Genomic DNA, 72089 nt, shown 5'->3' with positions numbered 1-72089 from the left:
CGTAATAAAAACACCTCACCACCACAAAATTAAAAACACCTCACAGCCATAAAACACGTAATAAAAACACCTCACCACCACAAAATTAAAAACACATCACAGCCATAAAACACGTAATAAAAACACCTCACAACCACGAAATTAAAAACACATCACAGCCATAAAACACGTAATAAAAACACCTCACCACCACAAAATTAAAAACACATCACAGCCATAAAACACGTAATAAAAACACCTCACCACCACAAAATTAAAAACACATCACAGCCATAAAACACGTAATAAAAACACCTCACCACCACAAAATTAAAAACACATCACAGCCATAAAACACGTAATAAAAACACCTCACAACCACGAAATTAAAAACACCTCACCACCACGTCATTTAAAAACACCTCACCACCAAGTAATTCAAAACACCTCACCACCACGTAATTCAAAACACCTCATCACCACATAATTTAAAAAACCTCACCACCATGTAATTATAAATACCTCACCACCACGTAATTCAATGCACCAAACCACCATGTGATTTAAAAACACCTCACCACCACATAATTAAAAACACCTCACCACCACGTAATTATAAATACCTCACCACCACGTAATTCAAAACACCTCACCACCTTGTGATTTAAAAGCACCTCACCACCACGTAATTTTAAATACCTCACCACCACGTAATTAAAAACACGTCACCACCATGTGATTTAAAAACACCTCATCACCACATAATTAAAAACACCTCACCACCACGTAATTATAAATACCTCACCACCACGTAATTCAAAACACCTCACCACCAAGTAATTCAAAACACCTCACCACAACGTAATTCAAAACACCTCACCACAACGAAATTGAAAACACCTCACAGCCATAAAACACGTAATAAAAACACCTCACAGCCATAAAACACGTAATAAAAACACCTCACAACCACGAAATTAAAACACCTCACCACCACGTCATTTAAAAACACCTCACAACCACGAAATTAAAAACACCTCACCACCACGTCATTTAAAAACACCTCACCACCAAGTAATTCAAAACACCTCACCACCACGTAATTCAAAACACCTCATCACCACATAATTTTAAAAAACCTCACCACCATGTAATTATAAATACCTCACCACCACGTAATTCAAAGCACCTAACCACCATGTGATTTAAAAACACCTCACCACCATGTGATTTAAAAACACCTCACCACCACATAATTAAAAACACCTCACCACCACGTAATTATAAATACCTCACCACCACGTAATTCAAAACACCTCACCACTTTGTGATTTAAAAACACCTCACCACCACGTAATTTTAAATACCTCACCACCACGTAATTAAAAACACGTCACCACCATGTGATTTAAAAACACCTCATCACCACATAATTAAAAACACCTCACCACCACGTAATTATAAATACCTCACCACCACGTAATTCAAAACACCTCACCACCACGTAAATATAAATACCTCACCACCACATAATTCAAAAAACCTCACCACCATGTGATTTAAAAAACACCTCACCACTACGTCATTTAAGAACACCTCACCACCACATAATTGAAAATACCTCAACACCACGTGATTCAAAACCACCACAACGTTACTAAAAACACTTCACAACCACGGAAAAAAAAAGTTTGAGGGAGTCGTTAAGTGACAACACAGACACTGCCCAGATGTGTAGATATATACAGGGTGGGTGGAAAGTCGCTCCCTATTTTAAAGTACTTATAATATATTATATAATATATATATTAACCCTATCTAATTATAGATAATTCTATCTATCATAATTTATAACTACTTTAAAATAGGGAGCGACTTTCCACCCACCCTGTAGATAAATGACTGCACTCGAGTTGCCGTTTTGTCATGGTTTACACCAATCATAATTCAAACAATTATTTTGCACAAATGTATTTGTAATATACGTGATATCACATCTTATAAACAATTGAAGTTGAAAACGTAAGTTAAAAAAAAAAAAATTCCCCCAAAAAATAAATAATAATAATTCGAAAATTTAAAAAAAAAAATACCCTTAGGACACACCGACGGGAGAGATATGTGCATACCAGAAGTTTGGTACGATTTCACAAAAGTTTGAGAAAGTAGTTCAGTGACAACACAACACAAGACAACACAACACAAGACAGGAAAACACAACACAACACAGGACAGGACAGACACTGCACAGATATATATATATATATATATATATATATATATATATATACAGACTTGGCATTTAATATGGAATTTTTTTTTTCTCTTGACTTGGGTTTACTTTCTTAACTCAGTGTATCAATATGGTGAGTTTCTTTTATACTTTGGTGATTTATTTGTTAAAAGAACCATGTCACCGATTGTCTGTCGCAGCAAGAAGTCAACAACAGGATTATATCACAGGTGGCATGGCAAAATATACGGACAGGTGCATTTGATGATTGGCTTCACAGTCGGGTATACAAGGGTTGTTGCGTTCTGTATTAGTGGAAAACAACTGCTGCACGTCTCCAAAAGTTATTGCCGCTTCCTCTGGAGATGGTCCGTCAACTCGACAATGCTGTTTGTCATGGAGTAGTGGCTTTACGAAATTACGGCATGAAACAGCGTGCTATTGCTCGGCAGTATGGCATCACTCAAGGTCAGGTGTCAAAGATCCTGAAAAGAAATGCTCAGAAGGGTGTCCCTACTCCAATACTGAGGCCAGGACGTCCCCACAGAACCACAAGGAGGGATGATCGCAAGCTGCACCGGTTAGTCCGCAATGGCCGTACCAAGTCAGTTAATCGGCTTAGGGCTGAGTGGCAGCAACTGACAAATGTGCCTGTATCCAGAAGGCTAGTCAACCAACGACTGGTTCTAGCAGGCTATCGTGCCAGGCGTCCCCTGAGAAAGCCACGCCTGACCAGACAACACCGCCAGCGCCGATTGCAGTGGGCCAGAGAGCACCGTCAATGGCAGCCAGGACACTGGAATCACGTGATCTTCAGTGACGAGTCTAGATTTCTGGTCTATCGTCAAGATGGCCGTGTCCGAGTGCGCAGACAAGTGCATGAAGCCTACAACAAAGATTGTATAGTGCCAAGAGTCCAAGCTGGAGGTGGCGGGGTGACCGTTTGGGCTGCTTTTCATGCAGGGGGCAAAACTGACCTGGTTGTTCTGAATGGAAACCTGAACCAGTTCTAGTACAGGGCCATTCTGGAAGAAACATTGCTTCCATTTGCTCGTGCAGCCTTTCAAGGAAACTTTGTCTTCCAAGATGACAATGCACGGCCTCATTGTGCTCGCATGATCCAACACTTTTTTGCTGACCATGGTGTAGAGCATATGGAGTGGCCTGCCATGTCCCCGGATATGAATCCGATAGAGAACTTGTGGGCAGAATTAATGCGTCAAATCGACCACTTGGACCAGCAGCCGACCTCTGTGCGTGAATTGCAGCAGGCTATTGTCAATGCATGGCAAGCGATTCCTGTCCAAACCTTGGCAAATCTCGTGAACAGCATGCCTCAACGTGTACGTGCTCTCTTGAATGCTCGTGGGGGTTACACGAAGTACTGAACTGTAGTTTTACTGTCCGTAATCCCAGTCGTAATTTAACTTTCGTTTTTGTTAAAAAAATTTTTGGCTAATGTGCAAAATAAAGAGATACTTCTGGAAAACGTACAGAAGTTTAACACAGTACTGTCCGTGAATTGAGTTCGATATCAGTTTACATCACTTTCAAGGATTAATTTTCTTTGTTTCGAAATGTCAAATGTGGTTTTTGTTTATTTTAAAGGTCACATTCACAAAATCTAGAATAATTTCAACATAATTCCAATGAACTTTTGGTTCTAAGACATCTTGAAAAGTAAGTTCACCCCCACAAAAAAAATATTGCATATTAAATGCCAAGTCTGTATATATATATATCTATCTATATAATTATAAAATTGAAATCTTGCGTGTTTGTGTGTAACATTCGATCGGTCTGGGGGCGTGGCTTACCCCTTTGAGAGAGTAGTAATATCCACCATTTTATTAACTCGCATAGCTTTGAGGCCTGTTTTTTAGGCCCGTGGTGTCTTGCTCTCTCTCCCAGCATTATTTCAAATCAAATTCGATATATCGTTTCATTTTTCACAGTCGCTAACATAGTTTTAGACTCGGTTGAAAAAAAACGGGAAGAAAATCGTGCCACATTGATATACGAAAATACACCGCCTAAAATAACAGGCATACAGTATAGATCTTCGTTATTTCATTCAACATTATTACCCGGAAGTAAAATATGTTTCAGGAAATTACCGAGAGATATTTCTTCGCTTTTTTTTATTATTTATATGCGCATACACTTTAAATAGGTTTATTTGAAATCTTTAATTTTCACAATGTAATTTATTTGTCATTTGATGATCGGCAAAAATATGTTTCAGGAAATTACCGAGAGATATTTCTTCGATTTATTTTATTATTACCGCTTCCATCTGATTTCATTTTTATCGATGGTTTTAGACTCGGTAAAAGAAATAATTGAGAACATTCACGCACACACGGGAAATTGCAGAGATATATTTTAAAAATCGCGCCACGTTGATATACGAAAATACACCGCCTAAAATAACAGGCATACAGTATATATCTTCGTTATTTCATTCAACATTATTACCCGGAAGTAAAATGTTTCAGGAAATTACCGAGAGATATTTCTTCGATTTTTTTTATTATTTATATGCGCATACACTTTAAATAGGTTTATTTGAAATCTTTAATTGTCACAATGTAATTTATTTGTCATTTGATGATCGGCAAAACGATAGCACAAAAACAATACTATTTGCAGGAAGAATGTCGTATCAACCCTCCGACGGCGCTACGGACACGGACAACGAATCACACCTCACGTCTATGGACGCGAATAGCAACATTCCTTCAAGTTCTCGTGCGGAAGCAGTATCTCCGAGGGGTGCTGAAACAGACGATGGGAGATCACGACGTCTTCAGCAGCAACGAGAAAGCCAAAGGAAGAGACGACATGCTGAAACGCCTGAGCAAAGGTCACAGCGCCTTCAGCTGCAAAGACAAAGGGCAAGGATGAGAAGGAGTGCTGAGACGGAGGAGGTGAGAGCGCAGCGTCTTCAGGAGGAACGAGAGAGAGTCAGCTTGCGAAGGGATGCGGAATCTGCAGAGGAGACGTCACAGCGCCATCAAGAGCAACAAGAAAGAGATCGTATGAGGAGAGATGCAGAATCTGTAGAGGAGACGGCACAGCGTCTTCAGGAGCAGCGAGAAAGAGATAGGATAAGGGAAGTTCTTGAGACAAGGCAGAGAAACGCGCAGAATGCAAGAAATTTCACTTCTGCTGACGTCGGTGCGATGGACAAGATTTGTCCACATTGTAGAGCGCTTCTTTTCCAAGGTGAAACAGCTCATTTTTGCTGCACGAATGGAAAGGTGTCCTTGGGAAATCTGGGACCTTTACCCCATCAATTACACAATCTGTTTGCCGGCGATGGACCCACACCGAACGAATTCCGCAGGAACATCAGACAATACAACTGTCTATTTCAAATGACATCATTTGGAGGAAGCCAAGTTTCTCCTCGGCATGGTGCATGGAGCCCATCGGTCATAATTCAGGGTCAAATACATCATCGTATCGGTTCCTTCTTGCCAAATGCGGATGAACAACCGAAATTCCTCCAAATTTATTTCTTAGATCCACATGACAGCGTACAGTTGAGGATGCGGATACTCACCAATGCTGGTATTCACCGTGATGTAGTTGGAGCATTAGAGACCGTGCTGAGACAAGTGAATCCTTACGTTCACTCGTTCCGCATGGCATGCGAGGAAATAGGCAATTTGCCAGAGGCGTTCGTTCTTATTGATCCCAACAGGAGACCAGCTGGTGAACATGAGAGGAGGTTCAATGGTCAAATCGCTGATGAAGTGGGTGTCGTTGTGAAGAATACTGTCGATCCTCAAGCTACAGCGCGTCACATTGTATTGAAAGCAAGAGGAGGAGCGCTGCAAAGTATTTCTGAGTTGCACCGTTCTTACGACGCACTCCAGTATGTTCTCTTCTTCCCATTCGGAGATGACGGATGGCAGCCCGAAATGAACATGACCAATGGCAGGAGATTGACTGCCATGAAATACTACTCCTACCGAATAATGAACCACGAGGATGAGTTCAACTACCTCCTCAGAGGGGGGCGTCTGTTCCAGCAGTATCTTGTTGATATGGCAGCCAAAATGGAAGGCACAAGATTGGCGTTTATAAGACTGAACCAGGCATCGCTGAGGTCTGCTACATACAGTGGCTTCACTGATGCTCTCAATGACAATGACGATTTGTCCAACATCGGACGCCGCGTACTACTGTAATCGACATTTGTAGGGGGGCCGAGGTATATGATGGAGCGATGTCAAGATGCCATGATGTACGTAAGAAAATATGGTAACGCGACCTACTTCATCACTATGACGTGTAATCCAAAGTGGCCTGAAATCTCCAATAACCTGTTTCCTCACCAAAGTGAGAACGACAGACCGGATCTCATTGCGAGAGTGTTCGAGTTGAAGAAAACGGTGTTCATTAAATACCTCACTGGATCAGAAGGCTTCTTCGGGAACTGTATCGCTCACGTTGTGTGTGTGGAGTACCAAAAGCGAGGTCTCCCTCACATACACTGTTTGCTGTGGCTCGATGAAGCTTCAAAGCCGAGACCAAAAGACTATGATCGATTTGTACAAGCTGAAATACCAGATCCCGATGAAGATCCAGAGGGACACAGACTGGTGTTGAAGCACATGATCCATGGTCCATATTGTTCCACAGCAACTGGATGCTGGAAGAATGGAGCATGCAGACACAGATACCCGCGGTCATATGCTCCGTACACACGGTGTGGAGACGATTCGTACCCCATATATAGAAGAAGATCCCCAGAAATAGGAGGATTTGAAGGGCACCAAGAAGGGAGGCAACGACGACCTGTTACAAATCAGTGGGTTGTTCCCCATAATCTCTATCTCCTGAAAACGTTTGATTGCCACATCAACGTTGAAATATGCTGCTCTATAAAGTCGATCAAGTATGTTATTAAGTATGCCATGAAAGGTAGCGATCAAGCTACGTATGCACTGCGCACAAACGATGATATAACGGAGTACTTGACGGGTAGATACATTGGACCTTCAGAGGCTGTTGCCTCCATTCTTGGATTCTCAGTCCATGACAGGAAGCCGGCCGTTATCCGTTTAGGAGTACATCTGCCAAATGAACAACAGGTATTTTTTGCTGGGAACGTTCGTGAACAAAGAAATAATCCCAATATGGCCAAAACCACGTTGACAGAGTTTATGGATCTTTGCAGACGTGACCATTTCGCTAAGACACTGTTGTACGTGGATGTTCCGAGATTCTATACATGGACCAAGAAGAGATGGCAACGAAGAAAACAGGGCAGACCGGTGGAGGGCAACCCTGGAATGTTTGAGGATGACATATTGGGACGAGTTTACACTGTTTCGCCGCGTACTGGTGACCTGTACTATTTCCGACTACTCCTCCACCACGTGAGAGGGCCGACTTCGTTCGAAGTCCTGAGAACGTGTGATAATGTCATTCTACCCACATTCAAAGACGCTTGCAGAGAAATGGGTTTGCTGCAAGGAGACGCTGTCTGGCGCGAGACTCTGGAGGATGCTGAGAGGACACGCCTGCCCAGACCCATGAGGGATTTGTTCGTTGTGCTCCTCACACAAAGTGAAGTCGACAATCCATTGGATCTATGGGAACGTTTCAAGGACGCTATGGCTGAAGATTATCTTCTAGCTCATCGACGATCTGCAAATGATCCCAATATTGCCATCAACGAGCGCCATCATGACTTGGCTCTATCGTATTTGCAGCAGAAACTGCAATTGTTGAACAGAACTGTTGCACATTTTCACTTGCCGACTCCAACGACTGTTCTTCGTCATGAAGGGATTGCCAACATTCACCTACTGAGAGAACTCCAATACGACACGGAGGAACAACAGCGAATCGTAGACGAAAGGCAGCTTCTGCTCAATGATGAGCAGAGAGTTGTCTATGACTTTGCGTGCGGTTGCATCCGCACGAATCAGTCATCAATGATTTTCATTGACGCGCCTGGAGGCACAGGGAAGACGTTTCTTATTAACCTGATTCTCTCTAAAGTGAGAGTGAGTGGAGAAGTTGCCCTTGCGGTGGCCTCATCTGGCATAGCTGCTACCCTCATGCCTGGTGGAAGAACAGCGCACTCAAGGTTCCAAATCCCTCTGACACCGAGGGAAGATGGCGTATGCAACATCGATAAAAATTCCACTATCGCAGACCTCTTTCGAAGTACAAAACTCATCGTGTGGGATGAGTGTCCTATGATCAGGAGAGAGAGTTTCGAGGCTGTGGATCGCACGTTGCGTGATGTATGTGACAAAGACGAGCCTTTTGGAGGGATCTTGACGATATGCTGTGGTGATTTCCGTCAACTTCTGCCCGTGGTGAAAAGAGGGTGTGATGCTGACGTTGAGAATGCGTGCATAAAGAAGTCCTACTTATGGCAGAGCTTTGGAATGTTTCACTTGAGAACTAATATGCGACTGACCGACGGAAGTGGGCAGTTTTCAAGATTTTTGCTCGACATCGGTGAGGATAGAATCGAGAAAAATGCGGATGATGAGATAGATTTGCCAGAGGATATACTGCTGACAGCGAGTGGGCTCGATGAGTGCATCGATACCATATATCCATCATTCGCCAATCCGATGGAGGTTTTTTCAGCAAGGTCTATATTAGTGCCCCTCAACGATATGATGCGAAACATCAATTCAAGATGCATCACAAGGTTCCCTGGTGCTAGCAAGGAGTATGCTGCGTTCAACAGTGTGACTGAGGGTACTGATGCGACGCACTTCCCAACGGAATTCCTAGATTCCGTTGAAGTCTCGGGATTGCCGCCGCACAACCTCGAGCTCAAAAAAGGATCCCCTATCATTTTGATGCGGAACTTGGACCCTCCGAAACTTTGCAACGGGACGCGCATGATTGTTGAGGACATGCTTCGAAATATTATAGTTGCGAGGATCATAAGTTCAACGTTTGAAGGCGAAACTGTAATGCTCCCTCGGATCCGACTAAATCTGTCGGAAGCTGAGGATATCCCTTTGCAGCGCTGCCAGTTCCCCATACAATCCTGCTTCGCAATGACGATCCATAAGGCGCAAGGGCAAACTATGGAGAATGTGCTGGTCTACCTGGAGAAACCGGTCTTCCAGCATGGTCAGCTGTATGTGGCGCTCAGTCGAGGGAAGAGGAAAGAGAACGTGCGAGTTTATGTAAATGGCGGATCGTCGACAAAGAACATCGTCATCAGAAGTGTCCTCTGACAACAAAATCGTGGTAGTCCACGGGTCGCGTGTTTTTTCTAAAAAAAAAAAACAAAAAAAAAAAAACACGTGATCGGAGATAAGGGCCGAAATCACGTGTCACAGATAAGTGATTTAGAACGCTGGAGAGGTGAGCCTTATGGCTTGCTGGCCCAAATAATCTCCCTGATGATGTCCAGCGTTCGCTTTAGTTCTATTCTCATATCTATTCAAACTGACTGACCCAACGGGTCATGGGTCGTCTAGTATATATATATTGTTACAGAACAGGCGCGGTTTTAGATGTTAGTTTACCGAGCAGTTTGGTATTACCGCGTCCGAACAGTTACTCCCCGATTAGAACCCGATCCCGCCCGACGTTGACCAAATCGCGCTATGCTAAATCAATGAAGGAAAGGACACAACGGCTGGGATAAATGCAATGACACAAGGGGTACAGTTCTCAAGACCTCCGGAGGAGGATATAATTGGTGATGCAGAAACGGGTAGATTACACGGTAAGAGGTAAAGCACAGAAAAGATGGGCACTTAGACACAGTCTTATCTTATCCCCGACAGACCACAGACAAACGGGACAAGACTGACTTACACAGGGATTGATGGCAAGGAAGGACAGGCAGTCGATAGCACAAGGTGCACCTTGGCTCAGGGACAGGATACAGCTCGGTCCAGTCCAGAGATGCGGGGAGGTATTGCCGCGCTCGGAGGTGACGTCTTCTCTCTCCAAGCTGAGGGCGCATCTGACGTCACCTCCCTCTTCCTGTGCATGCTCAGCGGGGAGTGACACACCCTCGGCTCATTGGCTCCACCCCTTATGGAATCGGTCCGCCGCTTCTATTGGGTGCGGGGGGTTACCGGGCTCCGCCCTTGACGAGGAGCTGACAGCGAGCCCCTGCGTGGTAACCCCGTCGGAGCACATGTTCAATGGCGGCCAACCAAGCCGGAGTGAGGACGCACACTCCCCGCGCCGCCGCCGCTGTTGTTGTTGTTGTTGTTGTTGTACCATGAGGAAGAGCTGCGGGGAGGTATTGGGAGGTCCTAAACTTTCTAACGGTGCCATACAATCACATTCTGGTGCAACGAAGAGTCAGAATTAATGGAAACGAGTCCTTAACTGACATAGACTAAGAATAACTAGCAAGATGTCCTATAGTTGTCTACGTGAGATGCGGTGGACCTGAATGCGACATTTAATGGGGGAAATAGGGGAAGGTCGGGTCTACAGAGTGTCGTTTACAGAAAATGGGACTAGGGAATGGGGGATTGGGGATAGGTGGGAAGTATTGGGGAAATAGGGGAATATTTACAAGCGGATATGGATGGAGGCCAATCTCATATCCGCAACATTGCACCCTTCTCTACCTCGGGGCGTCCCGACCCGATAAATTTTTACTTACTTTAGTGTGGCACTCAGATGTAGTTCCCTCTTCTATTAACTCAACCCTGAGTGCGACAGTTTTACAGATGTTCACAAATGAGTAAATATGTCCCCCTGCGACGTTGCACCCTTCTCCTCGCAGAAACACACCCACAGGATAACCGAATCGAGGAAAGAATCCTCAAACTAAACATACAGCCGGTAGGGAGCATCATTTACACAAGACTGCACTGATATTTACACTACGATCCAGGACCTGTTCTTTGAGGAACACATGCAGATGTTATGCATAGAAAGAGAGCACGCATGCCAGCATCGATACACCAACCCACGAGTGCTCTGTGGCCCTACGGCCTTTAATAATGTGCAGAGCACCCCATCCAAGCACCAAAAGCACCACCCCATACACACAGTCAGCACCATCCGGTGCACCAATAAAGTGTTCATAGTCACCGGTGGTGTCGCAGCCGGCCGATGTTCTGCCGCTGGTCTTGCCTTCTTGAAGTGCACTTGGCCTTCTGGCTTCTTTCAAAAATAAAGAAAGGCGCCAACCGCGTCCATTTATAAATTGTGGCCGTCAGGGGGGCCAACTATAAGTGGTTCACCTGTATGGCATAGGTGCCACGTTGACCCAGAGGTCCATCAACGGGTGGTGCTTGCCCGTAAAAGAACTGCGGTCCATTGTGGGAGGCCACAAAAATTGCGGTCCATATGGTGTATCGATCCCGGCAGCAAGCAGCGAAAGTACAGGCCCACAACTGCGGAGCCAGCACCTCTCTCTCCTCTCTCTCTGCCCCAAAGCCAGATCCTCGGAGGTGGGAGACAAAAAGAAGCAAGTGAGTTAGGTGGTAAGGGCGCAAAAGTGCACGCAATACAAGGTAATGCACACTGGGGGCACATGGGAACCAGGTGAGACAGGTACGTTCCTACCGTATGCCCCCCCCCACCAGGTAACCTACATTGCCCCTCCCTTACCCCTTACTGTATCCACAAAACACAACACTACCCATAAACATCTACTTTACACATCAACAAACGTCCCTACTGTCTTCCCCGTTCCTCCCATAAACCAAATTCGTCTTCTCTCCCTCCTAACCAATCAAATTTGCCATTTCCAACTCTCATCAAAATTTGCCATCTCCAACTCAACATCAAAATTTGCCATCACCAATTCATCATCAGTCCCTCCTAAGGAGGGAGAGATGGAATCACCCCAATGTCTCATCCACGTCATGATGCGTCTCACAAATCCAACAGCAATTCTCATTTCCTGCAACACAGAACAAAGAAACACAGGTGTGGAGTCATCATCATCACCTCAGGTAAGTGGCTGCGTATGGTGCGACAGGTTCATCAATCCTAACTATTTCCTAAATGACTTTAACAACTTTACATTACCTGGGGTCTTTCCCTGCCAATCCATTGGCCAACTTACACTATGGGTTCTAAAAACCAATTCCCATTGACCAAACTGTGGTGCTTCTCAATTTGGGGTCTCACTCCCCCGATTCAACACTCGGTGCTCTCGCACAATTTCTGGGCTGTGACGTGTAGCTCTCCCAGCAGGTCTACCCACCTGCACACCTCCACCACTGTAGTTGCCACCCGAGCTTACTTGCTCCTCACCCTAACCTAACTAACTGGGGAAGCCCCCCCCCCCCAAAGCCCTCGCCCTCTCTCAGATCTCTCGATGTCTCCATGTCTCTCGGTCCCTGCTCTCAAATGTTGTGTTTGTGTCCTTCCCCCTCTCTCCCCATCTTGTCTACCGCTCCCTATGTTATATGTTTTATGTGTCGGTTTGTCTTTCTGTGTGTTCATGTGATTAATGTTCGCTCTTTCACGAGCCTCGATATTGTATACAACAACAACAAAAAAAAAAAAAAAAAAAAAAAAAAAAAAAAAAAAGGCCCTCTCGCACTCTCGCCCCCTCAGTGCCCTCTCTGGCACGGGCTGCCCGGGTCCGTCCTCCGGATCCTCGGGCCCCATCCACACAACTACTACCGGCTCCCAGAGCCCACCTGCGGCCTCACCTGGCCGACATCCTCACAGTGGTGGAGTGCCCAAACCAACTACACACACTAACAGGCTACACGCCCAGCCATTTCCACAACACTAATGCACCCATCCACAATACCATTCTGCAACCGCACCACAAATGCCAATATCCAACCACAATTTACCTATACCCTCTACCTAACACTTACACTACCCGCCCCGGGTACTCATGAAAGGGGTCCACTCTTCCCCCATCCACACCTTCGCACCATGCACTCCACTCCGTACCACTTACTCCAACTCTCTCCACACCACTCATTCTCTGCTCCATATATTCCACACACCTGTACTTGCACACCTGTGCTCTCATACTTGGTGCCGCCTGCACCCTTCTCTCCCCCAAGCGCATTCGCGCTGATCCACAACACTCACTACTCATACACTGCTCCACACACCTGTCCAGTTCTGACACAGCATCATCTCATCTAACTACTCCCCTCTGAAACTTGCGCTTCCCAGTCGTCCCTTTAAACTATTGCGCTCCCTCGTCATTATCATCCACTCTAATCTACCTGCGTCCCCTCTACAGGTATCCTTGTCACTAACTAACCTTAACGTTACCTAATGTCATCTTCGCTAGATCCCTACACACAATATCCTAACCCACCCGGGCTAGTTTTCACTGCCATGCACCCCCATAAGCTATAGTTCCTTTGCCCCACATTTGTGAGGGATGACAGAGTTGCCATCCCACCACATCGGGCATCTCCCACTACCAATTTTGCACATCAAATTTCAACAAATCAAAAATTTGCCAATCACTACCCATCATCTGCCAATCATTACTGCCAATCCTTTGCCAATCATCAAATTTTGTTTTTTTTCTAATTTTGGGTCCAAAACACTAACCTCATCACCCAGTCTACTCACTAATGCTTCTCGGTGCGCCAATTTCCTTCTAAAGCTCGGCTTCGTACAGCCGAGCCATGAATGCGGGTTGTTTGGTGCCAGCGGCTGGATACGTCCCGCATTCGGTGCAGGGAAGGAGGTTTACCCGGGCCGAGGTCCCACGCACCATCTCGGCACAGAGCCATCCCATGGCCCGATCTCGACCTGCCGGAATGCCTCAACAAAAAGTGGTCGCCATGACGACCCTTCCTATCGGGCCGCCAGCTCCGCCTAGTGGAGCACGGACGCGGCCGTTCAAAGCGCAGCCCGGCGTGGATCGCGTACGGCGGTTCTTTCGAAACCGCCGTGGTTCGGATCCCCGCTGGTCCTCGCGGCCCGCGAAGCTGCCCGACGTGCACCGAGGGCCCGATTCGGCTATAAGTCGTTCTAACCTCTAACCGGGTTACCATCGATGCCTCACCTGCATGCTTACACCCCGCAGCCCGTTCCTTGCTCACACATCCAGCCGTTCCCATGCTCCTCGTCGTACCTTCTCTTACACACCTCGGTACACTCATTCCACTCACAGACTTGGTCACACACCTGACCACCGAACACTTTGGCACACATTCGTTGTTCGCGCACCTCACCAACACACCTCTTCGCGCCCCTTCCTCGGTCACCTCCTCTGTGACAATCACAGGTGTGCTTTCAGTCGCACACCCAACCACGTGCCTCACGACCAATTCCAGCGTACATTCCCACACACGCTCTACCATTCCAGGTGTGCTTCCTTTCTCACCTGTCACAACAAACTCATGCTCCGTGTCACTCTTACTACTCTCACCTCCACTCTTGACAGTGCACTCACCCTTACTCTCGACAGCGCACTCTTTCCTCATGCACCCGTCCGTTACACACCTTTCTCGCGCACACTCTCCCGTTACACCCTCGGTAACACTCACCACAGGTGTACACTCTTCCTTACTTTTGACAGCGCACTCTTTCCCCATGCACCTGTCCGTCACACATCTTTCTCGCGCACACTCTCCCGTTACACCCTCTGTAACACTCACCACAGGCGTGCATTCTCCCTTTACACCCTCCGTAACACTCCTCACTACGCGCTTCCATGTGCTCCCTCGCACACGCGCTACGACCGACTCACTCTCGACAGCACCCTCACTCCTTGGCACGCACTTTTTCCTCACACACCCCAGAGTCGGACTTTCTCGCACACCTCCTTTTTCACACCCCAGACCTGTCGCACACTTCACCAATGGCCTCTCACGAACACCCGGGTCCATCTCGACCCCCAAGCTCATTAAATCACCTGGCGCATCATACGCACGACCATATTGGTCACCACTTACACCGGGTCCTCTTCCTCTTCGCTTCTCCTCCATCACCTGTGAATCCCTCATCCGGTTAATGAGCACATCATCACGATTCGAACACAGAATTTGGACCAATTCTTTTACTTCCTCCTTTATCTCTTTCTTATCCTCTCTCCGTCGCTTCTTAATTTCGCTCACCCCTTCTTCCACTTCTTCTAATTTCTGCTTCACCTCTTTTATTTCCCGGTGCGTCTCCTCAAGTTCGTCCTCTAAGGCTACCTTGACCGTTTCTACGTGCGTCCTCACCTGCCGGTCCTTCGTCTCCATTACCTCTATCACCTCGTCCAACCTCGTTGTCAGTCCCTCACGTACCATCTGACATTGCCTCTGTGTCGCTATCAATTCATTTTTTTGGTCATTTTGTGTCGCTTTTAACCCTCCTATTACCGCTGTGTTCTTCTTTACCTGGTCCGTTAGGTCTTTTTGTCCCTCCGTCAGCTGTTCCACTCCCAGCGTCAACTCCTCTATACCACCTTGCAATTTTACAGTCCCCTTTCTCACCTCCTTCTCCATGCGCTCCTTACAGTGCCTCACCTCCTCGCGCACTCCTCTGACCTCCTCACTCACACCTCTTCTGATCTCCTCTCCCATCACTTGCATCTCCTGCCCAGATGCCACCCTCATCTGCTCCATTTCCTACCTGTGAGCATCCAATTTAGTTTCTACCCCCATTCTGAACCCCTCTATCTGCTGCCCCATTTGTTTAACTTCCCTTTCCGCTTGGTCCCTCATGTCCCTCAATTTGCCTTCCATACTGTTTTCTAACCCCTCTAACCCCTTTTGCATCCCTTCCATTTGATTCTCTTGAGCAGCCATTCTGTTTTCTACCCCCATTAACCCATTTTTCACCTCTTTTATCCCGTTGTCTAACCCCTCAAATTTGTCGTCTAACTTCCCAAATTTCTTGTCTAATCCCGTAAAATTATTGTCTAACCCCTCACCGGTACACCTCGCTTCGTCCCTCATTACCCCCATTTGGCCCTCCAATCGCTCACCCTGAGCATCCATCCGGTTCCCCATTACCCCCATTTGGTTTCCCATTACCCCCAATTGCTCACTCTGCAGTTTGAGGGACGCCTGCATTTGCGCCATAAATTGCTCCATGAGGGCCTGCATTTGGGCCATCCCTCCCACTTGTGCAGCGGGTGCGGCCGCCGTAGCTATGTGCGAGGCGCCATTTTGCGCGCCCGCAACCTCGTGTGCGAGGACGCCATTTTGCGAACATGCCGCCCTCACTGCTTCGCTCTCCTCATGTTCCTCATGTCCCTCAATTTGGTCCTGGATCGACCCTGCCTCACTCTCCTCTACCGGAACCCAGCCGTCTTGATCCGCCATAGCGCGACTTTCAAAATTCGGGTTTTTTTTATTTTTGTAAAACAAAATCAAATTTCGCCGTTAATAATTTCGAGCGCGTGAAGCGCACTTCGGGTCCGATCTCACTCCTCGACACCAATTGTTACAGACGCGGTTTTAGATGTTAGTTTACCGAGCGGTTTGGTATTACCGCGTCCGAACAGTTACTCCCCGATTAGAACCCGATCCCGCCCGACGTTGACCAAATCGCGCTATGCTAAATCAATGAAGGAAAGGACACAACGGCTGGGATAAATGCAACGACACAAGGGGTACAGTTCTCAAGACCTCCGGAGGAGGATATAATTGGTGATGCAGAAACGGGTAGATTACACGGTAAGAGGTAAAGCACAGAAAAGATGGGCACTTAGACACAGTCTTATCTTATCCCCGACAGACCACAGACAAACGGGACAAGACTGACTTACACAGGGATTGATGGCAAGGAAGGACAGGCAGTCGATAGCACAAGGTGCACCTTGGCTCAGGGACAGGATACAGCTCGGTCCAGTCCAGAGATGCGGGGAGGTATTGCCGCGCTCGGAGGTGACGTCTTCTCTCTCCAAGCTGAGAGCGCATCTGACGTCACCTCCCTCTTCCTGCGCATGCTCAGCGGGGAGTGACACGCCCTCGGCTCGTTGGCTCCGCCCCTTATGGAATCGGTCCGCCGCTTCTATTGGGTGCGGGGGGTTACCGGGCTCTGCCCTTGACGAGGAGCTGACAGCGAGCCCCTGCGTGGTAACCCCGTCGGAGCACATGTTCAATGGCGGCCAACCAGGCTGGAGTGAGGACGCACACTCCCCGCGCTGCCGCCGCTGTTGTTGTTGTTGTTGTACCATGAGGAAGAGCTGCGGGGAGGTATTGGGAGGTCCTAAACTTTCTAACGGTGCCATACAATCACATTCTGTTGCAACGAAGAGTCAGAATTAATGGAAACGAGTCCTTAACTGACATAGACTAAGAATAACGAGCAAGATGTCCTATAGTTGTCTACGTGAGTTGCGGTGGACCTGGATGCGACATTTAATGGGGGAAATAGGGGAAGGTCGGGTCTACAGAGTGTCGTTTACAGAAAATGGGACTAGGGAATGGGGGATTGGGGATAGTTGGGAAGTATTGGGGAAATAGGGGAATATTTACAAGCGGATAGGGATGGAGGCCAATCTCATATCCGCAACAATATATATATATATATATATATATACATACATATATATATACGATATATATATATATCTAAAGACGGCATTTAATATGGAATATTTTTTTTCCCTTGACTTGGGTTTACTTTCTGAACTCAGTATATCAATCTGGTGAGTTTCTTTTACCCTTCAGTGATGTCTTTGTTGAAAGAACCATGTCACTGATTGTCTTTCACAGCAAGAAGTCAATAACAGGATTATATCACAGGTGGCGTGACAAAATGTAAGGACAGGTACATTTGATGATTGGCTTCACAATCGGGTATATAAGTGTCGATGCGTTCTGTATTAGTGGAAAACAACTGCTGCACGTCTACCAAAGTTATTGCCACTTCCTCTGGAGATGGTCCGTCAACTTGACAATGCTATTTGTCATGGAGTGGTGGCTTTACGAAATTCTGGCATGAAACAGCGTGCTATTGCTCGGCAGTATGGCATCACTCAAGGTCAGGTGTCAAAGATCCTGAAACGAAATGCTCAGAGGGGTGTCCCTACTCCAATACCGAGGCCAGGATGTCCATGCAGAACCATAAGGAGAGATGATCGCCAGCTACACCGGTTAGTCTGCAATGGCCGTACCAAGTCAGCTAATCGGCTTAGGGCTGAGTGGCAGCAACTGACAAATGTGCCTGTATCCAGAAGGCTAGTCAACCAACGACTGGTTCAAGCAGGCTATCGTGCCAGGCGTCCCCTGAGAAAGCCACGCCTGACCAGACAACATAGCCAGCGCCGATTGCAGTGGGCCAGAGAGCACCGTCAATGGCAGCCAGGACACTGGAATCACGTGACCTTCAGTGATGTGTCTCGATTTCTGGTCTACCGTCAAGATGGCCGCGTCCGAGTGCGCAGACAAATGCATGAAGCCCACACCGAAGATTGTATAGTGCCAAGAGTCCAAGCTGGAGGTGGTGGGGTGACCGTTTGGGCTGCTTTTCATGCAGGGAGCAAAATTGACCTGGTTGTTCTGAATGGAAACCTGAACCAGTTCAAGTACAGGGTCATTCTGGAGGAAACATTGCTTCCATTTGCTCGTGCTGCCTTTCGAGGAAACTTTGTCTTCCAAGATGACAATGCACGGCCTCATCGTGCTCGCATGATCCAACACTTTCTTGCTGACCGTGGTGTAGAGCATATGGAGTGGCCTGCCATGTCCCCGGATATGAATCCGATGGAGAACTTGTGGGCAGAATTAACGCGTCAAATCGACAACTTGGACCAGCAGCCTACCGCTGTGCGTGAAATGCAGCAGGCTATTGTCATTGCATGGCAAGCGATTCCTGTCCAAACCTTGGCAAATCTCGTGAACAGCATGCCTCGACGTGTACGTGCTCTCCTGAATGGTCGTGGGGGTTACACGAAGTACTGAACTGTAATTTTACTGTCCGTAATCCCAGTCATAATTTAGTTTTTGTTTTTATTGAAATTTTTTTTGGCTAATGTGCAAAATAAAGAGATACTTCTGGAAAACGTACAGAAGTTTAACACAGTACTGACCGTGAATTGAGTTCGATATCAGTTTACATCACTTTCAAGGATCAATTTATTTGCTTTGAAATGTCAAATGTGTTTTTTGTTTCTTTTAAAGGTCACATTAACAAAATCTAGAATAATTTCAACATAATTCCAATGAACTTTTGGTTCTAAGTCATCTTGAAAAGTAAGTTCACCCCCACAAAAAAAATATTCCATATTAAATGCCAAGTCTGTATATATATCTATCTATAATTCCAGTAATCTCTGTCTGTACGTTTGTCTGTGACCGCTGTTTCTCGACAACCACGGGTCCGATATACTTTTAACTTGCCAGGTATATTGCTGGGGACCCGAGGATGTGCCTTTTCAAGGTTTCATATTAATCGGACAATTACTTACCGAGCTATGTCCAAAAAACGATTCAACCAATCAGAGAGCAGCGAACGATCGCGTGTGCCGAACGTGGAGGACACACTCTGCCTCGGATGGCACATTTGAGAGCGTATTCATTTATTTCACGTTTGCAAACTATGTTGGCGTTAAACTATGTTTTACAACTAATAAAAACGAATTTGCGTTTCATTCGCTTTCCTGCGCGTTTGTGCACGCGATGGCGATTTCTTTACCAAACTCCGGAAGCCGTTCGCTTTGGACCAAACCATTGCATGTAAATAGAGGGGGGGGATTGTCACCACTCGCAAGCCGTTCGCTTTGGACCAAACCATTTCATGTAAATAGAGGGGGCGGGGGGGGGGATATAATTTTAGATATAGATATAGTACGGGCATGCCCTAGTCTATCTATAATTCCAGTAATCTCTGTGTGTTTGTTTGTACGTTTGTTTGTTTGTCTGTGACCGCTGTTTCTCGACAACCACGGGTCCGATATACTTGCAACTTGCCAGGTATATTGCTGGGGACCCGAGGATGTGCCTTTTCAAGGTTTGAAATTAATCGGACAAGTACTTACCGAGCTATGGCGATTTCTTTACCAAACACCGCAAGCCGTTCGCTTTGGACCAAACCATTGCATGTAAATAGAGGGGGGGGGTTCTGTGGTCGTTGCGAATGGACCAAACCATTCATGTAAATAGAGGGGGGGGGGGGTTCTGTGGTCGTTACTGCCACGTGGTTTCAAAGTTTTTTTTTGTTGTTGTTGTTTGCACGCATGTTTTTTTGCACCCACGTATGGGCACGCCCTAGGATGTTTACACACACACACCCCTACACAAATTTTTTTTTTTTTTTTTTTTTGGCAAGGAACGGGCACCCACGTACGGGCACGTCCTAGCTTATATATAGTACGGGCATGCCCTAGTATATATAATAGACAGTGGCCTGCAAAAATATTCAGCCCCTTCGGTAAGTACTTGGTTGAAGCACCTTTTGCAACAAACCAACAATGACTGCTATGAGTCTTTGTGGGATAGGTCTCTACCATCTTTACACAGTGAGATGGTGAAATCTTTGCTCAGAATACTCGTGAAAATTGTTCTAATTCTGCAAAGTTTGATGGGGATCGTCGATGGACTGCAATCTTCACGTATCACCATAAATGTTCAATTGGGTTCAAGTCAGGACTTTGACTGGGCCACTCAAGGACATTTATTTTGTTCTTATTCAGCCAATCCAGTGTGGCGTTTTCATTGTGCTTCGGATCATTGTCCTGCTGAAATGTGAATCTCCTGCCCAGTTTAAGATCCCTGGCTGACTCAAGCAGTTTTAATCCAGGATTCTCCTGTACTTCGCACTGTTTTGGATGTTTCTTCGCAGCACACCAGGATTCAAAATGAGTGGACTAATTAAATTGTAAAACTTTAAAATCGCCAGCCATCCACTGTACCTTCTATCCTGACAAGCTTGCCAGTCTCTGCTGATGAAAAGCAGCCCCATAACACGATGCTGTCACCACCATGTTTGGCAGTAGGGATGGTCTTGACTGGGTGATCTGCAGGGCTAGGCTTGCGCCAGACATAACACTTTGAATTTAGACCAAAATGTTAAAAGTTTGTCTCGTCTGACTAAAAAACTTCTCTCCACACTCCAGCAGTATCATTAAAATGCTTTTTTTTTTTTAGATGCGTCTTTTTCAGTTATTGCTTTTTCAGTTTTAAGTTAAACCACTGATTACAGAAAGGTGAAATCTATTACACTTACTTTTTAACCTTTCAAACAAATAATTTTCTCCTGAACTAATTTTGGGTAAATTGGGCAAAGGGGTTGAATACCGGTACAACTGAGAATCATTGGATTTTCTCTGGTAATCAAACGTATTCATATTTTATCTGCATTGTTGGCTTAATGGTTTGGGTGGCAGGCTTGGAATCCGAACGTCTTGAGTTCGAATCCCGTCCAGCTGTTGAATTAATACCAGGTGGGGTTGACTCAGCCTGTCATCCTTCCGAGGTCGGCGAAATGAGTACCTGGGTACTGGGTCCTCTCTCAAGGAGGTTGGTGGCAGGATTTGCACTCTGGCTGCCGTAAAAATACCTCATTCCGTAGCACACACAGTGGTGTGTGTAGGGATGGTGCTGCGGAGTCGTCCAAGGCCGCAACGACGTGCTGATCCAACGTACGCTCCCATATATATATTTCACAGAAGCGCGGGTAAACGGCGGGAGTAACTATACGTACCATCCTCATACCGCCTTACGATGCAAGATTAATGTGGACTCCCGGTGCTCCTCATTTTACCTGCACTGTTTTCCATCGGTGCTTGGTTTGAGATTGCCGGGAGCATTCGTACTGTGTATATGTGTATATGGGACTGGCATAAGCTTAGCTTATGGGACTGGCATAAGCTTGGGACTAATGCAAAGGCAGTTGATGGGAAATCGCTCCTGCTCTGCTTGCCGCCCGGGTCGACCGTCCGTCTACAGGCCGACCAGACGGGGGCTTTGCAGTGAGTGAAAGGAAAAGGTGGCCTTCGGAACCCGTTGATTGCGCCGTAGCATGGCGCCCGCGGAGTGGGCTTTGCTGGCCTAAACGTAGTAGCACTAGGCCAGTGGGAACGTCGTTCCCGCGCGTATAGGTGTCCGGTATATATATATATATATATATATATATATATATATATATATATATATATATATATATATATATATATATACGTATATATATATATATATATATATATATATATATATATATATATATATATATATATATATATATATATATATATATATATATATATATATACATATATATATATATATATATATACATACATATATATATATATATATATATATTTTTTTTTACGGGTCACGGATTAGATGTTATTTACCGAGCGGTGGTATTGCCGCGACCTAACAGTTCCCCCCGATTCTTCCCCAACTCACCCGATTCACCCAGACGTTGGCCAAATCGCGCTATGCCAAATCAATGATAGAAAGGACACGATGACTGGGAAAGAGGAAACGACGCAAGGGGTACAGTTCTCAAGACCTCCGGAGGAGGGTATAATTACAGTGGTGGAGAAAAGGGGTAGATTACAAGGCAGTGAGGTAAAGACACAGAAGAGATGGGCACTTAATTACCATCTTATCTTATCCCAGACAGACCACAGACAAACGGAACAAGGCAGACTTACACAGGGATTGATGGCAGGAAGGGACAGGTAGGTCGATAGCACAAGGTGCACCTTGGCTCGGGGACAGGATAAAGCACGGTCCAGAAGATGCGGGGAGGTCTCACAGCGCTCGGAGGGGACGTCTTTCTTGCTTCAAGCTCAGCGCGCATCTGACGTCACCTCCCCCTCACTGCGCATGCTCAGCGGGGAGTGACACGCCCTCGGCTGGTTGGTTCCGCCCCACTGGGGCCGGTCCGCCGCTTCCATTGGGTGCGGGGGTTACCGGGCTCCGCCCTTGACAAGGAGCTGACAGGGAGCCCCTATTTGGTAACCCCGTCGAGCACATGTTTGATGGCGACTCGTTGGGAAGGCCTGGTGCCCTCCCAACACCCCCTACCAACCAAGCCGGAGTGAGGACGCGCACTTCCTGCGCTCGTTGTTGTTGTTGTTGTTGTTGTTGTACTGTGAGGAAGAGCTGCGGGGAGGTATTGGGAGGTCCTAAACTTCCTAACGGTGCCATACAATCACATTCTGGTGCAACGAAGGGTCAGAATTAATGGAAACGAGTCCTTAACTGACATAGACTAAGAATAACTAGCAAGATGTCCTATAGTTGTCTTACATGAGATGCGGTGAACCTGGGCACGACATTTAATGGGGGAAATAGGGGGAGGTCGGGTCTACAGAGTGTTGTTTACAGAAAATGGGACTAGGGAATGGGGGATTGGGGATAGTTGGGAAGTATTGAGGAAATAGGGGAATATTTACAAGCGGATATGGATGGATGCAAATCCCATATCCGCAACACTGCACCCTTCTCTACCTCGGGGCTGCCCGACCCGATAAATTTTTACCTACTTTAGTGTGGCACTCAGATGTAGTTCCCTCTACTATTAACTCAACCCTGAGTGCGACAGTTTTACAGATGTTCACAAATGAGTAAATATGTCCCCCTGCGATGTTGCACCCTTCTCCTAACAGAAACACACCCACAGGATAACCGAATCGCGGAAAGCATCCTCAAACTAAACATACAGCCGGTAGGGAGCATTATTTATACAACACTGATATTTACCCTACGATCCAGGACCTGTTCTTTGAGGAACACATGCAGATGTTATGCATAGGGAGAGCACACATGCCAGCATCGATACACCAACCCACGAGTGCCCTGTGGCCCTACGGCCTTTAATAATGTGCAGAGCACCCCGTCCAAGCACCAAAAGCACCACCCAATTACGCACAGTCAGCAGCATCCGGTGCACCAATAAAGTGTTCATAAAAATGCACAATTTAGTGTCCATGGTCACCGGTGGTGTCGCAGCCAGCCGATGTTCTGCCGCTGGTCTTGCCTTCATGGAGTGCGCTTGGCCTTCTGGCTTCTTTAGAAATAAAGAAAGGCGCCAACCGTGTCCATTTCTGAATTCTGGCCGTCAGGGGGGCCAACTAAAAGTGGTTCACCTGTATGGCATAGGTGCCACGTTGACCCAGAGGTCCATCCACGGGTGGTGCTTGACCTCAAAAGAACTGCGGTCCATTGTGGGTGGCCACAAAAATTGCGGTCCATATGGTGTATCGATCCAGGCAGCAAGCAGCGGAAGTACAGGCCCACAACTGCGGAGCCAGCACCTCTCTCTCCTCTCTCTCTGCCCCAAAGCCAGATCCTCGGAGGTGGGAGACAAAAGAAGACAAGTGAGTAAGGTGGTAAGGGCGCAAAAGTGCACGCAATACAAGGTAATGCACACTGGGGGCACATGGGAACCAGGTGAGACAGGTACGTTCCTACCGTACGCCCCCCCCCCCCCACCAGGTAACCTACATTGCCCCTCCCTTACCCCTTACTGTATCCACAAAACACAACACTACCCATAAACATCTACTTTACACATCAACAACGTCCCTACTGTCTTCCCCGTTCCTCCCATAAACCAAATTCGCCTTCTCTCCCTCCTAACCAATCAAATTTGCCATTTCCAACTCTCCTCAAAATCTGCCATCTCCAACTCAACATCAAAATCTGCCATCACCAATTCATCATCAGTCCCTCCTAAGGAGGGAGAGATGGAATCACCCCAATGTCTCATCCACGTCGTGATGCGTCTCACAAATCCAAACAGCAATTCTCCTTGCCTGCAACACAAAACAAAGAAAACACAGGTGTGGAGTCATCAGCATCACCTCAGGTAAGTGGCTGCGTATGGTGCGACAGGTTCATCAATCCTAACTATTTCCTAAATGACTTTAACAACTTTACATTACCCGGGGTCTTTCCCTGCCAATCCATTGGCCAACTTACACTATGGGTTCTAAAAACCAATTCCCATTGACCAAACTGTGGTGCTTCTCAATTTGGGATGCCACTCCTGACACCAATTGTTACGGGTCGCGGATTAGATGTTATTTACCGAGTGGTGGTATTGCTGCGACCTAACAGTTCCCCCCGATTCTTCCCCAACTCACCCGATTCACCCAGACGTTGGCCAAATCGCGCTATGCCAAATCAATGATAGAAAGGACACGACGACTGGGAAAGAGGAAACGACGCAAGGGGTACAGTTCTCAAGACCTCCGGAGGAGGGTATAATTACAGTGGTGGAGAAAAGGGGTACATTACAAGGCAGTGAGGTAAAGACACAGAAGAGATGGGCACTTAATTACCATCTTATCTTATCCCAGACAGACCACAGACAAACGGAACAAGGCAGACTTACACAGGGATTGATGGCAGGAAGGGACAGGTAGGTTGATAGCACAAGGTGCACCTTGGCTCGGGGACAGGATAAAGCACGGTCCAGAAGATGCGGGGAGGTCTCACAGCGCTCGGAGGGGACGTCTTTCTTGCTTCAAGCTCAGCGCGCATCTGACGTCACCTCCCCCTCACTGCGCATGCTCAGCGGGGAGTGACACGCCCTCGGCTAGTTGGTTCCGCCCCACTGGGGCCGGTCCGCCGCTTCCATTGGGTGCGGGGGTTACCGGGCTCCGCCCTTGACGAGGAGCTGACAGGGAGCCCCTATTTGGTAACCCCGTCGAGCACATGTTTGATGGCGGCTCGTTGGGAAGGCCTGGTGCCCTTCCAACACCCCCTACCAACCAAGCCGGAGTGAGGACGCGCACTTCCTGTGCTCGTTGTTGTTGTTGTTGTTGTTGAACTGTGAGGAAGAGCTGCGGGGAGGTATTGGGAGGTCCTAAACTTCCTAACGGTGCCATACAATCACATTCTGGTGCAACGAAGGGTCAGAATTAATGGAAACGAGTCCTTAACTGACATAGACTAAGAATAACTAGCAAGATGTCCTATAGTTGTCTTACATGAGATGCGGTGAACCTGGGCACGACATTTAATGGGGGAAATAGGGAGAGGTCGGGTCTACAGAGTGTTGTTTACAGAAAATGGGACTAGGGAATGGAGGATTGGGGATAGTTGGGAAGTATTGAGGAAATAGGGGAATATTTACAAGCGGATATGGATGGATGCAAATCCCATATCCTCAACAATATATATATATATATGTATATATATATATATATATATATATATATATATATATATATATACGTGTGCGTGTGTGTGTGTGTGTGAGGCGCTCTGGCAAAACCAGACACTTGTCGGCATTACTCTTCGTGAGAAAAAGCCGAAGAGAGTCAAATTATGACCCCACAGGGACCAAATTGAGATTTTTATATGGATAGAAAGAGTAACCTCTCTCGATTATTATGCACTAAAACATTTTTCCAAGAAACAACAGAAAAGTTGTGAAATTCGACGAAGAATCTAAAATGTCATTCTCAAAATGTGCTCAGATGTCAGGATTCCTCGATACGAGATATGAAGATCGCGAAATTTTGAAGTTTTACAATGAGCCATCTCACTATAATTAACCAAATGTCCGTCCGTCTGTCTGTCCACCTGTCTGTCTGTCCGTTCGAAGGTACCACAAAAACTGCTGAACCGATGGCAACAATATTTTGGGTGGGTAATCCTGGGATCTCCAGGAGTAAAATGGGCTATTTAGTTTTTCCAATTTCAGCTTTGGTCTCCAGCATTCTCAGGTTTGGACTCCCACATAACATTCGCGTTCGCATAACGTTCATTGTGACGATGTTTTCATTGTGACGATGTTGTTTTCCCATGGGCCGCACAAACGGCTGCACCGATCGCTGCACAGCTTCACCGATCGGACTCGGTGACCTCGGACAATAACATGAAGCATGAGCGATGGGGTAAGGCATGTCTGAAAGAGAGGAGGAAGATGGTCGAGAGGGAGGTGAGAAGAAAGGAAGAGGAGGGGAGATATGTGAAAGCAGTCGGTCAGGCACAGCAAGGTGCTTGGACTAGGTGGGAAGGTGTGCGGGTGAGGATGTAGAAGTGGCAAGAGATTTGGAGGATGGAGCCAATATTGTTGAATTTCCTGATGCGGGCAACATATGATGTGCTTCCGTCACCAGTAAACTTGAGATTGTGGGGGTTGTTGCAGGAGGAGAGATGTTATTTGTGTGGAGGTGTGGGAACGGTGCAGCATGCACTAAGTGCATGCTCAGTAGCATTGGCAGCAGGACAATACAGGTGGCGACATGATCAGGTGCTGGCGGTGGTGGTGCAGATGGTGCAACAAGAGGTGCTGAGGTCGAGAGAGAGGAGTGGAGAAGGAGACTGATGGGGGAGAGGTGTGGTTTGTCAAGAAGGGCCAAGTGGTTAGACGTGGAAAGAGGAGGAGGGGAAAGCAAGAGGGCTGTCAGATGCTTGTGATTGGCAGGTGGTGGCAGACCTAAAGCCACAATTGGTATTCCCAGAGGAGATCTGTGTGACAAGGTTGCAGCCTGACTTTCATATGGTCAGGTGCAACAAGACCGGTCATCTTAGGGGAATTGTCTGTATCTTGGGAAGAGAACATGGAGGAAATGCACGAGAGGAAGAGAGGAAAGTACAGTGAGCTGGAGGCAGAGTGCCGGGAGAAGGGTTGGCAAGTTTCATGTCAGCCAATTGAGGTGGGGTCTCGAGGGTATATTGGAAATTCCTTTTCTACATTTCTTGCTCGGATTGGTGTGTGTGGGACAGAAAGAAGGAGGATGTGCAACAAGGTGGCCCAGGTTGCCTTGAGAGGCTCATTTTGGATTTGGAGGAAGTTTATGGAGGCACGTCGAATGGTGTTGGTTGAGGTTACGGATTAGAAATGGAGGTGTATGTGTGTGTGTGTGTGTGTGTGTGTGTGTGTGTGTGTCTGTGTGTGTGTGTGTGTGTGTGTGTGTGTTTTGCAGGAGTGGGTCATGAGTGGGTGTGGTTTTGCATGAATGGTTTTGCATGTTTGCATGATTGGTGCATGTTGGTAAGGGTAGGTGTGTGTTTTTTTGTTTGTTTGTTTGTTTTTGCTACTATTATTATTTCTTATTTTGTGTATGTGAATGAGTGAGTGGGTGAGGGTGTGTGTTTTTGCATGAATGAATTTTTGCATGAGTGTGTGTGTTTTTGTATGTTGAGTGGTGTCGGTTGTAAGGGTAGGTTGTTGGTTGGTGTTGTGTGTGTATGTGTGTGGATGTGTGTATGAATGATCTGGTGTGTTTTGTTGCTGAGTGGTGAAGGGTATAAAGGTGGGTGTTTGAGTGTTCCACCATGTTTGTTTGGTGCTGTGGATTCTGGATGTGGAGGTGTTGCTGTTGTAGTCTGCGTTCGCACTGGCTGGGGGTGGGGCTATGTACGCATACAGGTGTAGTTGCTGCATGTGGATGTGTATGTGCCCCTGCTGGCCCACCTTAGCTGACCGTATCAAGGTTGAAGGGCCGAAACGGGATGATGCTGAGGACCTCGACTGAGGACCCGGTCAGTGCGGCACACTTGTGACCAGGTGTGTTTTGAACTTTTATATATATATATAGTTACGGTTTTTAGAACCTTCACTAGTAAATTTTAGTAAATGTTTCCCTTATAAATGGTCCCCTGTAAATATCCCCATCAATTGGCTTTGTTAAAGATCGCACCCTAGTTAGTCCATGTACAACACGTAGCGAACCATAGGACCTCTCCGTAGTTATTTCATTATTATGTGTTTCAGTTAAGGATCTGTTCCCAATAGGGAATCTGCGTTGCATTAATCAAATAAGATAGGCCCCAGTACTTCGTTTGCCAGCAGCGTTCGCCGCTGTTGCATTGGGCTGTTTTACTGGCACCACGCCGCCATAAGCCATGCGGTCAAGCCGAGGAAGAAGAAAGGGGGCGGGGCCACAAGAACAAGGTGTGGCACGTCGACTCGTCAGCAGAGGTGGAGTGAGCGAGCCCTTTGCCGGACAACCAGCGCCACGGTGAGCCAACCGGTAGGCGTGTCATCGGAGCCGGCGGTTCGATTCCGACACGGACAATAAAAGCGGCTGCAAGGGACTGCATTGGGAGTCGGGTGAGAAGGTACAGAGGGAGTTGAAGGAGAAGACGTGATCCGGCAGATGAGTGAGGTACCCGACGAGGATACGGAGCATAGCAAGGAGGAGAGTGGGTCCGTTTGACGGCGACAATCCCACGCTTTATTCGCATTGTCCGACCGTGAGAGATGCGAGACCAGAAGCTGCCGCTGGCTGTTCACTTCCAGCCCGGGGCGTGGACCTGGAGCGGACCTCAATGCTGTGCCTCTGCCTGAAACTTCCAGCCCTGCCGTCCCACCTGGACCTTCTCCCTCTTCCAGTCATTCCTGCCTGCCATTCCCTGTCGTGTGAGTCTGTTTGTTTGTCCTGGGGTATAATATAAGACTGTTTAAGGCTGCCCTGTGTATCTTCTTCTTCTTCATTCCGTATATTACTTTCGTTTCCTCTTCCTTTGGTTTAGGTGTACATAATTAATAAATGTCTGTTATTTCTTACCCTTTTGGTTTCATTCTCCCCCGATCGCTTTAGTCCCTTCTTCCCATTGAGTACCTGTGGCACGATTTGGCCAACGTTCGGAGTCGGGCTAGTCTCTTGCTAACGGCTCGAATCGCGGATTGCTAAACTGCTCGGCAAATACCATCTTGTCCGTGGTTCGAGCGGTACTTGTCTCCCTGCTTTGCGGAAGGATTGGTAAAGGTATTCGGGAGAACACCTTGACCAATAACCCTGACAAATTTCATCCCGCAAAGGAGCGTTATAAGTTCCAGGACTAGAGACGGCCAGCTTAACAGGCCAAGGGGATTAACCCCCCCCCCTTGCTAAGGGGAGTGCCGTCTCTGAGATCCGTAACTATATATATATATATATATATATACAGTGAACCCTCGTTTATCGCGGGGGTTACGTTCCAGAACCCCCCGCGATAAACGAAAATCCGCGAAGTAGCGACCATATATATATATATTTTTAATATATATTTTAAAGCATTATGAACTCCCCACACTCTTATTAACCTTTCCCATACTCTTATAAACACTTCCTATACTCTTAAACACTTTTTACACTCTTAAACATACGTAATTTTAACAACATATAAAATTCTAATGGGTACTCACCATTGAAGATACTGTAGCTACCTATGGGTTCCCCAAGCAAGACCAGCATCAGAATCTCCTTGCTCCAGCCGGTGACGTCACCGGCGGGGATTCCCGGCGCGAGAGTGGCTGGTCACGTGACCGCTAAAGCGTGCCGCGCTTTGCGGGTATAATCAGCTACACCTGTTGATCACGTGACCACCGATTCACCGAAGCACGCCACGCTTGAGAGGCTTGGCTTTCGGTTTCTGGTTGTGCTTTATAATGCAGCCCGATAAATGGGCTTTTCAGTGTTCCCGAGTTGGTTTTGAGAATAAATATCTTCTCGGACGAGTTTGTGTCTTGCCCGTCATTTCGTCCGTATCAAGCAAGAGCCCCGGCTCTTCAATACTACAACTTGCGTGATGAAGATGATGATGAATTAGCTGTGCAGTACTGATGACGATGAAGGTGATGACGATGATGAATGTACTGGCGTTTTCCATACGCACGACTCTTTGTCTACCCTTCTACTGTACACTATGTACAGTATTTTATTTCTTGTAATATGTTTTAAATACTGTATTTTTCTTATTTCTTTACGTTTTTTAATTTTTTAGGCTAGAAAATGCTTATTTTACCACAAAAATATTTAAAATAATAGTATATAAAAATACATTTATACTGCAAAATCCCACGATATAGCGAAAAATCAGCGATATAATTTTACATATACTAGCGAGAAAAAACCGCGATGTACCGAATCCGCGAAAAGTGAACCGCGATATAGCGAGGGATGACTGTATATATATATATATATATATATATATATATATATATATATATATATATATATGTATATATATATATATATATATATATATGTATATATATATATATATGTATATATATATATATATATATATATATATATATATATATATATATATATATATATATACATATATATATATATATATATATATATATATATATATATATATATGTATATATGTGGGGAACAAACTCCTTGATCGTAACAGAAGTCCACCAACAGATTGAGAATGGCGAATCTTTATTAAATACCAATTAATACAGATCTGGAGGAAACGGAGACGTCTACAGCACGAACCACCGTCATGCCATGTCTACCTTCCTAAAACACATTGATTCACAGTTCATTTATATAGGGACACGCTTTATCAGGGAATCTCCGAGAGGACAAAGAAACTGGCAAAAGTTCCTCCCATCGTCATCCCCAGTGGGCCGCGCCCCCACCGTCATCCGTCCTTTCATCTTGGGGGAGTGAAGCACGCACCGTCAGGATCCGGACCAGATGTGGTTTCAAGGATCCGAGGTGACAGAAAATATAACTCACCGAAGGGGGATTGCATTCTTGGTCCTGATAAGACCATAAAGTGTATGAGGCCATTCTGAAGAGTTCCAGGTGTTAAATGTACCTTCCAGTTCACATTTCTCATTTAAACTTAAATTCAAAGCATATTTATCGTAACTCAAGCGTCACTGTGATTATACAAAATATAGTTAATGTTTTAACAGTTTATCAAAAGGTTTATGCCTACGATCCAAGCATCCTACGTAAAGTTACACATTCCACGCGCATATAATCCATTTTCCTGCCCGCGGCTTGAGGCGCCGTCTGCGGAGAAGGGAGAAAGTTTACGACTAGGCTTATCTAGCCTTCAAGGGGCGCACGTATCCAACGAGGCCATCTGTTCAGCATGGATGAAGCGAGTATTTTCTCATTTTAAACTATAGCAAAGCGGCAACCTTTTATTAACTTTATGAAATAGCATTTTTAAACAGCATTTATAACATAACATATTAGTCAAATGACATCTATAACAGAACATTAAGCAGTAACAAATCTGCGACCTGACATCCCTTCCTCTTGTCTCGTCGAGACAAAGTATCTCAAGAGACAACATGCCGCATCGGGCTTTATTGAAAGACAATCGTTTAATGCGGGTATCTCCCAAGGGCATACCGTGCGCCCATAGCACCTCGCCCGTGCATTTGGGGAACGTGTCGTGTGGTGCGTGCTTGGAACCTGAGGGCTCAGAACATAAAAGTCCATTAACGTTTCGGATCCACAACGAAGGCGTCTGGTCCAGATGAGGTTCTGCCCCACCAGGGGGCCAACAACCTCCCCTGCGGAACTTGCTCCCCCCACCCTTTGCAGACGCGGTCCTTGCAGATCTTCGAAGTTAATCAACGATCATGCCCATGAGATCTCTCACGTGCTGCTGTTCTGGGGAATACATAATGTTGTCAGTATCTTGTGTCTCATTTTCCTGGTCAGGGTACAGAGAGTTAAAATCCGAATCACTTGAAGCATTTGAACTTAAAACTTTTGAAGCAAAGAGAGGGACTTCCTTTATGTCAAAGTCTCCCATGGACGCCTGGTCGGCTTGCGGGTCTAGGATATCCACGTTGGGTCCCTCGACTGCCAGACCCAGCGTCGCAATCAGATCCATAGTTGGGTCGGAAGGGGGTGTACAGCTGTGAGCTTGTAATACATAAGAGGCGTTAGCCAGTACACGCAAGGGGTTTGCAGCACAAGTATCACAGTCATCACAAACATCAATGCAATTTTCTGAAGCGCCGGTCACATCTGCCTTGTTGAAGACCCATTCAGGTCGACGGCCTCTGTGGTCAGAACCATAGTCGTTGTCGGCGGCTTCTTCACTTTCCATCCTGTAAAATACTTTCTCATACAGAGGAGGACTAAAGATTTCATTAGTGCCCCCCAAATTACTACCCCGATTATCACGGCCAGTGCGGTCAATAACCACTTCACTATGGTGCCCGTCCATCCCCGGAACCAGTCAGTGAGCCAGCTAAATTTATAAGAGTTCTCGCGCGCGATCCGATCAATCGTCAGGGCGTGGCTGGTTTCCCTTAGTCTCACTATTGCGGCTGACACTCCTTCGGATGGATCAGGTATGTAAGTGCAACACTTTCCCTCTATTATTCCGCATACCCCTCCTTTCTCTGCCAGGAGCATGTCCAAAGCCACCCGATTCTGCATCACCATTGTACGCATGTGAATTACCGTGTCCAATAGTATGTCATGAGCCGTAGCGGTGTCGTTTGCCACCTTTTCTAGGGCCAAAGCCAATTTATCTATCCGGAAGCTGTTCATGGCTGTGCCCGCACCTGGGAAGAAGAAACCTAACACCTTTTCCCATAGGCTCCCGTGTAGTTTAGTGGTTCCATCTTCGTTCATGACTGACCTCTTATGTCGCCTGTCCAAGGACTTTGGGTCTAGCTCATCCAGTATCTCAACGTCAGGAAGGACTGAACCAAGATAACATGTGCCCCCCCAATTATTTGGTAAATAGGGGTAAGCCTTGTCGCCACATATAAACATTGTCCCATGGGGTGGGACCAGGTGGGTGGATAAGCACTGGAGTCCCTTTATCACCCCATTAATCCTACTAACCCCCCTAGAGAATGTTATAGCCGTTATGTTGTGGTTGTGTTTATCTTGCAGTACTATTCGTAATGTAATCCCCGAGCTCCCTTGTCCCAGCTTCCCGGGGAGAGTGTAGGCGCATTCTGATTCTCCCATACGCAAGTGGCCGGAACCCTGGAGGCAGACCGTCCCTTTCTGTGGTTTGACCCAGACGGGGGCAGGCCTCTCGGCCACATGGGCAATCATTGACGGGCGATAATTAAATTGTCGATTGCAACTCTTGCCGTTGCCAACCCCTTCTCTTTCCAGCGTGGTGACTAGACATGGGGAATCGATAGGTTGTGAGCAAAGGTCATTGAGGGACAGAGGTAGCACTATCATGTGTATTCCTGTGGTGCCTGCTTGGGGAAAGTGCATGCACGACCAGCAGTGTGTCCTATTTTGAATTGTCGCCACCTCCCTTGCCACTTTCCAATATGTGTTTTCACCCTTCTTTGGGGCCTTGTCCTGGGGGTGCGGTGTGAGTATGTATTTGATGCATGGTGGTCGGGGAGTCAATAATTGTATGGTCGTAACTTCACATGTCAATATCAGGGTGGTATTTCTTTCTAGTAAAGCGTCCGTGGTTAAAGTGTTCGGACCTTTTCCCCATTCAAATCCTGCTCTGGCGGAACTTACTGTTGGTCCAACCTTTCCTCCCCGTTTTACTTGCCTCAGACGAGAGAGGGCAGCTTGTGTTGACTTCGTTCCGTTTGGATTTGTCCTTTCCGCCCTCCACATTATATGTATCCACGGGGGGTCCTTTGGTGGTATTAGACAACATGGTACGTTTATCTTCTGTCCCCAAGTAACACTTTGATAATGGACGTGAGACTTAGAGGTTATGTTTTCATATAATTCTTCCATATATGCCACCATGTCCGCCCACGTGAGGAGTGGGGTGGTGGGCGCTGTGCTGGCGGGGTGGTATAATCCTAGCAGTGCAAGTGTAATTAGTCCTATATGTCTGTGCAGCTCCTGCCCCATTCTGTGTGACGGTGGGTGTGGGTAGGGCCAACTTACAATGTGTGGTGTGGATCCACGAGGTCTTGCTCTCGCAAAAGACAGCGGTTGGTGTAGTCGGCAATACCTGGAATGGTCCCTTCCACCTTGGTTCCAAGGCGTTCTTGCGGGTGAAGTGCTCCACGAACACCTGGTCTTTTTCCTCTGGTGGAACACCTGGTCCACACGCGCCCTGGGAACACCTGGTCACCAATTTCCTAATCCACTTTTTCCAAGTGGATCCAATTTTATCCAATATTCGATTTTAAATTCAATCCAATTTTCTCTAATCCTTCTCTCAGCATCCCATTTGCCTGTTTCCTACATCAATAATAAATAAAAAATAAACGAAAATTATTTCAGCTAGAGTTTCAACTAGAGTTAACACAAACAAACCACCATTAACCTCCATTAACACAAACAAACCACCATTAACCTCCATTAACACAAACAAACCACCATTAACCTCCATGAACCTCCCCCTATTATTTATTTATTTTCGCGAATAAACAAATAATAGAAATAACCTGGTCTAATTCCAATTCCAATTCTGGTCAGTTCTGGTGTCTGGTCACACACAATGTTTTTCTCACCCACTGTGATTCGCTCAAAATAGATTCTCACTGTTGTTATGTCTGAAATTCGTCTCATGAAAACCCATTCAAGAGTCCGGTGTAACAGACAGACAAACACATAGACACGCTGAAGACCCCAGGGTACCCATCAAACTAGCTTGTCTCCAGATCAACAAAACAAAATATGTAACTTCCTCAATTTTTTCTTTTCAATTGTCATCCCAATTGTCATTCCCTGTGCAAATTAGAACACTCCGGACTATGTCAACAACTGAACTTCCAAGACAACAACGATAACACACACCACCTGTCATTCACAGTAGATGACTGCATCTCCTTCCTTTCATTCATCCAAAGCAAAATTGATGACATCTACAACGGCTCAATCACCACAACCCGCTCTATCCTGACAAACTGCATCACTGAAATAAAATCCTGGCTTCAGATCAACAACAACCAACAACGACCTCAACCACCCATAACTCTGCCCTCAACATTGATGGTTTCCCAGTATCCACCTTCCCTCACATCCGGAATCTTGGCATCATCATTGAACAAACCCACTCCTTTGACAAATACACTAAACAGATCATAAAGACAGCCTTCTTTCACCTTAAAAACATCGCCCGTCTCCGTCCATCCCTCTCCTCCATGGCTGCAGAAACCCTCATCCACGCTTTCATCACCTCCGAATCCATCTCCACCGCCTCTTACACTTAAACAGATCACAATTACTCACTCATACACTGTTGCATCATCGAAGCTGACTACTCCCTTCTGAGACCTGCGCTTTCCGATGTTTAATCCACTAATCTGCCACGTCCTCCACTACCGGCAACTCTTCCTCAGCGAGCTTACACTGCCATATTTACCTCCATGGAACAGTTGGTGGTCCTCCCAAAGGTGCATTCCGATATTTAATACAATGACACCTGAGCACTCAATTAGCCCTCCATCGTACCACAGACTTACAATCAGACAGACAGACAGACAAATAACAGAGGCGTGTCACCAGCCTCAGCACAGGACATCACCTCTCCAGACAGGCACAATATAATCCACAGTATCGAAATGCCAACTTCTATCTGGAGCCTCGCAAAGCCAAAAATCGGGCATGTTCACTGCATTTCACGCAATTGCAACCTCCAACCACACGGGGTGTTGCACCCTGCTCCATGCTTCATGCATGCTCCAAGCTCCACGCTCCATGCATGCATGCTCCCCCATGCAACCCAATCTGTACTTGGTGCGCCCCTCATAATCAGCAAGTTATAATAACCACAATACAACTGGGCACCCCCCTCTTGATACCACAACTTAATCCATGTTACTTGCATCTCTTTGTATCCTCCCAAATGTCCTCCTTTTAACATGACTATCCCCAGAGCTCGATCAAACACGTCACTGTACTCGGCCCGGTTAAATTAAATTCAAAGCATACTGTACCTGACGCTTCCGGTCGGCACCGGAAACCTGTTTATTTCTTGAGTCCCCTGAATCACCTCTTGAGACGTCAACGACAACCACAACAACAAAAAACAGGACTCGATATTCTCTGTTCACTAATTACGTACATGATTTCAGTTTTAACCAACAGTATATGTCCCGATATTCTCTGTTCACTAATTACGTACATGATTTCAGTTTTAACCAACAGTATATGTCCTTTCTTTCCAGATTTAAGTTCTATATCCTGCCGTTAAAGCAACACCCAGTAGACTGACTCAGCCTGTCGTTCTTCCAAGGTTAGTGAATTACCTCTGACCTCTTTCCCTTGCATATCTCGAACAAAGGTCAAATAAACTTCAAAAGGTCAAACTTCAAACGGAGAAAGGTGGTACAAACGTCGAATTGGGGTAACCAGCGCTTTCATCCCACAAATAATACAAGTCCGGCGACATCCCCGCCCCTGCAAGAACTCCACATCCGGACAGACAAACGACCATTATTGAGGCTCCACATTGCAAAATGCTAACACCCTACGAATCAAACAACCGTCAACAATCCGCCCAGGAACTTCCGTGGGAGGCGTGCTTTACAATGCAGCACCCTTACTACCTGGTGCACACCTTTCGCACATCCCTCCTCGTTCGCACACTTCATCAACGCACCTCCGGCCGCATTTCACACCATGACCTAATTTCACACCAGCAAACTGTAATCTTTCTCATTACACGACCCATTGACTCCCAAGGTCACATCGGCCTCAGGGATATACTCATACAATCCACAAGTCACCAATACACAATATAATCGTTAATCGCATAATTCCTGCCATTAAATTCAAGAAACCCTTTGCCAACCATTCACGGACCTCCCACCGTGCGGGGCACATCCTTTTTGAGTAGGCAGGTTATCACCTGCACTCTGAGCAAACTCCGTATTCTAAATTCAACTTCTGAATTCAGTTGAGTTGACTGAATTCTTCACTCTGTCATTGAATGAACTCTTCAATTCAAGTCAAACATACGATTCGATTCAAATTCTGAATTTAATTCAACAAATTCCAAATTGCTGCCCGACTGCCACTCGAAAAACAAAGACAAAGACAAAGACAAACAAATATCTTGTAACCATCTCCAAGAAACCGCTTCATATCAACGTTCCTCCGAGTGCTTTCCTGACCCGATTTATATCAAATCGCTCCCAAACACTCCCAAACAAATGAAAATCCGGACTCAGTTAAGGACCTCACCTGGTCCCTCGGATAGACGCTAAAATCGACATTCCCGGCCTGGATTTCCCGCACGTCAAGCAGACCACTTACAAAGCTTCACACCGAAACCCTCTGCTTTGCATATGTCATACAGACAAATACATTGGCCAGATACACACGTCAATTAATATCCCAATATACATTCATTCCTCATTCGTATACCAGTGAGTCTCCCAGACTTCGCGCGAAAATCAGATCGACTCAAATCATGCCCCTCCTCCAGCCACTCCCATGTACAATCTTTGTTCATTCATATTACGTCTCTCATTCAAGGAAAAAGGATTTTTTCTTGGGACGGGTTGGACGGGGTGGGTTGAGGTGGAACGGGTATGGCAGGGCGGGGGTGTTGGGGTGTTGCCTAGAGCCCCGGGACTGAGCTCAGGTCTTGGGGGGGGGGGGGGGTGGTTTGCACGGCCCAATTCTGCGGCTGTGGAGGGGGCCCCTGCATGTTCCAGTTTTGGGGAGGGGGCCCTTTTTTCCTGGACAAGCATTTGCAACATGTAACTGCCGGTCTCATCCCTTCTACCATAAAATTGTTCACTACAGCGCGAGGGAGATCTTGTGCCCTCACCTGGCCCAGTCCTCCCCACTTTAACACTGCTCTTTCTACCCTCTCTCTCCAATCGATGGCTGCTTCGCCATGTTTCTGTTTTAGGCCGTATATTTTATTCCAATCTGGCCCTGCGGCTGGCATCAGTGCGGCTGGCATCAGTGCGGTGTATACCCCGGCCAACAATAGGTCGACAAGGGCATCCCAATCGGCGAGGGTCTGGGCCACGGTTTGGGCCGGGGTTGGTGCTACATTTGGCCAGCGTGCGTGTATTTTGGCCTGGTCCCACACCCGCGCGGGCAATACAGCCTTCCCCATATGGCAGACGTCCCGCCAATCTGCGCCTGTATCGTGTATCCACAAACGCATAAATTCCGGTATCTGACCGGGCTCGTCGGCCAGCAAGGCTCTCACCCGCTCCTGCATAGACGCCAAATCTGATTCTCTCCAGGGTACCCTGATGTTAATGGGTACCCCCCTGTTCAGTCCTATGGTTTTAAGGGACACATCCCGATTGTAGGCTGTGGGTTCTCCGATTCCGTGAACCCTTCCAATGAGGGGTACAGTTCTCCTAGCCCTTCTGGAGGCGCGAACCCGCTGTCCGCCCCACTAACTTCTTGTCCTCTAAATGGATTGCCCGGGCTAAGGTGAACCTGAGGGGCGGCTGGTCTAGTTTTCTGGGGGTCTAACCCCTGGGGAAACTGGGGTGGGGGTGGGAGAGGTGGCGCCTGTGGCCCGGGGACAGGGCTCAGGGCTTGGGGGGGGGGGGGTAGAGGCATGGTGGCTACCTCCCCTACCGCGGGGTCTTGGTCCGGATTTTGGACGAGCGGCATTAGCCGCTGATTTGCTTGCTTAACTACCTCCCTGATTGTTTTGTCCTGAACCTTGTCTGCTTGTTTCTTTTGGCCCTGAAGCTTCAGTACTTCCCCTGCCAAGCTAGCCTGTCTTGAGGCCGCCAGTCGCTTCATTCCTTCCTTTTCCCACCACCCATACACCTTCCAATAATCGGTTGGGAAGTGTTTCCTTTCCTTTTCTAGCTTATCCAAAGCTCCGTACAGCACTTCCAATTTGTCAAGTGCAAACGATCCCTCCTCTGGCCAGGGATTACTAAAATCTTTAGTTAAAACAGCCCAGTCTTTTCCTGGTCTTACCGCGGCAAAATGATGCCTCTTAAACATGAAAGATGCCGGGGTTCCCTTGAGGGGTTCCCCTTCTTTCGTTAGCTTGCTTCCCATCTTATTGCTCTGGGCTGATCCTTCCTGTAAAGTTATTGGCCACCGGCGCAGCTTTTATGGCTGTCCGACCTCACATTTCCCCCTCCTCCTTGTTAACTGTAACGTTATCCTTACTGATATCCTGTGCAAATTCTACCCTTAGCGTTACCCGTTACCCTCTTAACGTTATCCTGGTGAATTTAACAAAGGCTCGTCATTCTAAGGCTGGTAATTAGCCTTTTTACTTACAATTTCTGTTCGGAGAGCAGGCAGTGCAGATGGCAAGGAAACGGACTGTGCCCGTTCGAGGGAGGGAGGTTCGAATTTGGAACGGTAGCCCTTTAATATAAGACAATGCTCACCTTAAAACAAATCAGCGTGCCGGCGCCGGCCTCAGTCAGCCTCCCTCCGGTCGTTCAGGGTCCACTTCTCTTGTCCCTGCTCTGCTGCATCCGAGTCATGGCACCAAAATTGTGGGGAACAAACTCCTTGATCGTAACAGAAGTCCACCAACAGATTGAGAATGGCGAATCTTTATTAAATACCAATTAATACAGATCTGGAGGAAACGGAGACGTCTACAGCACGAACCACCGTCATGCCATGTCTACCTTCCTAAAACACATTGATTCACAGTTCATTTATATAGGGACACGCTTTATCAGGGAATCTCCGAGAGGACAAAGAAACTGGCAAAAGTTCCTCCCACCGTCATCCCCAGTGGGCCGAGCCCCCACCGTCATCCGTCCTTTCATCTTGGGGGAGTGAAGCACGCACCGTCAGGATCCGGACCAGATGTGGTTTCAAGGCTCCGAGGTGACAGAAAATATAACTCACCGAAGGGGGATTGCATTCTTGGTCCTGATAAGACCATAAAGTGTATGAGGCCATTCTGAAGAGTTCCAGGTGTTAAATGTACCTTCCAGTTCACATTTCTCATTTAAACTTAAATTCAAAGCATATTTATCGTAACTCAAGCGTCACTGTGATTATACAAAATATAGTTAATGTTTTAACAGTTTATCAAAAGGTTTATGCCTACGATCCAAGCATCCTACGTAAAGTTACACATTCCACGCGCATATAATCCATTTTCCTGCCCGCGGCTTGAGGCGCCGTCTGCGGAGAAGGGAGAAAGTTTACGACTAGGCTTATCTAGCCTTCAAGGGGCGCACGTATCCAACGAGGCCATCTGTTCAGCACGGATGAAGCGAGTATTTTCTCATTTTACACTATAGCAAAGCGGCAACCTTTTATTAACTTTATGAAATAGCATTTTTAAACAGCATTTATAACATAACATATTAGTCAAACGACATCTATAACAGAGCATTAAGCAGTAACAAATCTGCGACCTGACATATATATATATATATATATATATATTATTATTTTTTTTTATACATATATATACAGTCACGTCAAAAAGTAGGTACACCCCATGTAAAGTTTTGACTTTTTCAGCATATTTCAACATACAGCTATTTGATCTTCATTTCAACAATTTTGACAGATAAAGGTGATATAATATAACAAATATCATGAAACATTTACATTTTGTCGTCCATTGTATAATTTAAATAAACATAAATGCAAATTTCGCATGTGGAAAAAGTAAGTACACCCCTAAATTTATCACTACTTCAAATACCTAAAATTAGAATCATGTGCATCAGCTCAGGTGCAAATGATTAGAACATCGTTAGAGAGGATCTTGGAGGAACCTGTCTTATTTAAACCTCACACATTTAGTTTGGTTTGCTCTTTGTTGTTGAAGTGTGCGGCGTCACCAAGCCTAGATCAAAAGAGCTCTCTGAGGCCTTCAGAAAGAAGGGTAGAGATGCCAACGAGTCTGGGAAGGGATTTAAAAAGATCTCCAAACAATTTGAAATCAATCATTCGACTGTCCGGAAGATCATATACAAGTGGAGAAGATTCCAAACAACTGCCAACTTGTTCAGGCCAGGCCTCTCCAGCAAGTTCAGCCTGAGAGCAGACCGCAAGATGCTGAAAGAAGTCTCGAAGAACCCCAGAATATCATCACGGGACCTTCAGGTAGCTCTTGCCACTGTTGATGTCAAAGTGCACGAGACTACCATTAGAAAGAGGATGCACAAATTTGATCTGCATGGGAGGTGTGCCAGGAGGAAACCTTTGCTGTCCAGAAAGAACATCAGGGCAAGACTAAAGTTTGCCAATGAACACCTCGGCAAAGACCAACACTTCTGGTACAATGTGCTCTGGACAGATGAGCCAAAGGTAGAGCTATTTGGCCACAGTACCAGAAGACATGTTTGGTGAAAAACAAAGACAGCATTTGACCAAAAGAACCTGTTACCACCTGTCAAGCATGGTGGTGGAAATAATATGGTTCGGGTGCAGCTTTGCTGCATCAGGGCCTGGGCAGCACACCATCAAAGAATCCACTATGAATTCTTCATTGTACCAGAGGGTGCTTGAGGATAATGTGAGGCCATCTGTCGGAAAGTTGAAGCTCAACCGAAGGTGGACCTTGTAACATGACAATGACCCTAAACATACCAGTAAATCCACCAAGGAATCGCTGAAAAGAAAGAAATGGAGGGTTCTGGAATGGCCAAGTCAAAGCCCGGATCTAAATCCCATTGAGATGTTGTGGTGGGATTTTGAAACGAGCTGTGCATGCAAGAAACCCCTCAAACATTGCACAGCTGAAAGAATTCTGCATGGAGGAGTGGGCAAAAATTTCTCCCAGTCGATGTCAGAGACTGGTAGAGTTATAAGAAACGCCTACTTGAGGTTGTTTCTGCCAAAGGGGGCAATACCACCTATTAGAGCCAAGGGTGTACTTACTTTTTCCACATGCAAAATTTGCATTTATGTTTATTTAAATTATACAATGGACTACAAAATGTAAATGTTTCATGATATTTGTTGTATTATATCACCTTTATCTATCAATATTGTTGAAAGGAAGATCAAATAGCTGAATGTTGAAATATGTTGAAAATGTCAAAACTTTACATGGGGTGTACCTACTTTTTCACGTGACTCTATCTACACATCTGGGCAGTGTCTGTGTTGTCACTTAACGACTCCTTCAAACTTTTGTTTCCGTGGTTGTGAAGTGTTTCTAATAACGTTGTGGTGGTTTTGAATCACGTGGTGGTGAGGTATTTTGAATTATGTGGTGGTCAGGTGTTTTTAAATCACATGGTGGTGAGGTGTTTTGAATTATGTGGTGGTGAGGTGTTTTGAATTACGTGGTGGTGAGGTGTTTTGAATTATGTGGTGGTGAGGTATTTATAATTACGTGGCGGTGAGGTGCTTTGAAATAGGTGGTGGTGAGGTGTTTTTAAATGACGTGGTCGTGAGGTGTTTTTATTACGGGTTTTATGGCTGTGAGGAGTTTTTAATTTCGTGGTGGTGAGGTGTTTTCAATTTCGTGGTGGTGAGGTGTTTTTAATTTCGTGGTGATGAGGTGTTTTTAATTCCGTGGTGGTGAGGTGTAATCGTCCCAAACTTCCAGTCTGCATCTACCCCTCCCCTATGTATGTGCTGAGGGGTTCTTTCTTGAAAAAAAATACATTCAACCTAAATCTTCAACCTAAATTGCCTATAAAATGTAATTTTACAAACAACAAATACATTTGTGCAAAATAATTGTTTGTATTATGATTGGTGTAAATCATGACAACACAGCAACTCAGGTACAGTCATTATCCTCAGCTAAAATAAGTCCGTTCCTCAGGATATATATATATATATGTATAGTCACGCAAAAAAGTAAGTACACCCCATGTAAAGTTTTGACTTTTTCAACATATTTCAAAATACAGCTATTTGATCTTCATTTCAACAATATTGATAGATAAATGTGATATAATATAACAAATATCATGAAACATTTACATTTTGTAGTCCATTGTATAATTTTAATAAACATAAATGCAAATTTCGCATGAGGAAAAAGTAAGTACACCCTTGGCTCTAATAGGTGGTATTGCCCCTTTTGGCAGAAACAACCTCAAGTAGGCATTTCTTATAACTGTCTACCAGTCTCTAACATCGACTGGGAGAAATTTTTGCCCAATCCTCCATGCAGAATTCTTTCAGCTGTGCGATGTTTGAGGGATTTCTTGCATGCACAGCTCATTTCAAATCCCCCCACAACATCTCGATGGGATTTAGATCCGGGCTTTGACTTGGCCATTCCAGAACCCTCCATTTCTTTCTTTTCAGCCATTCTTTGGTGGATTTACTGGTATGTTTAGGGTCATTGTCATGTTGCAAGGTCCACCTTCGGTTGAGCTTCAACTCTCCAACAGATGGCCTCACATTATCCTCAAGCACCCTCTGGTACAATGAAGAATTCATAGTGGATTATATGATGGTGAGCTGCCCAGGCCCTGATGCAGCAAAGCTGCCCCAAACCATAATATTTCCACCACCATGCTTTACAGTTGGTATCAGGTTCTTGTGGTAAAATGCTGTCTTTGGTTTTCACCGAACATGTCTTCTGGTACTGTGGCCAAATAGCTCCACCTTTGACTCATCTGTCCAGAGCACATTGTTCCAGAAGTGCTGGTCTTTGCCGAGGTGTTCATTGGAAAACTTTAGTCTTGCCCTGATGTTCTTTCTGGACAGCAAAGGTTTCCTCCTGGCACACCTCCCATGTAGATCACATTTGTGCAGACTCTTTCTCATGGTAGACTCGTGCACTTTGACATCAACCTGTGGCAAGAGCTACCTGTAGGTTCCGTGATGACGTTCAGGGGTTCTTAGAGACTTCTTTCAGCATCTTGCGGTCTCTTCTTGGAATGAACATGCTGGGGCGGCCTGGCCTGAACAAGTTGGCAGTTGTTTGGAATGTACTCCACTTCTATATGATCTTCCGGACAGTCGAATGATTGATTTCAAATTGTTTGGAGATCTTTTAAAATCCCTTCCAAGACTCGTAAGCATCTATAACCTTCTTTCTGAAGGCCTCAGAGAGCTCTTTTGATCTCGGCATGGTGACGCCGCATACTTCAACAACAAAGAGCAAACCAAACTAAATGTCTGAGGTTTAAATAAGACAGGTTCCTCCAAGATCCTCTCCAACGATGTTCTAATCATTTGCACCTGAGCTGGTGCACCTGATTCTAATTTTACATATTTGAAGTAGTGATAAATGTAGGGGTGTGCTTACTTTTTCCACATGCGAAATTTGCATTTACGTTTATTTAAATTATACAATAGACTACAAAATGTAAATGTTTCATGATATTTGTTATATTATATCACCTTTATCTCTCAATATTGTTGAAATGAAGATCAAATAGCTGTATGTTGAAATATGTTGAAAAAGTCAAAACTTTACATGGGGTGTACTTACTTTTTTGCATGACTATATTCATACATATACATGTATATTACACGCGGTTTCATAAAAACTGGCTTTTCCATTGAAATATCAATTCAAAAATCAAAGTATTGCGACACTGAGTGTCGGCCAAAGGTACAAAGAGATGAAGTCCAATTTATGATGGGGGTATCGGTCAGGTCGGATGAGAAGACAAGTAAAAGTTAGTTCAGAGAGACAATTCGATTGCAGTTTGACTATAACACAAGCTTGATGTCACGGAGTTCTTGGAAACTTTGACAGGTAAAGCCAAGGGATTCTGGCACAAAGTCTGCTTTTCCATGCGTGCCTTGTGAATTTGCCTTCTCTTTTGAGAAATTTCGACGTTTGGCATCATTAACAACTCTGCAGCATGAACAGTAACCTTGTGATACGTAGAAATACTATTTATCTGCGACTATAACTCAATTCCATTGGGTAAATGGATTGCAGTGAGGTTTTACATCGAGCTCCATGAAAATATCACATGCTACTTCTCCACCTCCAAGCCATGCTGATACGCAGCCTTGGGCTGGATGAAGATCTCTCTTGTCAATAATGTTTGCAACGTTCTCCAAAACAAACTTTGATACGTATCTCGTGTTTCAAATTCCATTTTATCTCCAAACTGAATACACATCGAAGGAAACAATTCTTCTTCTTCCTTTAAAAGCTTAAAAAATATAAAATAAAAAAATGTTTCACTTTCCTTATTTCTCTGTCAGGAGTGCCCCACATGTTCTTATTGTCAATCACAATCCAATGATTCTTCTTCCTCTTTCTCTTCTTCTTCTTCTTCTTCTTCTTCTCAGAATGCCTATTTTAAAAACTGTCTCAACTAAGTGCTTGGTCCATCAACTCTCCTCCCGAATGAACACCACCACCTTTCTCCTTGCCTTCAACACCAGTTCTTTCCACCCCATCTCAACAACACCAGTTCCATCGTCATTGTTTCTGTATGACCAATTTGGGGATCTTGAGAAGTCCAGTTTGTGGAGATTGTCTGCTCATGAAAATCAAATGTCCTTCAGCTTATTTTACGGTGTTAAGTCCCTCTATTCCGTTATGTCAGAACACTCCCCCACGTCACCGACAAATCTATGTCCTTCCAAGCCCACCCCTTCTGTATCCACCTCTTCAGCACCCTGCCTGAGCCCACACTCTCAGTTTCCCCTTCATCGCACCCTCGCAAAGCTTTCCCTTCACCCCACCCCAATTCCCACTGCAATTGCAACTGCAATCCTGCACCTTGAACTGCTCCCTCTCAGCTTCCTCCCCATTCTGCCCGTCTCAGCTCTCCACCACCCCCCCCCCCCCACCCCCAAGTCCTGCCCCTCTCAGCTTCACTCCAATTCCACACCCTTTCAGCTTCCCCTTAGTACTGCCCTGTCTCAGCTTCACTGCCCTCCCTACCCCTCTCAGCTTCCTCCTTGTCCCACCCCAACTTGGCCCAGCCCGTATGCCGCATTTGGTGTTGATTGGCCCAGCCATACAGGTGTAAATAATAAATCAGCTCGCTGGCTTCCCTGGGGGAGGAGGGAGTGGGGAGGGGGGTTGATTGCGAAGACATGACCATTGATCTCCCCACAATCCACCTCCTTTCCCCGCCCCCTCCGGGAGCAAATGGGGCAGGCTGGGAGAAAATCCCGCTATAAACACACACACACATATATATATATATAATATACAAGCGATGTATACATGTATACGGGTGGGGAGCCAAAAGCAAACAAACAATTAGCCCTTTTCACACACACACAACCTGTCCACCAAGTTTCGTCCAAATCCGTTCACAAATTTTGAGATATTTTGTTCACAAACGAACAAACAGACAGACAGACAGACAGACAGGCAGGGGTGAAAACATAACCTCTATCCATATACAGTCACGTGAAAAAGTAAGTACACCCCATGTAAAATTTTGACTTTTTCAACATATTTCAACATACAGCTATTTGATCTTCATTTCAACAATATTGATAGATAAACGTGATATAATATAACAAATATCATGAAACATTTACATTTTGTCGTCCATTGTATAATTTAAATAAACATAAATGCAAATTTCGCATGTGGAAAAAGTAAGTACACCCTTGGCTCTAATAGGTGGCATTGCTCCCTTTGGCAGAAACAACCTCAAGTAGTCGTTTCTTATAACTCCACCAGTCTCTGACATCGACTGGGAGAAATTTTTGCCCGCTCCTCCATGCAGAATTCTTTCAGCTGTGCGATGTTTGAGGGGTTTCTTGCATGCACAGCTCTTTTCAAATCCCCCCACAACATCTCGATGGGATTAAGATCCGGGCTTTGACTTGGCCATTCCAGGACCCTCCATTTCTTTCTTTTCAGCCATTCCTTGGTGGATTTACTGGTATGTTTAGGGTCATTGTCATGTTACAAGGTCCACCTTCGGTTGAGCTTCAACACTCTGAATGATGGCCTCACATTATCCTCAAGCACCCTCTGGTACAATGAAGAATTCATAGTGGATTATATGATGGTGAGCTGCCCAAGCCCTGATGCAGCAAAGCTGCCCCAAACCATAATATTTCCACCACCATGCTTTACATTTGGTATCAGGTTCTTGTGGTCAAATGCTGTCTTTGGTTTTCGCCAAACATGTCTTCTGGTACTGTGGCCAAATAGCTCTTCCTTTGACTCATCTGTCCAGAGCACATTGTTCCAGAAGTGCTGGTCTTTGCCTAGGTGTTCATTGGCAAATTTCAGTCTTGCCCTGATGTTCTTTCTGGACAGCAAAGGTTTCCTCCTGGCACACCTCCCATGTAGATCAAATTTGTGCAGACTCTGTCTAATGGTAGACTCGTGCACTTTGACATCAACAGTGGCAAGAGCTACCTGTAGGTCCCGTGATGACATTCTGGGTGTTCTTCGAGATTTCTTTCAGCATCTTGCGGTCTGCTCTCGGGCTGAACATGCTGGGGCTGCCTCGCCTGAACAAGTTGGCAGTTGTTTGGAATCTTCTCCACTTGTAGATGATCTTCTGGACAGTCGAATGATTGATTTCAAATTGTTTGGAGATCTTTCTAAATCCATTTCCAGACTCGTAGGTATCTATAACCTTATTTCTGAAGGCCTCAGAGAGCTCTTTTGATCGAGGCATGGTGACGCCGCACACTTCAACAATAAAGATCAAACCAAACTAAATGTCTGAGGTTTAAATAAGACAGGTTCCTCCAAGATCCTCTTTAACGATGTTCTAATCATTTGCACCTGAGCTGGTGCACCTGATTCTAATTTTTGGTATTTGAAGTAGTGATAAATGTAGGGGTGTGCTTACTTTTTCCACATGTGAAATTTGCATTTATGTTTATTTAAATTATACAATGGACTACAAAATGTAAATGTTTCATGATATTTGTTATATTATATCACCTTTATCTATCAATATTGTTGAAATGAAGATCAAATAGCTGTATGTTGAATTATGTTGAAAAAGTCAAAACTTTACATGGGGTGTACTTAATTTTTCACGTGACTGTATATACACATTCCTCATTTCCCTCACAAGAGAAGAGTGTATTGCATCTGGGTCCCTTTGTCTGTCTGTCAGTTTGTCCACACAGAATGTGAGCATGCTTTTCTCTGCAACCTTTGGTCCGATTGCTAATAAATTTTCACCACAGAAGTGCCTCCTCCTGTCGATTTTTTAGTGATAAGTATGACATCATAGGTCACGTGGTGCATGTGCGATCTTGGTGAATCTGAAAATATTTACACTCTATATCTTTAAAACCACTCCATGGAAAAAGATGAAACATGGCTCATTGTCAAGTACTCCCCATGAGGAACAACATGTATTGATGATGATGTCATCAGTGCCTTCATTATGACGTCATAATTAGCCTAGTCGCATGCTCGATCCAATCAGTTTGAAATTTTTTGAGCACCAAAATTGTATGGAAGAATTGAATTGAAGACGTCATCGGCCACGTGGTTCGGCAGCCATATTTAACGGAACATCAATCGACGTTGTCAATAAACCACACAAACACAGCAGAACATAAACACCACACAAAATACACCACACAAACATGTCCTGGCAATGGTCTGCAATCTCTGATTGCTCTTTCTTGTTTAATATTTTGAAGGGTTCAAACTTGAGTAAATATTCAATATAAATTTGAAGGTCAAGGAGATACTTGTCCAAGTAGGACAAAGACATTATCAGACATTACCGTAATTAGGATGTAACAGACAATGTACAAATAACCACAGTATTCTGGAGGTGAACCTGGAATACCACTATCATGAACCATGCACCCAGGTCGTAACACCCAACAGGATCCCCCTCTATCCCTATTAAGATGTGCATTGCAATTTTAATATTCCATTAAAAATGCCAACGTTATGGATTTATCAGGCAGTTTGTTAAACCTTCTGTGAATTGCAAAACGGAATATGTTAACAAACTACAGACAATGCTGTAGCTTTTAATCATAGTAAAAGGGAATCATTAGAAAGCCAATTAGCATCGAAAAATAGGAGCACTTGCACATGTAAATCGCACAGACACTTTACAAAGACAAGTTTTGAAAAAACAAAACAACAAGAAAAATAATTCGGAAGATTAGGAGAAAAGCTAAAACGCTTTATTCTTCATAATTCATTCATGATTGCTTGTACAGATACGCTAAGATCTTCACTTGAAAACAAACTGTGGCTGCCATTTGGTCCAGTGAAGAAAAGGGCTTAAGGGAATTCTTACAAGGCAGTTCAGTTTATTCATTCATGTATGTATGTATGTATGTATGTATGTATGTGTGAATATATGTATGTATGTATGTATGTATGTATTTGTGAATATATGTATGTATGTATGTATGTATGTATGCATGTATGTATGTGTGAATATATGTATGTATGTATGTATGTATGCATGTATGTATGTGTGAATATATGTATGTATGTATGTATGTATGTGTGAATATATGTTTGTATGTATTTATGTATGTATGTATATATGCATGTGTGTATGTATGTATGTGTGTATGTATGTGTGTATGTATGTGTGAATGTATGTATGCATGCATGTATGTATGTATGTATTTATGTGTGTGAATGTATGCATGTATGTATGTATATGTGTATGTATGTGTGTATGTATGTATGTGTGTATGTGTGTGTATGTATGTATTGTTATGAATTTGGGGGTAGAGTGATGTATAGATCAGGTAGTTCTTTGTAGGTATCATGCTCCGACTGTCGTGAAGAAGAACCATCTCGATGTACATAAGCAGGGACCTGTTTAGCCTGAATGTCGGATTAAGTGTATATTCGTCCCGTCACAAGGGGGCGGGGCTTGTTAACTGCATTCGGGCATAAGGGTAAATTATCCCTTGTAAGTCTTACCCTATGTGATCTATCCTTTGTCCCATGTGGCATTACACCATAGACACTAGCAAAGGCCCATTAGCACACACACACTAATTAAATTCCCTTCCCCCCCAATAAAAATCACCGGAAGCCAGTTCGGGGCACTGCCAATGCAGCCCCAGCCAGCGGCATCACCGGCTGGCATGGCGGCGCTTGTCGTGCGGGCGGGCCGGGGGCCACACCCAGAAGGACTTGCTATTGGGCAGGAGTCGACCAACCAAAGGCTAAAGTAAGGAAGGACTGGTGATTGGCATGGGGCGGGGCAAGAAGCCTCTATCGGATTGGTGGAAGGAAGGGAGCAAGAAGCGACATACTGATTGGCGACCGACCGATGGCAGAGAGAGAGAGAGAGCTGACGTTACGAGACGGCCGATAAAACAACTCGCTGGCCGGGATTTTGTCTCTTCTCGTTTTTGGATCCCTTGGTGCCTGGACCTCGTTCGCTCCTGCCCTCATGATTCCTCTGCTCCGACCGCTTGCCGTCATGCCTTCCTTCACCCGCGACCCTCTCTCCCTTCTGATCTGTACGTTGGGTGCATCTCAGTTCTGTGCCAAATCCGTGAAGACATTGCACGGCTGAGGAAGCGGTTTACACGCCCGCTCGCTCGCTTCGCGCGGGAGGCCTTATCGAGGCCTAGTGAACAAGGGTGCGTCGAGGCCTTCTTCTCGCCAATGGGCCTGACGATTCCTGACACTTCAGCCATTGGAGCTGAGCCCACACACACCACACCACACACAACCATTCCTTTCCATCTATTTTCCCTTCGTCTGTGTGATACGTCTGGTGTGGGAGCCTCCACTTTAGGACATTTATTTATTATCGCGCATTTCATTTTGTATTACCGGCCTTCCATTTAATAAAGCCGGCATTTATTTTTGTACATAGAATCCGGTTGGTTTGAGTTTATTTCCTACAGGATCGGAGCTGCCGTGAGGGACCGACAGGTAAAAGCTTCCCGCTTCTTCTTCTTCTCCCTTCCTCCCGTGCTTGTGTCGTGAAATCCGTATTTGAACTGAACGCCTTTGGAGTTAAAGCTGGCTTTGGCTATCAGTGATTTCCCCGGTATTAACCAAGGGGGTCACACGATAGTATTTATGCATGTGTGTATGTATGTGTGTATGTACTGTATGTGTGTATGGGTGTGTGTGTGTGTATGTGTGTGTATGTGTGTGTATGTATGTGTGTATGTATGTATATATGCTTGTGTGTATGTATGTGTACATGCATGTGTATGTATTTATGTGTGTATGTGTGCATGTGTGTATATGTATGTGTATGTATGTATGTATATATGCATGTGTGTATGTATGTGAGTATGTGTGTGTATGTATATATGCATGTGTGTGTATGTATGTGTATGTATGTGTATGTGTGTGTATGTATGTATGTATATATGCATGTATGTGTATGTGTGTATGTATGTATGTATGTATGTATATATATATATATATATATTGTTGTGGTTTTGAGAGTGTACATATAACATCATTAAAGGTTAAAGGTTTGCCCCCTTAGTTAGTCCAAAGCAACATGTAGGCCCATTTAGAACATTAGTTATGTCATAGTATGTGTGAGGATAAGGCCATTTCCCTAGTATCATCTGCGTTGTGTAAAAGAAATAAGATAGGCCCCGTTCATTTTGCCTCCACCCTCCAAATCTACCTTGTTGGGCAGAATCCATCCCGCGCCCCATTTTGGCTATGGCACCTCGCATTAGGATGCTCACTAGTCAAGGGACATGAGGTAGGCCTGAGAGAGGGAGGAGCGCGGCGTCGACGTTGAAGCGGGGGAGACAGCAGCGGTAAGGGCCACCAGCCAATCAGGGCTCGGGTGACATGGCGTGAGGGGCGTGGTATGGGCGTGCCTATATAAGCGCACGCACATAGCCCTTGAGGAGGACTCGTGCAGAAGAATCGTTGCAACAGGACTGTCAGAGGACTTGCACGATTTGCGCATGATAAAGGACTTGTTGGGAGAGCGCACTGTAAGAGGGACTTGCACGATTGCGCTTTGTATGAGGACGTATGCGACAGGACTTCTGCAGGAGCGGCGCTTTGCTATTGAACTTGCATTGGGAGCGCCTATGAACTTGTATTGGGATCGCATATAGCGCCGGTTCATCTATTACGTACGCGACCGTGGTCACAAGTAACCGCCCAGCCAGCCTTACCGTTCGCCGCGTAATTGTCCGATCCGCGCCAATGACATGCGGAGACCTTCTGCTGCCCTGGCCATCTTCTTCGTGGTGTGAGTCGGGGACCGGAGCGAACTGCCTGGACATCATCCCTGGACCATCAACCTGAACATCTACAACCCCGTGTGAGTGTGTCTGAGTGTCAAACGGGCCCGTGTCCTGGGATAAGTATAAGACTATATAAGGCTGCACTGTGTGTTCTTCTTCTTCTCATTGTACATAGTGTAATAAACCAACTGTTACTCCTTGTTTCTTCCTGATTCGACTGTATCAGTGATTTCCTCCATTGGGTAAGCGTGGCACGATTAGGAACCACTCAGATCGGGTTTAGCCATTGTTAAGGCTCGGGTCATGGTTCGCTACCGCTCGGCGTTTCCACCTATAACCGTGATTCGGGCGGGGCTTATTTCCTTGCTTCCTAGGTGGCGTTGGTACTTAGGTACTAGGAATTTGGCCTACAACCCTATTTAACGCCGTCCGGAAGGAACGTCATAGCCCCGGATCCCGTCGGCTAGTTAAAGACAAGGGGACTAATCCCCCCTTGGTAAGGGAAAAGGCCGACCAGGAGATCCGCAACAATATGCATGTGTATGTATGTGTGTATGTATGCATGTATGTATGTATGTATGTGTTTGTATGTTTATGTATGTATGTTTATGTATGTATGTGTATATATGTGTATGTATGTATGTGTGTATGTACGTATTTACAGTGTATGTTTGTGGAAATGTACATGTATATGTATAATATATTTGGCCAGGCTTTATTAAACTTATTTTCCCATCATTTTCCTTCCCATGTATCGTAGTCTTATTGCCTGCTGCATTGTGGTGGCGTTCAGGTTGTGACGAAAGATGCTGCGGATGCTTGTCCATTGGAGTTGAGCCTGGACCAGTGTCCTGAAGACAGTTCTGACAGCCAGCATTCACTGCATTAAAAATTTACTCCACAGCTGACATTCACAGACAAAAATCTGCATTTAATAATAAACCCTCTGTCCTTGGATTCCCCTATAAAAGTGCTGGTTACGCTCGCCAGTTGCTTGCTGCCTGTCAACCTTACGACTTCTCGGCAGACATGGTGGTTCACGACTATTTAAAGGAGGGCACATTGGGTGCGCAAATATATTCGGTTTTGGAGTAGTTCCTCGAATCTCACAATGCATTTGTAATGTGGACAAAGGGAAATCAACCACCATTGTCAGAAATTTTGCAATTGGGGAATGATTTTTTTTTGACTGGTTTGTTATTCTTTACACGTGAATGTTTCTGCCTTTTATTCTACCCTGGAATATCTAAAAAACGATTCTGTGCTTCACATGAAGGTAATTTCCACCTTTACCCCCCATTCGATACATAAAACCTTTAAACATCCACAAAATTTGTCTTGGAGCAGAAATAGACATACATAGACAACAAGCAAAGCCATTTGAAGCATCATTTCTCCTTCACAAAATTTTCCAACACATCCATAGATAAACTTTTAGATAATTGATTGAAAAAACAAGAGAAAAACGACCACAGTGTTGTCGCCAGCTGCGACGTGTAGAATCATGAGGATATCCGTTGCAATATGCGCTACCAAATTCGACCAGTCATTAAATTATACGCATGCTCTAGCGTCTTTTTTGTCTTTCAGTTCTGGTCTTGTCCTTTGTTTTGCGACGCAACATGCTTCATCAACTGATTACATATAATGTATGGACGTGAATGTTATTTCTGTTAATGTTAATTCATTAATGTTATTTATTAATGTTAATTCTGGGTGGCAGAGGGATAATTTGAAACGGGCTTGGTCGGTAGGGGAAGTCCGAGTGTATGCACATGCGCTATTCAAAAAGGCACCCCAACAACAAGAAGTTGTCGCAGTTAAAAATCCAGTCGCCTGAGATCAGCTGATTCACGTGCGCATGTTCCTATACATGTGTCTCTGTACACCTCATTTGTGTCAAGTTCTGTGAAACGAGATTGATATGAAAACATTCATGTTGTCTTTGTTGCTAAATTTATTCTGGTTTCTTCAAACAAATCGCGATTTTAGTCCGCGATGTTCTTACCTCATACCAACGCACGTCTGAGTGTATGTGCATACACTATTCAAAAAGGCACCCCAACAACAAGAACAACAACGCGGTCCTCTCATAGAGCTGCTTGTCGCAGCTAAAAACTTGGAGAACTAAATAGAAAGAAACGTGACAATATTGACCATTATGTTTGTTTCCAAGAGCAAGGCTCATGGAAGAGAAAGAACTGAGAGTGGGACAAACATCAAGGAAATGAATGACTAGGAAAAGAGAAGATGGAGGAGGGGAGGAAATACAGAAGCTAAGCTACCAAGTAAAATCGTTGAGTTAGGAAAGGTTAATGAGGGCAGTAAAGATCGTGGGACAGAATTAGAGATGACAAGAGACGCTCCTCTTGAGTCGATAGAAAATGAGGAATCTGCACCATTGAAATCCCAAGACAGAAGGCAGATTCCCAACGACTGTCACTCTCCCATCAGTACCAAGTGGTTGGCTCTCTACCTTACTCAAGTTTACAGCTGGTCTTGCTCCTTCAGCACTCTCCAAGCTTTGCCCTCCGCAAGCTACCGCGGACCGCATGCATTTCTCAATAAAACCTCAAACACTCACCCTCCAATATCCTGGTCGGTTGCCCATCTGCATCCATTCGTCCCCTTATTCTCCACATTGTAGAATTGTCTCCATGTATCCGTTGCCTGGCCCTCCCCAATTCGGTCTTTGGAATAAGTTGCCCATCACGAACGATCTCTTCTGCAAATGCTGATTCTTTCCCAATCTGTTCTTCTCTGGCTCATTGTTATTCATTTTTGTGTTATTCCTCCTTTTTTTCTTTGTATATGCCCATGAACACCTACCCACTGGTAGTTTGTGAACCTGCTGCCCTTTACTGTTTAGCTCCTCCATGAACCAAGACCATTAAATATAAAATGTACAATGACTTTAAAAAATTACTTTTGAAAACGATTAGTCTGTGGAGTGAATCCATTTTTAAGGGAGTCAATTGCACAATGCAGGTCAAAACTCCATGTGTCATTTGAGCCTGATGGTGAGAAATATAAACGAGATGGTATTCATAGAATACTTACCCTGGGCAGTCAACATGGTGCGAGCCAACTCTTGTGTTTTTGAAGGTTTTTTTCTTTGATCCAATATGGCTGCCAGACCACGTGAGCGATGACATCATAAATTTCATCTAATATATCTAATATAATTGTTGCATAGATCACGCTCAATCAATTTCATGATAATCAAACTAACAGTTGTACCTGTGGAATTATGACGTCATAATTAAGGCACCAATGACGTCATCGTTAACAACACTCTTCCCCATGTGGACTTCTTTACAATGAGCCACGTTTCAATTTTTTCCAAAGAAGCAGTTTCAGATATAGAGGTGCAATATTTTTGGGTTTTTTTCCAAGATGGCACCTGTACCATGTGACCTATGACGTCATAATAACTATTAAATAAGTATATAGAAGGAGGCGCTCCTATGGTGAAAATTTCGTGTCCGTCAGACCAACAGTTGTAGAGAACAAAAATTCATACTGATTGAGTCAAGCATTATACTTGTCGAATTATGATGTCATAATGAAGGCACAAATGCCATAATCATTCACATAACTTATTCTCCACAGGGAGTACTTGAAAACGAGCCATGTTTCATTTTTTTCCATGTAGCAGTTTCGGGGATATTTACGTACAAAGTTTTTCCAAGATGGCGCTCGTGCCACGTGACCTATGACGTCATAATTATCAATACAATTCTACAGGAGGAGGTACTCCTATGGTGAAAATTTCGTGTCAATCGGACCAAAGCTTGCATGGAAAATTAATTTTAAAAATGCAGATACGTACATATGCCACATGTACGCACGCAACCGATCACTTAACCCCACTTTTCACTCGTGAGAGCAGGGTAATAAATGCAAGTGATTGAATGAACCACAAGATAACTGATTGAAAGAACCAAGGATAACTTTTTCTGGTTTGCAGTTACTCGACTTAGTGGTATAATGAGTTGAGCTTCCGCTCGGAGTAGAGGCTCTGGCGCTATGAAAAGCAGACTCTGAGTCTGGGAGCTCCACGGTTCGATGCTGGCTGTGGTGGAGTCAAATAAACTAATTCAAAAAAAAATTGCCGGAGTCAAAGCTGCTTCCTTGATTGAAGCTCAGCACTTGAAGAATAGAAAACCGATAAACCTCATCGGTTTTGGGATTCATGGGTATGAGGACATTTTTCCTTTCGGTTTGGGATTCGTGGGTAATGAGGACATCACTGGCACCCAGAATGCTCATGGAAGTGACATGATTGCATTAAAGCTCAGTTTTAAGTGTAAGTGTTTGTTTCAAGTCAAGTCCGGTGTTGTCACGTGTATTTGTCTACATTAGTACAAGTGCTGATGGAAGCAGCAAGAAGGGTCATGTTATTAGGCGCCCTGGGGTACATAGATTACAGAAGATCTAGGCTCGGGTCCATTAGTCTATAGGGGACACGATAAGCATATTGGTACAGCCACGGGTTTCAGGTCTACCTCGAGGGGGACCCTCGTTTCCCCTTGGACTTACCGGGCTTGAGGCCAACAATCATGAATTACTTTGTGTAGTTAGGCGATCACGGTGGATTGTTGGGCAACCACGAATGCCAATTGGTCTAACAGGTTACCCCAGGGTTCTCCGTCTGACAACAATTTACCGGAGTCACATGGCTTTCCAATTGGGGGACGTGCCCTCGATTATGCACCAATATTATCTCAATCGGATCTTAAATAGGGTGGCCGAGCTCACCGCTGGTGTATACCAGACTTGGATATGAGCCAATCAAGTGGGGGAATTATAATCATCCAGCCTAACCTAATGTGCAAACGGTGCTGAACCAATGAAGGAAAAGACGAACATGGACAGATTGAAAAGGAAGTTCTACAAGCGGGGTTTATTATTCACAAACCAAGGATAAATGTGAAATGCGGAATGGAACTCAAGGACTTCAATGTGCAGCTAAGCTAATCAAAATGGATAAAAAAGAGAGAATGCAACTCCAAATGTACAGATAATTCCATGCAATAAAGAGTGCAACAATATGTACAGCAAAGAAAATGGACAACATGCAGAACTTAACCATATGCCTTATTTACCGGCTATACACAAGACCTGGGTACCCAATCATATGATCTGCGGAGGGAGATAAGAACAGAAAGAGGAGAAAAAGTACGAGAATCCCTGGCCTCTTAGCTCACCTGGCAGGGCGGTCGCCTCTGTGATCCAAACACAAAGGGTGGGATCAAAGGGAGGAGGAATACTGTAGCATCAAGGGTGCATATTTCATAGAGGTGCAGGTGGGTGCCTGTCATGTGTGGGTGCAAGAGAAACTTCAAAGGTACATATCTGTAGTGGCCTCTCTGGAGGAGTATGGCCACGGCAACGGTGCAAATTGGTGATGCTTTTTTGAGTTCTTGAGTTTAGGTAGAATGATTTTGTATACAAAAAGCCAATAACAGAATGTGTGAGAATAATAACCTACTGTGTGAGAATCTAAAGAGAGGGTGTATGCGTGGCTTGGCTACTGCCCTAACGGGTGTGCTCGCTTCGTACACCCCAAGGCTTTGGCTCCCAGCCCGACACCGCCAATGTCAATGGCACCACTCGAGTCTCAATCTCCACTTGTAAAACACCACAGGACGAGCACCGACCCTGAACCAACGCAGGACCAAAGCCAAAACCAACGCGCTGAGCCGCTTTTGTTGTGGCTCTTTTATAATCCATCAGCAGGGGCGCGGCCAAATATCGGATCAAAATAGCCCCTGGCTGGAAATACGGCCACCAATTGGTATGTTACCGCTCTAGCCCCGCCCATGCCAGGCCTTTGCAATGAGCTTCATCCAGTCAGTCTCCCAGAAATGGCTAGTGCAAAAAGGAGCTCCCACAATTAATATGGGTGTGGGCTTGCGTTACAGGTGTGTGGCAAACACTGGAAACTCATAATTTATTGGAGAGGAATGGAGTGGTTAAGTGACAACGGGGCGAGAATGGTCAATGAGCGACCGTTTGGTCGGAGGTTTCGCGAGATTTGTAGAGTGAGAGTTTGTACATTACCGCCGCCGTGTTGTGCACTCTTCCCCTCGTGCTCACAAGCTGGTGGCGGTGTCTGGGATGGGCATAGAGGAGGTGATGATGATGGCAGAAGGTGGGCAGTTTGGGTGTGGTCTGAAGCGAAGTTGTGTCGAGTGGATTTTTTGGGCCGGGAAGCAATGAACAGTGTTATTGATATAATTGTTGTGTACTTATGGGGTAGTATAAGGGAGGATTATAGGGAATAAAGCAGGATGACCATTGGGTTTTGGCGGTCGATTCGAACACACTTTGGGCCCAATATTCAAATGGGCCCGTGCCCGTGCTGCACAGCTCACACTACAAAGCTCGTAAATAAATCATAATTACCCCCTAGGAAATGGGGAGAAAAGGGGAAAACCTTCCCAACCTTCACCAACGCATTGTATCATATTCTAACCCACTACACCAGGGGAAGGAACTACTCAGACCTTAGACTATGGAAATATCTACACTGAGGGACCTGTATGTTGGGTGCCATTGCTTTCAGGGCTGGTTCCTAAAACCGCAACATTATAATTCCTCAAGAATGTCGGGTGTCCCCCCTTTCAGTTTCGCGTTAAACAGCTGTAGCAACTGTTTGAAAAAGTAATCGTACGTGTTTGTGGTTGATAATTTTTTTTACTTCCAGTAGGATTGCCCCATGAAACACCACGAAAAGCTATTTAAGCACTTTAACATGGCATTTGTCCAAGGAGGAAATCCCCTTGGGGAGAGGGTTATTATTAGTAATAATATTTTGTAATAACATGAATATTATGCTATTATTGTTAATATTATTATTACTTTTGTTATTAGAAGTGGCTTTGGAAAAACACCACGATTAGCTATCTTAACACGGATATACACCATAACACGGATTTTGCCCAAGAAAGACAACTCCCTTGGAGAGGGGAGCAAATTATATCTCCACAACCTCCAGCAGTGTGACCCTTAGTCCTCCTGTCAAGTTTGGTTGAGATTGGATAAGCAACGACCGAATGTATCACAGTCAAAAATCGTCAGACAGACAGACACCAAATTGTATGTTTTAGTATGATGTGTGTGCGTGGTTTGTGTTGCAGCTCCTTTACGAGCCTGAGACCCTGTATAAACAAAAAATAGATTCCTTTTGGAAATTGCTTTTGTGGAGGTGGTGTGATGTCCTTGTATGGAGGGTATTGATCCTGTTGGGCACAGACAACTGCTTCCGAGGAAGGTCAAAATCTGAAGGCTCTTCTATCGGATCATTCACCGGATCTTTGTTAGCAATGTTGTTGTCTTCTCAGAGTTTTTTCTTTGTATACAAGATCGAGGCTCGTGTAAGAGCTAACATCAATCACACAAAAAATAAACCGACACACAAAACATGCAATAAAGGGAGTGGGAGACAAGATGGGGAGAGAGAGGGAAGCACACAAGTACAACAGCAGAGAACAGGGGCAACAGAAGATCTGTGGGAGGGAGAGGCATTGAGGGGAGGATGCATGGGAAGGCGGGGGGAGTATAAAACACATGGACACTGCTGGAGCTTCCAGGAAAGAAAAAGGTCGGTATTTCAACAAAAAAAGTGGATTTGGGGTGAATTAATGGGGGTAGAAGAGATCAAGGTTTTGGATGGGGGAAGATAAGAGATGGTGGTGAACAGCTGTTTTAAAGACCTGGAGGGAGGAGTGAGATTGAATCTACTTTTTTGTCCTTGAAGATTGCGCCACTTGTCCTTGAAGTCGAAAGCTGCACCACTCAAAGCATTTGCAGAACCCCAGAAAGGTTTGCGTGGCTGAGTCGCATATTTTGTAAGCTCCTCATATCTTCATGGATTGGGAGCTCTGGGTTATTTTGGGTAATACAATAAGACCTGGTCTCCCTGATCAGGCTGTGTTCTTCAGCCCAATTTTACTCTTCTCTCGCTCCATTTTGTTCTCTAATCACCCTCCCTTCCTCAAAACCTATTATAAAACAATCCTCTTCTCCCTCCGGTACTGCACTTTTCCAACCCTGCTGCCTTCTCTCACAATCTTCCCGTTGCACCCTCCATCCAAATATTTTACCCTCTCTCTCTCTTTTATCCACTCATTAAGAAACACCTTTATCATTCATCAAATTCATCTCTTTTATTCCCTCGATGTCTACTTCCCTAATAACGTGCCTTGCGACCGCACTACTTCCCCATGAGAATGATAGCAAATCCTTCGTGTTTATTTATCCCTTCCTCTCCTTCGGTCTCTCTGATCCACAACGCAAGTGGAGCGCAGACTTCCTCAGAGCTTTAAATTATCTTGCCATTCCCCTCTCCATCATCAAACCCCTTCACCCAGCCATGGAACACCCAATCCTAGAGTTTATATTTGGTGCACAGACATCAGAGGCCTGCACTCCCATCTAATGGATCTCTTCATGCAGATCGCCCCTTCAACCCCAGATTGCATCTGACAAAGACAAACCTTTCTTTCATAGGATGTCTGGGACCTGCTTGTCTCACTCATTGGTGGTTATTCTATTGCTTTGACAGACCCATTTCTCCTGGCAGTGGCAGTATTGTGACCTATATCTGGAGTACCCTTTCCTGTAGTACTAGCCAATGTCCTGCCCTGTGGAATATCTCTGGATGTGGATGTCACTGCAGCAATGCTTTATTTAAGTGCATGGCCTATAAATTATTGCATTCCGAACTAAGATGACTATAGTACGTCTGAGTCTACAACTCCAATCTGATCTTGCTCTTCCAGCCGTCTCAGCCCTTTGCCCAAACCCTGAGACTCCAAATCACATATATGTACCCTTACATTGTTATCCTTTATAAGTCTGGCTTAGATTTTCGACCCGACTGTAAACTATCGGATTGGTGCTTTGCAGGGAGGGCTTTTCATTCACTTGCCTGCTGACATTATCTGGTGGGCGTTGAGATCCCTTGGAGTCTTTTGATGAAGAGTTGGCTAGTTATCTCCGGAATCCTGAATAAATGGAAAGTCCTGCCTTAACTTGCCTGGGCATTCCCAACTGGCCACGTACTTCACACAAGAGACAAAGAATCATACAATGGGGAAGGATTGATAAACTCCTGCAGCCTCTTCTGAAACTAGGAGCACTCACTACTGCGCACCACTCATCCGCTGCACATGCCGTTCTGCTTAATATTCTCCAAGACCTTTCGAAAAGTCGGGTTCACAAATGTCTGAGTTAATTACTATCACCCGAGGAAGACCTTTTTGTGCTCGGAGAGGTGAAAGGTCAGATTGGGTTCACATCTCTTTGAACATACCCCTTTTAGTTGCCTTTGAGCTGTCAAGGCAGCATCTCTTGTACTTCCCGGAGGCTTTTCAATGAGGTTACACTTTCCCGTGCACTCAGATTCGGATACGTACCACAAAAAAGAAACACACACAAATAGAGGATTAGCTGGCTGTGTGCATTGTGAGAAAGGGAATAAAAGTGCTCACTTTCAAGAAGATCACCATAGATACCACAACGACCTTCCTCGTGCAGTACAATGCTCAAGCTTATAGTCCGGCAGATGCTGTGCAGTGTAAAAGGTTCCAATTCCAGGCAATCAAAAGCTCGCAAAGGCCGCTAAATAAATCTACCGCAGGGCTCTTTGCTCGAGCAAACAATGAAACTCCATCATGGTGGCCACTTGAACTTTCCTGACTCCATGCAGAGAGTGGGCGCGTGTTGGTAATTACACTAATGGCTGCAGTAAATTTGCAATTTAATCAGGGGCGCCAATTAACGGCCGGGCAGGATTGGAGACGTTCAAGTTTACCCTCACGTCGTTACATCCTGATGAATGCAGTTGGCTTTCCTTCTGCTAGGGTCCAGATAACAGGCCACTCTGTTTTTAGGAACAGAAAGGATTCCAGGTGTTGGGTGAATGGCGAGGGCAGAGGTCTTCAAGAGGATGACTCCGACGACTGTGTCAGAGATTGTGTGGTGGGCCCTCAAGGCAAATGGCTAACACCATGGCCCTTTCTCTTTTTGTGATGCTGTGTCGTTTGAAAAGTAAATGTTCCAAGCTATTTTAAGATGTCCAGCACTTTTGTGCTTATTTTCTATAGTTGCCATTATTTTCTGTGCTCTGGGACTCCACACAATCACAGGCAGCTGATAAATTGGAGAACCGAACGAATCATTTCCAACTGCCTCACCTTTGGAAACCTGAACCACAACCTGCCCAAAATGCATGGATTCTTTTGGAATATGTGAAAGGACCACAGCACAGGTATGCCGGTTGCAGCACACTTCATGAAGCTCCTCGTCACCTCAACATGTTGAAGAGAACAAAGATTATCGCCTAATATGTGAAGGCCTATTCAAAAATGGTGGACAACAGAATCCACTATTAGGAGGTCAGGATGATGAAACTTTGTACCTTTCCATGCAATACCACATCAAACTTTACATGCATTGTTTCCTTGTTTACTGTGAGAAGTTCAGAGATATTGAGGAAGCACTCAAAATGGCGGAGCCCCAGTTGGGATCTGGCTTTTGATCCCAGCTTGTAAAAAGTGGTATTCTCAGGAAAGCCTCCAGACCCTCTTCTATAATTCTACCATAATTTTACCATTCAATGTAAAGCGAATAATTAAATGAGCAAGACAATCAAGTTTGCCTTTACGAAATGTGTCATCCATTGAATTCTTTAAGATAATGAAGAACAGGATCTACACTGGATCCTGCTCTTCTACCATTTATTATTAGAAATACTAGGACGTGCCCGTACGTGGGTGCCCGTTCCTTGCCAAAAAAAAAAAAAAAAATGTCTTCGCCCATGCATGCATGGGCGTGCCCATGGGCCCATGGGCGTGCCCGTAAGTGCGTGATGTGACCGTACAATGAATGTATCGTCCCGACGCCGCAGCTCGGATGGCGCTGCAGTTAATCGGGCCTGTATCGGCAGAGTTATTATAAACGTGTACTACAATCGATCGTACCTTACAGCGTCTGCTCGCCACGTTCAGCATCAGTACGTCGTCACTATGACTATCCGTAAGTCCGGAAGTGACGTCCTCATTTGACTGTCCGGAAGGTCGCATATCGCAGTTACGATGAATCGCAAATTAGTTTTAATTAGTTTTAAAACATAGTTTAACGCCAACATAGCGCCAACATAGTTTGCCAACGTGAAATAAATGAATACGCTCTCAAATGTGCCGTCCGAGGCAGAGTCTGTTTGCCACGTTCGGCACACGTGATAGCTCGCTGCTCTCTGATTGGTTGAATCGTTTTTTGGACATAGCTCGGTAACTACTTCTCCGATTAATATGAAACCTTGAAAAGGCACATCCTCAGGTCCCCAGCAATATATCTGGCAAGTTTCAATTAGATCGGACCCGTGGTTGTCGAGAAACAGCGGTCACAGACAAACACACACACACACACACACAGACACACACACACACACACAGACACACACACACACACAGAGATTACTGGAATTATAGATAGATAATGAAGCAAAAGTTTGAAGATGCATTGAGGGAAGAAGAGAAATAATGTTGAGTTTTTGACAAAATGGTTGATAAATAATTGTCAGAAATAGTTGTGGAACTTCTAACTGCTCAAAAGGTAAGGACTTGCATTGCTGGATTTAATGCATGCAACTTGGTGGAGCTGTCCCTTCAGGTCGCTTGCAATCTGCCAGAAATATTTTCTTATCACTGTTCTTTCAAGTGTGCAACTGTCTTCCTGAATCCATTGTCTTCTCTGTATATGATTTCAAGTCTGCTGCCTGCCCCACCCCAACCTCGTGGTCTCTTCCATTGTCACTACTGAGTTTTACTACCCCCACTGAGAGGCTGTTCTCACCCTTCTGCAATTGCTCTCCTTGTACCATTATGCATCCCTTATTGTTACCTCCACCACCTATGGTGGGAGAGGGAATTGCGGAGGAGGGGAAGAGGTTACGTTTCCATCCGTGTCTGTTTGTTAAATGGAAGATTTTTCAAGTATATTGGTTGGTCATGTGCATTATTAAGTCTTTGTCTGTCTGTTTGTTTGTTTGTCACCGGCCTACATTTCTAAACCAATCGTCATGAAACTTCACCAAGTTGTAGAGGTTGTCACAGTTAATAAGCCTATTGATTTTGAGGTCAAAGGGCAAAGGTCATCTGGAGGTCGAATTTCTAAAATCGCCATTTTTCATCCGATTGACTTGAAAATTGAACAGCATTTGTATATTGAGTCACTAAATTGGGAAATGAACTATTTTTGAGGTCAGAAGGTCAAAGGTAAACTCATGGTCAAATTTAAAAAAATCAATTTTCATCTAAAAAGCCGTCAATTCTCAACCGATTGACTTGAAAATTGAATAGCATTTGCACATTGAATCACTAAATTGGGAACGAACTACTTTTGAAGTCAAAAGGTCAAAGGTCAACTCAAGGTCAAACTTCCAAAATCATCAACTTTAATCTGAAAAATCATCAATTTTCATCCAATGGACTTGAAAATTTAACAGCAATTGCATAGTGCCTCACTGAATTGGGAACCAAACGACAGTATGTTTAAGGTCAAAAGGTCAAAGGTCAACTTAAGGTCAAACTTCTAAAATCATCAATGTTCAACTAAAAATTCATCACTTTTCATCTTATTAACTTGAAAAGTAAACAGCAATTACATAGTACATCACTGAATTGGGGAAGCAACTATTTTTGAGGTCAAAAGGTCAAAGGTCAACTCCAGGTCAAACTTCTAAAATCATCAATTTTCATCCTGTTGACCCGACTTCCATCAAGATCGTCAATTTTATTCTTGACGAAATGGACAATTTGATGGATTAATGGCAATATTTTTTTGGGGGGTGGGGGGGGGGAGTGTAAATTTTGCAAGTATCGTGCTCTGCATGACGTCTTCTTGTTTGTTTATTTGTCTGTTTGTCTGTTTGTCTGAAGTCAATCACCTACACGTAACAATTTAAAAATGATCTTCAGAAAATTTCACAACATGGTAGAATTGGTCTTGAGCAAGAAGCCTTTTGATTTTGAGGTCAAAAGGTCAAGGTAAGCCAACAAAATGTCAACATAGGCCAAAAGGTGCTTGTGAGCCAAATTTTTTAATTTGTCAATTTTCATCCGATTGACTTGAAATTTGAAGAGGATTTCCTTCAGTCCAATTAATTCAACCACTAATTATTTTTGAGCTCAAAAGGTCAGCATAGGCCAAAGGTCAACAACTTATGTGCAATTTATAAATTCCTGTGATTGACTTGAAATTTGAAAGGAGTTTGCTTGTCAGGTCACTAAATTCAACCACCAACTATTTTTGAGGTCAACATAGGTCAAAAGTCAACAACTTGGGTGTCATATCTAAAATCCTCAATTTTCATCGAATTAAATGAAATTTGAGCAGGATTTGGATATTTGGTGTTTGAATTCAACTGCCAATTACTTTTGAGGTCAAATTTGTTTTAGGGATTCCACAAGTATCGTGCTCTGCTTGACGTATTTCTTGATACTTGAGAAAATCGAAGATTTTTCAAGTATATTGGTTGGTCATGTGTGCTATAGTGTCTGTTTGTCTATTTGTTTGTCTGTTTATGTGAATGTCAATCACCTACAGATCACAATTTTAAACCAATCTTCAAGAAACTTGACGAAATTATAGAGTTGGTCACAAGCAAGAAGCGTATTGATTTTGAGGTCAAAAGGACAACATAGACCATAGGTCACCACCTTTGTCAAATTTCTAAACTCATCCATTTTCATCCAACTAGGGCATGCCCGTACTATATATATATCTAAAATTATATCCCCCCCCTCTATTTACATGAAATGGTTTGGTCCATGAAATGTTTTGGTCCATTCGCAACGCCAAAGCGAACGGCGAACGCTTTACATGAAATGGTTTGGTTCATGAAATGTTTTGGTCCATTCGCAACGCCAAAGCGAACGGCGAACGGCTTGCGAGTACAGTGACAATCGCCCCCCCTCTATTTACATGAAATGGTTTTAATTAGTTTTAAAACATAGTTTAACGCCAACATATGGCATGCCCGTACCCGTACTATCCGTAATGGCGCACGCTCTCACAGGAGCTCCGGAAGGTCGCATATCGCAGGAAAGCGAAAGAATCGCAAATTAGTTTTAATTAGTTTTAAAACATCGTTTAACGCCAACATAGCGCCAACATAGTTTGCCGACGGGAAATAAATGAATACGCTCTCAAATGTGCCATCCGAGGCAGAGTCTGTTCGCCACGTTCGGCACACGTGATAGCTCGCTGCTCTCTGATTGGTTGAATCGTTTTTTGGACATAGCTCGGTAACTACTTCTGCGATTAATTTAAAACCTTGAAAAGGCACATCCTCGGGTCCCCAGCAATATACCTGGCAAGTTTCAAGTATATCGGACCCGTGGTTGTCGAGAAACAGCGGTCACAGACAAACAAACACACACACAGACACACACACACACAGACACACACACACACACACAGAGATTGCTGGAATTATAGATAGATTAATTGAAATTTGAAGAGGATTTGCATATCAGGCCACCAAATTCAACAACCAATTAATTCTTGAAGTCAACATAGGCCAAAGGTTAACAACTTTGGTGAAGTTTCTAAAATCCGCAATGTTCATCTGATTGACTTGAAATTTAAGCAGGATTTGTATATCAGGTCACTCTATTCAACCACCATTATTTTAAAGGTCCACATAGGCCAAAGATGAACGACTTATTTTAGGGATTTTGCAAGTATCGTGCGATGCATGACATATTTCTTGTTTGTTTGTCTTCTGTGAACAGGATATCTCAAAAAGTTGTGGACGGATTCGGACGAAACTTGTTGGAAATGGGCGTGTGACACGGAAAATTTGATTCAATTTTGGTGAAGCTCCAGATCCGAATCCGCACCTGAGAATTTTAAAAGTGATTCTTTGCCATTGAGAGATAGGGTTAAAATAACAAAAACATAGGGGCAATACCCCTGAGCGCTCACCTGGTAGAATAAAGCAGCACACTACACTGACAAAAGGTATTTTAAAACGTATCATGGCATTTTTAACCAATTTCAATGGTTGCTAGAAGACAATGCAGCATGTACAATCATACTAACGTAATCATAACATTTTAAACAACCAACCCCCCCCACCCCCCTCACCCCCCCCCCCCAAAGACTACCTTAGACCACGATTTTTTTTTTAATGCCGTGAACAAATGGGTGGTAAATGTTGTGGTCAGTTTTCATCGGAATTCTCTGTGTAGTTTCCGAGAAGAAAGCAAATACCCATTTTGGGTGGCAACCTCCCCCCCCCCCCCCCCCACCCGTACACCTCCAAAGGGGCAGATTTTTTGTAATGTCATAAACAAACTTTGGTACAGAAAGTTGTGGTGATGTTTTATCGAAATCGTATGTGTAATTTCAGAGAAGAAAGCAGATATCTATTTTGGGGGATCAAGCCTGGACCCACTTTTACCCCCTGTATACCCCTATAAACCCTGATTTTGTTTAATTCCGTGAACAAACTTTTGTCACAACATAACAAATATCATTTGTGCCAAGTTTGGTCACAATCGTTTGGTCACTGCGGTTTTGGAGAGGAAGTTGCATCGCATAAGTTCTTTGGAACTTTGATCCAGGTGAGCTAAAAATGATATCTCAAAAAGTCGTGGACGAATATGGAGAAAACTTGGTGGACAGGTTGGGTGTGTGACAAGGAAAAGATGATTCTATTTTGGTGAAGATCCAGATCCGGATTCAATATTTTTTAATGAATCTTCAGCATTGAGTGAAGGGGCCAATAATGATACATACCATGATATTACAACAAGTCGTGGACGAATTCGGATGAAACAAGGTGGATGAGTTGGACAATCCAATTATATTTCTTCAAGATAACGTTAAAAAAATCGTATGAAGCTAAAATGAAAAAGAACCGTGTACATGGCTGTGTCAGACTGTATAATTTCACCTTTTGTGGCGAGTGTAGCTGTTTTGATACACTCTTTAAGTCAGTGGTTCCCAACCTTTTTGTACTCGCGACCTCTTTCTCAAAACTCCGAAACACACGCGACCCCCCTGCCATCAGCCGTTTCAGTTTTACAAATTTTTCTGAGAAGGAAAAGGGAAGAAAAAAAAAAATCATTAATTCATCGATTTTTACAAATTTTACTACAATATTCCTTGCACATTATAAAATTCGGGTAATTTTAGTTAGTTAGTCAAACAAAGCTTATCATTTTTTCTCACTGCCATCCATCGTCACACAATCCATGATTGTCAACACTAACATATTGTCGCGTGAATCCCTCCGGTTAATACCAGGGACCGCGGATGACCAGAATGGATCTAATGGAGGCGATGACCAAACACGGATTTGACGATGAAGCGCGGGAGGAAGAAGGGAAGAGGAAGAAGCGGGGAAAGCGCTTACCTGGAGCGAACCGACGGCAGCTTCGGTCCGGTCGGGAATTAATGAAAAACGGGTATGCAGGGTAAAATGTACAAAAATAATGATTTATTTGACGGAACCCATGACAATGAAACGCGACGATGAAACTAAATCCTACGTTGGGATCCCACACACCTCACTTCAGAAACGAGACAGGGACAAATTAATAAATAAAAGAATGTAGCGACCCATGGGTCCCCCAAGCGAGACCTGCATCAGAATCTCCTTGCTCCAGCCGGTGACGTCACCGGCGGGGAACCATGGCACCAGAGTGACTGGTCACGTGACCACCAAAGCGTGCCGCGCGTGCGGGTATAATCAGCTACACCTGTTGATCATGTGACCACCGAAGCACGCCTCACCTGAGAGGCGTGGCTTTCGGTTTCGGTTTCGGTTTCTGGTTGTGCTTTATAAGGCAGCCCGATAAACGGGCTTTTCAGAGTTTCAGTGTTCCCGAGTTGGTTTTACGAATAAATATCTTCTCGGACGAGTTTGTGCCTTGCCATCCTTTTGTCCGTATCATGCTGGAGCCCGGACTCCTTCACTGGTGACCCTGACGTGATTTGAACACACAACCCCGACTGCCCCCGCATGGATGCGGGGGCTGCGAACGGACATGGCAAGCACGCCATAGCCAGGGAAGCCACCTCGGCTGGTGACGCCGGCTTCTCCCATACAGCTTCGGGCGCAGTTTCGAATGCGGCTTCGACATGCCGGAGTTTCGGTAACGACGACGACCATGACTATGAGGTTCGCGCACCGTGCTCGGCTCCTCCTCTACGACCGGAGGGGCGAACCTATTCCAAGACCCTCCGAAGGCACGGCTGCTTCGTCACCTTCGTGCGCACTGACGTTGGTGGAACGGCTGCTTCGTCACCTTCGCGCGCACTAACGTTCGCGGCATGGCTGCTTCATCAGCCTCGCGCACCTACAACTACAACCGCAACTACCTCTCCGACCCTGCATCCTCGGGAGGCCCGCGAGGAACCTCGGCAGCCTCCCCCGAGGCCTGGACCAGCCCCTCGGTTGGCCCACCCGCTTTTCGCGTGCACCGCTCGAGCCTTCTCGGCACTGCACCCGCGAACTGCAACCTCGGGAGGCCCGCGAGGAACCTTGGCAGCCTCCCCCGAGGACTTATCCGGACCCCCCTCAGGTTGACCCCCACCCTGCCTGCACCCCCCGTCCGACCACCCGCCACCACACCGGACCCCCCCCCCCCCCGCGACTGGCCAGGGGTCGTTTCGGTCGGGTCATCTGGACCCCCCTCAGGTTGACCTTCCTGGATCAAGTCCATTCTGGGGGGGGGGGGGCGTGTGTAGCGACCCATGGGTCCCCCAAGCGAGACCTGCATCAGAATCTCCTTGCTCCAGCCGGTGACGTCACCGGCGGGGAACCACGGCGCCAGAGTGGCTGGTCACGTGACCACCAAAGCGTGCCGTGCGTGCGGGTATAATCAGCTACACCTGTTGATCACGTGACCACCGAAGCACGCCTCGCCTGAGAGGCGTGGCTTTCGGTTTCGGTTTCTGGTTGTGCTTTATAAGGCAGCCCGATAAACGGGCTTTTCAGAGTTTCAGTGTTCCCGAGTTGGTTTTACGAATAAATATCTTCTCGGACGAGTTTGTGTCTTGCCATCCTTTTGTCCGTATCATGCTGGAGCCCGGACTCCTTCAAGAACACGTTCATTGTGGGCTGGTGAATGTGGCGCGTCTTAACTGTCCGTCGTCTTGTCCCCACGCGGCTCCAAACTCCGGCACGGAGGAACCATCCGTCCGCCTCGCACGCTTTGCTAGGCTCGAGCCAACGCCCTCTCCATTCGCACACGAGGTCCTGCCCGTTCACAGCACCGAGCCTCGCTCCTGCACCACGCAGATGGTGAACCAACGACCACCAGGACCTCTCAAGACTAAGAAGAAGTGCTAGAGCTTCAAGCACAGAGAGATATCGTGCAGTGTCAAAACAGCCAGAGAGCACAAGGGCTAGAGCTAGAGCTAGAGCTGCTCAAATGTCGTGCAGCGCAAGACAGCCAGAGATAACCAAGAGTTCCAGAGACATTTTTTTTTTTTTTTTTTTGTATACTGAATCGAGGCTCGTGAAAGAGCTGACATTTACTTCACAAACAAATCAACCAGACAAACAAAATATATAAAAAGAGGGAGCGGAAGACAAGAGAAGGGGAAGCACACAAACACTTGAGAGCACACAACATTTAAGAGCAGGGAGATGTGTGGGAGGGAGAGGGCTTGGGGGGAGGAGGCGTGGCAAGGGGGGGGGGGGGGGGTGGGAGAAGTATAAAACACAAGGACACCAAGGACTTCCAGGACAGAAGTTGGTATTTCAAAAAAGTGGATTTGGGGTGAAATTAGCGGGTGTAGAAAAGATCAAGGTTTTGGATGGGGGAAGATAAGAGATGGTGGTGAACAGCTGTTTTAAAGACCTGGAGGGTGGAGTGGGATTGAAGAGAGTGAGGGAGTTTGTTCCAGAGGCGGGAGAAAAGAGGAATGAAGGAGTGAAGATGAGCAGAGAGTCTTGATTTTGGCAGTTTAACCATAAGAGGGTTGCAGGCAGATCTTGTGCGACCTGTAGGAATATTTGCGGGACAGAGCCCAGACAGAGCTGGGGGGGGGGGCAAGGCCAGAGAGGAGTCGGTAGAAGACGGAAAGACCACCAAACTGCCTGCGGTGAGTGAGTGAGAGGCCCTTGGAGTTAGCTTCATCGCGGGAGATTCCAATGATTCTGAATGCTTTGGTTTCAACAGCGTGAAGACGAGCTAGGTGTGAGGCAGGAGCACCAGCCCAGACGGGAGAGCAGTATTCCATTGAGCTGCGGATGAAAGCCTTGTATGTGGTGAGGAGGTCAGGTGTGCCAAGGAAGGACTTCGCACGATGGAGGATGCCCAGTCGGCGACTGGCTTTGGTGGCCAGATTTGAAATGTGGTTTTCCCAGGAAAGATCATGGCAGATAGTGAGACCCAAAAG

The sequence above is a fragment of the Myxine glutinosa genome, chromosome 3 (genome assembly GCF_964187855.1).
Source record: "Myxine glutinosa chromosome 3, kmMyxGlut1.1, whole genome shotgun sequence".
Classification (NCBI taxonomy): domain Eukaryota; kingdom Metazoa; phylum Chordata; class Myxini; order Myxiniformes; family Myxinidae; genus Myxine; species Myxine glutinosa.
Note: the sequence above shows the minus strand (reverse complement) of the source record.